This window comes from Pristiophorus japonicus, chromosome 1 (assembly GCF_044704955.1).
Source record: "Pristiophorus japonicus isolate sPriJap1 chromosome 1, sPriJap1.hap1, whole genome shotgun sequence".
In the NCBI taxonomy this organism is placed as follows: domain Eukaryota; kingdom Metazoa; phylum Chordata; class Chondrichthyes; family Pristiophoridae; genus Pristiophorus; species Pristiophorus japonicus.
Window position 1 is genome coordinate 480857515 of NC_091977.1, and position 67694 is coordinate 480925208.

The window sequence follows — 67694 nt, forward strand, 5'->3', positions numbered from 1 at the left end:
TTTATGCACAGTAATTGCCGGTGAATTATTCCGATGCTGCAATGATATCTGTTTAGTGTTATCGTTCGTGGACATAAAAGTCTGGGCTATCGTGATGACCTTGCTCAGATCTAGGAATTCGGCATACAGCAGTTTGCGAAGAATGATCTCGTGGATGATTCCAAGCACGAAAAAGTCCCGCAACACTTCCCCCAAAAATCCAGCAAATATACACGGTCCCGCAAGGCGTCTTAGGTCGGCGACATAGCTCACCACGTTCTGGCCTTCGGAGCGGTGGTGCGTATAAAAACGATACCTGTCCATCAAGATGCTCTCCTTCGACTTGAAGTGTTCCCGAACCAGCGTGCACAACTCTTCATATGTCTTCTCCATTGGTTTCATCGGTGCTTGCAGATTTTTGATGAGGCCATATATCGTCGATCCTCAAACGGTGAGGAGAATCACCCTGCGCTTGATCACGGTTTCTTCCTTTTCCAGCTCGTTGGCCACGAAGTACTGGTCAAGACGCCCAATGGAGGCTTCCCAATCATCACCCTCAACAAATCTCTCAAGAATATCAATGGCAGCCATAACTGCGTGAAAGTTCGTGATCTGTTACTCGTCGCAAATTGTTACGTTTGGAATAACTCCACAAGACTGTACATCTTCAGCTCAAACTTTTGTGACCTTGGTCTCTTTATTGTAACTCCAGAGAGAGAAGGCCGCATGGTAGTCTGCCTTTTATGCCTGCTTGCCCTGGGTGTGCAGGTGACCCTTGGGTCTCCCACAGGTGTGCTCCCTGGTGGAAAGTCTTACACATTGGTAGTGTTTACATACATAACAGACATCACCATCATCGATCCACCAACACACCCAACCAGCAATCGACCTCGCTGTCAATCAAGAGGATGAACCCACCATTCCCAAAAATCCTGTCAGACCAGCCACGCCACAGTGCAGCAATAGTCCGACCAACTCACCCATGCCAGAGTTTGAACTCAGATGATCAACCGGGGGAGTGGGGGGGGGGGGGGGGGGCCGGGAGGGCGGGGTGATGTTATGTATGTAAACATTGTAACTGTGTAAGACTTGCCATCAGAGGGCGCAACTGTTGGGGGCCCAAGGGTCACCTGCACACCTCGTGCAAGGGAGTATAAAAGGTTGTCTGCCATGCTGCTTAGACACTCTGGAGTTGTATTAAAGAGACTAAGGTCACATCAGTTTTAGCTCACAGTACTCAGTCTTGTGGAGTTCTTCCATACTTAACAAGTCAAGGCAGGGAATAAAAGAGCAAGGAGATTATGCTTGAACTGTATTAAACACTGGTTAGGCCACAGCTGGAGTACTGTGTGCAGTTCTGGTCACCACATTACAGGAAATCTTTGAAGCCGGCAGGACAAGTTGAGAAGACTGCTTTATTTTAAATGCAAAAAAGATCCTTGGCTTTATTAATAGAGGCATAGGGTACAAAAGCAAGGAAGTTATGTTAAAGCCTTCATAAAACACTGGTTCAACACTGGGTGCCACACATTCTGAAGGAGTTCAAGGCTTAGAGAAGGTGCAGAAGGGATTTACTAGAATGATGAGGGACTACAGTTATTTGGAGAAACGAGAACCTGTTCTTCTTCGAGCAGAGAAGATTAAGAGGAGATGGGATAGAGATGTTCTAAATCACGTATGGTTTTGATAGAGTGAATAAAGGATTCTGTTTCCAGAGGCAGAATGGTCGGTTACCAGAGGGTGCAGATTGAAGGTGACTCCCTCCTACTCTGTCTCTCTTTGTCTCTCTCTCGTTTCTGTCTGTCTTTCTGTATTATCTCTCTCTGTCTCTCTTCATCTCTATTTCTTTAGCCCTCTCACTAATTCTTTGTTTTTGTTTCTATCTTTATGTGTCTGTCTCTTTCTCTGCCTTTGCTCATCTCCCCCTCTCTCTGTCTCCACCTATGTCTCTGTTTCTCTGTCTTTCTCTCTTTGTCCCTGTTTCTTTTGCTTTCTCTCTCTGTGTTTCCATCTTTCTCCATACGGCAGGGTTTGTGGGGGTGGAATTTAAACCCCAAGGGTTGGGGGCTGGAGAAATGTTAAATTTAAATAAATCTCAAATCCGACCCCAACCCAGCTCTGACCCACCCACTTCTGGTTTAAATGGAGGCGGTCGAGGGGCCAGTGACCAATGTTCCCTATAATGTTTTCTTGGGCTGCACGGTCCCTTTAAAATTACGTGCAAGCGCGGTTTTTACAATTTATAATCCGGCTCACCGGCTACACGGGCGCACAAGAGCGCAGCGCAGCTTAAAGAGAACGTTACTGGTGACCAATCTGCTCTCAGGAGGCGGGTTAGTCAATAAAAGCTTTTAGGGAGGCAGTGTGCTGCTATTTTAACAGGATTTAAATTTTTAACCCATGGAGGCCGGGCTTCCCAGTGCTCCAGAAACCCTGGAGGTAAAATGAGGTGGGAGGGGCCAGATCGTTGAGGTAAGTACATTTACAGCACTGCAGGAATGTTTTCTCCAGGCTGAACAGACTTACCTCTATATACACACACCACGATAATCTGATTACCTCTGCGATCTCCAACTTCCCCATCCCTTGATCTCCAATTCCCCCAACCGATCTCTGACACCCCCACCCCACTCGGTCTCTGACTCCCCCCACCTGATCTCCTCCCACTGATCTCCGTCTCCTCCCAGCCTCCTGATCTACAACTTCCCCCATTCCTGCCTGATCTCCTACTCCCCTACCCTCGATCTTGAACTACTCACACCCTCCCCATGACCTCCGACATCCCCATGCCCCCTTCCGCGATCTCCTACTTACCTGGCATCCTCTCTCCGGTTGCTTTCCTGTTCTGTCCATCAGGCTGGCTGTCATACGGAAAAGCTACTGAAAAAAATGTAAAAGATGTCCTGTGATTAATTTTAGCAGGACGTCTGGGAAACACGTACTTCCAGGATTCCCGTCCGGATATCCTCCGCCACTCTCTAACCCAATCATATAGGGTTAATTTTAACCTAATGTGTTGTGTGAGAAATGGCTCAACTCTTCCGCCTGTTTTACACCCCACCTGATTTTACTCTATATTGAAATCATCCAACTGTGGATGGTACTTGGCATGTAGTTAGGAGGGGAGTGTCCTCACAGGCATCATAACAGAACCTGCTCAAAAAACAAAGCCCTTCCTGCCACTGTTAAAAGATATAAACCAGCAACAGAATAGAGAGGAAATGTATTCAATTGTTATTGGCATACACATTTTTTTTTAAGTTAAAAAAAAATGCAATTTTGTTTGGTGGAGATCTTTAACTCCCACCCCCTGCCCTGTGATGTCAATGAGCTGGAGCCTGTGCAGTGCTAAGGAGAGGAGGGCAAGAAACTGATAAATATCCTCACTCAGAGTGCAAGAGACTTAACATTGGATTTTACTTATAGCAGGTAAGAGGATTTGTGAATAGGAAATATAAAATAGTTACTGTTTTCTCTCTGTAGTGATGTGTTATTTTCCCTCTCTCTCTGCAGTGATTTCTAGCAGGTTCTGAGCCATGGGGGATGATGAGATTGCAGCTCTGGTTGTGGATAATGGATCTGGGATGTGCAAGGCTGGGTTTGCAGGGGACGATGCTCCCAGAGCTGTGTTTCCCTCCATTGTGGGGCGGCCCCGACATCAGGTCAGCATTTATAAAGGTTTATTTTTTTTAACTCTTAACTGTCTTTTTTTTTTCAACTCACTAACCACTATCATCTTGTAAACCTTCAAGAAAGCAAACTGCATGTTAAAGGATTGTTTGAGGGAGCGCGATCAACATCCCAACAGCTTGTGCTTAGAATCAATGGGCCTGAGTTTCGTCGACGAACTGTCGGCTGCCACTGGGTTTTCTCGGCGGTCTCAATGCTTTCTGGGCGCTCTCCCCTCCGAATGAGTTTGGTCAGGTCCTCATGCCAACGGGGAAAGAAGACCGCTGGGGAGTGTCCGCTGGTGTGCGCCGGCGTACAACGCCAACAAAAGTCCTCCCGCCCGCTGAGACCACCAGATAGGTCCGGGCGGTCCTTCGCTCCAGCAGCAGAAGAGACCGCTCATGGAGGCAGGTCTTACCTGAACGGTAAGTATGAAAACCTGCAAGAAAAGGTGACTGCATTTGTTTTCTTTATTTCTTTTGCAAGGATTTTGGTGGATGGGGTCCTCTGTGAAGGATTTGTAGTGTTTTTTAATGTTGGTGTCCCTGGGCACGACTCTATCCTAGGCATTACTTTGCCGAGGATCGCATTTGCCGCCCAGAATGCAACCTACCACCCACTGCCGTCCAGAATCGGCATGTAAGGCCCATTTTTTCTGCTGGGTGGTTTCTCTCCACATTTTTCCACCAAACTTCTGCTCAAAGTACCGTCAGGATCTTAGCAGTCCTTTCGACGGTACGTGGGCGGAACTTAGGTTTCACCAAACTCCGGCCCATAGAATCACATTCGGTCCATCAACCCGTGCCAACTCAGCTCATCCCACACCCCCGTCCTTTTCCTGTAGCCCTGCAATTTTTTTTCCCTTCAGATAATTATCCAGCTCCCTTTTGAAAGGTAAGATTGAATCTGCCTCCACCACGCTTTCAGGCAGTGCATTCCAGCTCTTAACCACTCGCTGCATAAAAAAGCTTTTTCTTGTGTCGCCTTTGGTTCTTTGGCCAATCACCTTAAATCTGTGTCCTTCTGCTAATAGGAAAAATTTCTATCTATCTATTCTGTCCAGACCCCTCATGATTTTGAACACTTCTATCAAATCTCCGTTCAATCTTCTTTGCTCCAAGGAGAACAACTCCAGCTTTTCCAGTGTATCCACATAACTGATGTCCCTCATTCCTGGAATCATTCTCGTAAATCTTTTCTGCACCTTCTCTACGGCCCCTGCAAACGTAGGTCCCCTGCAGTCAGAATCAGGGGAAGTCATAACTGGGAACAAAGAAATGGCAGACCAATTGAACAAGTACTTTGGTTCGGTATTCACTAAGGAGGACACAAACAACCTTCCGGATATAAAAGTGGTCAGAGGGTCTAGTAAGAAGGAGGAACTGAGGGAAATCCTTATTAGTCGGGAAATTGTGTTGGGGAAATTGATGGGATTGAATCAATTATTAAGGATGTCATAGCAGCGCATTTGGAAAGAGGTGACATGATAGGTCCAAGTCAGCATGGATTTGTGAAAGGGAAATCATGCTTGACAAATCTTCTGGAATTTTTTGAGGATGTTTCCAGTAGAGTGGACAAGGGAGAACCAGTTGATGTGGTGTATTTGGACTTTCAGAAGGCTTTCGACAAAGTCCCACACAAGAGATTAATGTGCAAAGTTAAAGCACATGGGATTGGGGGTAGTGTGCTGATGTGGATTGAGAACTGGTTGGCAGACAGGAAGCAAAGAGTGGGAGTAAATGGGTACTTTTCAGAATGGCAGGCAGTGACTAATGGTTCTGTGCTGGGGCCCCAGCTGCTTACATTGTACATTAATGATTTAGACGAGGGGATTATCTGCAAATTTGCGGATGACACTAAGTTGGGTGGCAGTGTGAGCTGCGAGGAGGATGCTATGAGGCTGCAGAGTGACTTGGATAGGTTAGGTGAGTGGGCAAATGCATGGCAGATGAAGGATAATGTGGATAAATGTGAGGTTATCCACTTTGGTGGTAAAAACAGAGAGACAGACTATTATCTGAATGGTGACAGATTAGGAAAAGGGGAGGTGCAACGAGACCTGGGTGTCATGGTACATCAGTCATTGAAGGTTGGCATGCAGGTACAGCAGGCGGTGAAGAAAGCAAATGGCATGTTGGCCTTCATAGCGAGGGGATTTGAGTCCAGGGGCAGGGAGGTGTTACTACAGTTGTACAGGGCCTTGGTGAGGCCACACCTGGAGTATTGTGTACAGTTTTGGTCTCCTAACTTGAGGAAGGACGTTCTTGCGATTGAGGGAGTGCAGTGAAGGTTCACCAGACTGATTCCCGGGATGGTGGGACTGACCTATCAAGAAAGACTGGATCAACTTGGCTTGTATTCACTGGAGTTCAGAAGAATGAGAGGGGACCTCATAGAAACATTTAAAATTCTGACGGGGTTAGACAGGTTAGATACAGGAAGAATGTTCCCAATGTTGGGGATGTCCAGAACCAGGGGTCACAGTCTAAGGATAAGAGGTAAGCCACTTAGGACCGAGATGAGGAGAAACTTCTTCACCTAGAGAGTGGTGAACCTGTGGAATTCTCTACCACAGGAAGTTGTTGAGGCCAATTCACTAAATATATTCAAAAAGGAGTTAGATGTAGTCCTTACTACTAGAGGGATCAAGAGGTATGGTGAGAAAGCAGGAATGGGGTACTGAAGTTGCATGTTCAGCCATGAACTCATTGAATGGCGGTGCAGGCTCAAAGGGCCGAATGGCCTACTCCTGCACCTATTTTCTATGTTTCTATGTTTCACATTCTTCTTAAAGTTTGATGCCCAGAATTTGACACAGTACTCCAGTTGGGGCCGGACCAGTGTTTTATACAGGTTCATCATAATTACCACACATTTATACTCTGTATCTCTATTTATGAATCCCAGGACCCCGTAAGCCTTTTTAACTGCTTTCTCAACCTGCCCTCCCACTTTCAACGATTTAGGCACACATATTTCCAGGTTTCTCTGTGCATGTACCCCCTTTAGGATTGTACCATTTAGTTTATATGTCCTCTCCTCACTCTTTCTATAAAATGCTTCACTTTACACTTTTCTGTGTTAAGTTTCATCTGCCACGTCTCCGCCCATTTCACCAGTCTGTTGATGTCCTCCTGAAGTCTTCTCTGTCTCTCTCTCTCTCTTCTGGTTAAGTAAATTAGAGTTGTTAGCCTGATATCAGTAGTGGGGAAAATGTTATAATCAATTATTAAAGATGAAATAGCAATGCATTTGGAAAGCAGTGACAGGATCGGTCCAAGTCAGCATGGATTTATGAAAGGGAAATCATGCTTGACAAATCTTCTGGAATTTTTTGATAATGTAACTAGTAGAGTGACAAGGGAGAACCAGTGGATGTGGTGTATTTGGAATTTCAAAAGGCTTTTGACAAGGTCCCGCACAAGAGATTGGTGTGCAAAATCAAAGCACATGGTATTGGGGATAATATACTGACGTGGATAGAGAACATGTTGGCAGACAGGAAGCAGAGAGTCGGGATAAGCGGGTCCTTTTCAGAATGGCAGGCAGTGACTAGTGGAGTGCCGCAGGGCTCAGTGCTGGGACCCCAACTCTTTACAATATACATCAATAATTTGGATGAAGGAATTGAGTGTAATATCTCCAAGTTCGCAGATGACACTAAACTGGGTGGCGGTGTGAGCTGTGAGGAGGATGCTAAAAGGCTACAGGGTGACTTGGACAGGTTAGGTGAGTGGGCAAATGCATGGCAGATGCAGTATAATGTGGATAAATGTGAGGTTATCCACTTTGGGGGCAAAAACACGAAGACAGAATATTATCTGAATGGCGGCAGATTAGGAAAAGAGGAGGTGCAACGAGACCTGGGTGTCATGGTTCATCAGTCATTGAAAGTTGGCATACAGGTACAGCAGGCGGTGAAGAAGGCAAATGGTATGTTAGCCTTCATAGCTAGGGGATTTGAGTATAGGGGCAGGTAGGTGTTAGTACAGTTGTACAGGGCCTTATTGTGTGCAGTTTTGGTCTCCTAATCTGAGGAAGGACGTTCTTGCTATTGAGGGAGTGCAGCGAAGGTTCACCAGACTGATTCCCGGGATGGCAGGACTGGCATATGAGGAGATACTGGATCAACTGGGCCTTTATACATTGGAGTTTAGAAGGATGAGAGGGGATCTCATGGAAACATATAAGATTCTGATGGGACGGGACAGGTTAGATGCGGGTAGAATGTTCCCGATGTTGGGGAAGTCCAGAACAGTCTTAGGATAAGGGGTAGGCCATTTAGTACTGAGATGAGGAGAAACTTCTTCACTCAGAGAGTTGTAAAACTGTGGAATTCCCTGCCGCAGAGAGTTGTTGATGCCAGTTCATTGGATATATTCAAGAGGGAGTTAGATATGGCCCTTACGGCTAAGGGGATCAAGGGGTATGGAGAGAAAGCAGGAATGAAGTACTGAGGGAATGATCAGCCATGATCTTATTGAATGGTGGTGCAGGCTCGAAGGGCCGAATGGCCTACTCCTGCACCTATTTTCTATGTTTCTATGTTTCTATGTAACACTAAAGGGGAATGCTCAAAATTTGGATGCCCATCATCAATGCCACTGAGTGTTGGTTTTCACAGAACAAGAGGATTAAATGTTTCCATATAAGAAAATTGAAGTTTGCTTAGTTTGTGTGTGTGTATATATATATATATATATATATATGTACATAAGCTAAGCAAATTCCATATGTGTATGTATTTGATTCACAGAAGCGTAATGAGACAGACATTGACACTAAGCCAAAGGAGATATTAGGAGGGGTGACTAAGACCATCATCAAATAGGTAGGTTTTATGGAGCATCTTAAATGAGGAGAGAACGAAGTAGAGGTTTAGGGAAGGAATTTAGGAGATTACGGCTTAGACGATTGAATGCATGGCTGCCAATGTTGGGGTGAAGGAAGTGGGGAATGCACAAGAGGCCAGAGTTAGAGGAGCACAGTGTTCTTGGAGGGTTGTTTTGCTGGAGGAGGCTACAGAGATAATGAGAGGCGAGGTCATGGAGGGACTTATATATGGATGAGAATTTTAAAATCGAGTCATTAGTGGACCAGGTGTCAAAGTAAATCATGGGTAGTGATGGGTGAATAGGACTTGGTGTGAGTTAGGCAACGGGTAACATAATTTTGGATGAGGTCAAGTTTACGAAAGCTGACCAGGAGAGCATTGAAAAGTTGAGTCTGGAAATGTGGATTTCTTTCACTGTTCCCATATTTGCATTCCTCCTCCTGCCTACATGAGCAGTAGACAACCTACCCTCCTGACATCCATTATAAAGGATTACATAGGATATACGACACAAACAGTTCGGCCTAACCAGTCCATGCCGACATTTATGCTCCACTTGAGCCTCCTCCCATCTTTCGTCATCTAAATCTATCAGTATAACCCTCTATTCCCTTCTTCCTCATAGCCTTCCCATAAATGCATCTATACTATTTGCTTCAACCACTCCCTGTGGTAGCGTGTTCCACTTTCTCACCACTCTTTGGGTAAAGAATTTTCTTCTGAATTCCCTATTGGATTTCTTGGTGACTATCTTATATTGATGACCTCTAGTTAAGCTCTTTCCCAAGACTTCTATTCGGTCAGCTCTCAGCATTCTTTTTTCAAGAGAAAAGAGACTCAGCCTGTTCATCCTTTCCTGATATATATATACCCTTGCATTTCTGCAATGATCCATGTAAATCTTCTCTGCACGCTCTCCAGTGCTTCTATATCCTTTTTATAATATGGCGACCAGAACTGTACGCAGTACTCTAAGTGTGGTCTAACCAAGGTTTGATATAGGTTTTGCATAACTTCCCTACTTTACAATTCTATACCTCTAGAAATAAACCCTAGTGCTTAGTTTTCTTTTTTTACAGCCTTGCTAACCTGTGTTGCAACTTTTAGCGATTTATGTATTTGTACCCCGAGATCCATTTGTTCCTCTACCCCGCCTAAACTCTCACCCTCCAAGTAATAAGTGACCTCCCTATTCTTCCTACCAAAATGTTTATCTGTGTTGCACTTCATTTGACAATTATATGCCTATTTCTGCAAGTTTATTACTGTCCTCCTGTAATTTGTTGCAGTCCTCCTCAGTATTGACTATCGCCCCCAAAATTTGGTGTCATCCGCAAATTTAGAAAGGGTGTTTTTGATTCCAAAGTATAAATTGTTAAAATAAATTGTGAACAACAGTAGTCCCAGCACTGATCCTTGTGGAACACCACTATCCACCTTCTGCAATTGTCAATAACTACCTTTTACCCCTACTCTTTGCTTACTGTCTTGAAGCTAGCTAACTATCCATTCTGCTACTTGTCCCCTGACTCTGCATTCTCTGACCTTGCTCATCAGTACCTTGTCAAAGGCCTTTTGAAAATCTAGATAAATTGCATTACCATTGCCTACTCTCTCTGTTACCTCTACAAAAAAAAATTAAATGTGGTTGGTCAAGCAAGACTTTCCCTTTTGAAATCCATGCTGACTATTCATTATTATATTTTTGGTTTCTAGATGTTCTTCTATTTTCTCCTTTAGTGGGGATTCCATTATTTTTCCTGCCACTGATGTTAAGCTGACTGGTCTATAATTCCCTGGAGATGTTCTGTCCCCCTTCTTTAATATAGATATTACATTAGCTATTCACCAGTCCTCTGGCACTACACCTTATTCGAACAAATTATTAAATATATGTAGTAATGCCTCTGCTATCTCTTCCCTAAATTCTTTTAAAATGCATGGATGCAATACATCCAGACCAGGGTTTTATTCCTCTTTGAGTTTGATTAGTCTATTTAATATATCGCCTCTTTTTATTTTAAATGTACTTATCTCATTACTAACCTCATCATCCACTGTCACGTCCACCTGTTCAATCTCCTTGGTAAATACTGAAGCAAAATAATTATTGAATATTTCTGCCATTTCTCTATCGTTACCTGTGGTATTATCCTGTCTAACCCTTAATGTCCCTCCCAACCTTCCTTTTTTTTATTGATGTGCGTGTAAAATATTTTACTATTTTGTTTTATGTTTTTGGCTGATTTCATTTCATTGTTCCTCTTTGCCTACCTAATTGTTTAGAAACATAGGACTAGAACCTCCACTTTTGTGCTTATCGCCCCAAAATGGGCATTATTTCCAGCATGGGCATTAAAAAAGGGTTTTCAGATCGTCGGCTTCTCGCCTAGTTTCCATTTTTGAAGATAGGCATTACTGTGAGCGATATCAAATGGGGTAGCGTTAAATTATTTTGACCTTCTGCATAAAGTGTGGCCGTCCTTAGCAACATCATGGCAATGCTCAATTCCCGCGATTCAGGAGGTCAAGGGTCATCATGACATGCACAGAAGAGGAGACAGAGAGTGAGGGTGCTCAGAGGCACTGAAAGCGTGTGTGAACATAAGAACATAAGAACATAGGAATTAGGAACAGGAGTAGGCCATCTAGCCCCTCGAGCCTGCTCCGCCATTCAACAAGATCATGGCTGATCTGGCCGTGGACTCAGCTCCACTTACCCGCCCGCTCCCCGTAACCCTTATTGGTTAAAAATATATCTATCTGTGATTTGAATACCTACAATGAGCTAGCCTCAACTGCTTCCTTGGGCAGAGAATTCCACAAATTCACAACCCTCTGGGAGAAGAAATTCCTTCTCAACTCGGTTTTAAATTGGCTCCCCCGTATTTTGAAGCTGTGCCCCCTAGTTCTAGTCTCCCCGACCAGTGGAAACAACCTCTCTGCCTCTATCTTGTCTATCCCTTTCATGATTTTAAATGTTTCTATAAGATCACCCCTCATCCTTCTGAACTCCAACGATTAAAGACCCAGCCTACTCAATCTATCATCATAAGATAACCCTCTCATCTCCGGAATCAGCCAAGTGCATCGTCTCTGTACTCCCTCCAAAGCTAGTATATCCTTCCTTAAGAAAGGTGACCAAAACTGCACGCAGTACTCCAGGTGCGGCCTCACCAATACCCTATACAGTTGCAGCAGGACCTCCCTGCTTTTGTACTCCATCCCTCTCGCAATGAAGGCCAACATTCCATTCGCCTTCCTGATTACGTGCTGCACCTGCAAACTAACTTTTTGGGATTCATGCACAAGGACCCCCAGGTCCCTCTGCAACGCAGCATGTTGTAATTTCTCCCCATTCAAATAATATTCCCTTTTACTGTTTTTTTTCCAAGGTGGATGACCTCACATTTTCCAACATTGTATTCCATCTGCCAAACCTTAGCCCATTCGCTTAACCTATCTAAATCTCTTTGCAGCCTCTCTGTGTCCTCTACACAACCCACTTTCCCACGAATCTTTGTGTCATCTGCAAATTTTGTTACACTACACTCTGTCCCCTCTTCCAGGTCATCTATGTATATTGTAAACAGTTGTGGTCCCAGCACCGATCCCTGTGGCACACCACTAACCACCTATTTCCAAACCGAAAAGGACCCATTTATCCCAACTCTCTGCTTTCTGTTAGCTAGCCAATTCTCTATCCATGCTAATAATTTCCTCTGACTCCGCGTACCTTTTATCTTCTGCAGTAACCTTTTGTGTGGCAACTTATCGAATGCCTTTTGGAAATCTAAATACACCACATCCATCAGTGCACCTCTATCCACCATGCTCGTTATATCCTCAAAGAATTCCAGTAAATTAGTTAAACATGATTTCCCCTTCATGAATCCATGCTGCGTCTGCTTGATTGCACTATTCCTATCTAGATGTCCCGCTATTTCTTCTTTAATGATAGCTTCAAGCATTTTCTCCACTACAGATGTTAAACTAACCGGCCTATAGTTACCTGCCTTTTGTCTGCCCTCTTTTTTAAACAGAGGCGTTACATTAGCTGCTTTCCAATCTGCTCGTACCTCCCCAGAGTCCAGAGAATTTTGGTAGATTATAACGAATGCATCTGCTATAACTTCCGCCATCTCTTTTAATACCCTGGGATGCATTTCATCAGGACCAGGGGACTTGTCTACCTTGAGTCTCATTAGCCTGTCCAGCACTACCCCCCTAGTGATAGTGATTATCTCAAGGTCCTCCCTTCCCACATTCCCGTGACCAGCAATTTTTGGCATGGATTTTGTGTCTTCCACTGTGAAGACCGAAGCAAAATAATTGTTTAAGGTCTCAGCCATTTCCACATTTCCCATTATTAAATCCCCCTTCTCATCTTCTAAGGGACCAACATTTATTTTAGTCACTCTTTTCCGTTTTATATATTGGTAAAAGCTTTTACTATCTGTTGTTATGTTTTGCGCAAGTTTACTTTCATAATCTATCTTTCCTTTCTTTATTGCTTTCTTAGTCATTCTTTGCTGTCGTTTAAAATTTTCCCAATCTGCTAGTTTCCCACTAACCTTGGCCACCTTATATGCATTGGTTTTTAATTTGATACTCTCTTTTATTTCCTTGGTTATCCACGGCTGGTTATCCCTTCTCTTACCGCCCTTCTTTTTCACTGGAATATATTTTTGTTGAGCACTATGAAAGAGCTCCTTAAAAATCCTCCACTGTTCCTCAATTGTGCCACCGTTTAGTCTGTGTTTCCAGTCTACTTTAGCCAACTCTGCCCTCATCCCACTGTAGTCCCCTTTGTTTAAGCATAGTATGCTCGTTTGAGACACTACTTCCTCACCCTCAATCTGTATTACAAATTGAACCATACTGTGATCACTCATTCCGAGAGGATCTTTTACTAGGAGATCGTTTATTATTCCTGTCTCATTACACAGGATCCAAGATAGCTTGCTCCCTTGTAGGTTCTGTAACATACTGTTCTAAGAAACAATCCCGTATGCATTCTATGAATTCCTCCTCCAGGCTACCCCGTGCGATTTGGTTTGACGAATCGATATGTAGGTTAAAATCCCCCATGATTACTGCCGTTCCTTTTTCACATGCCTCCATTATTCCCTTGATTATTGCCCGCCCCACCGTGAAGTTATTATTTGGGGGCCTATAAACTATGCCCACCAGTGACCTTTTCCCCTTACCATCTCTAATCTCCACCCAAATGATTCAACATTTTGTTCATTCGAGCCAATATCGTCTCTCACAACTGCCCTGATATCATCCTTTATTAACAGAGCTACCCCACCTCCTTTCCCTTCTTGTCTATCTTTCCGAATTGTCAGATACCCCCGCATGTTTAATTCCCAGTCTTGGCCACCCTGCAACCACGTTTCTGTAATGGCCACCAAAGCATACCCATTTGTAATGATTTGTGCCATCAACTCATTTACTTTATTTCGAATGCTGCGTGTGTTTAGGTAGAGTGTTTTAATACTAGTTTTTAAACCATGACTTTTAGTTTTGTCCCCTCCTGCAGCCCCTTTATATTCATACATATTGTCCCTTCCTATCACCTTGTGGTTTACACTTACCCCAGTGCTACTCTGCTCTGTTGCCTCCTGCCTTTTGCATTCTTTCTTGGGGTCCTGTTTATCTGAGCTCGCACCCACTCTAACTAGCTCACAGCCCTCTCCTGGGTTCCGAATACTCCTTGCATTGAGGCATCGAGCTTTCATGCTTGCCTTTTTATTACACTTTGACCCTTTAGAATTTTGCTGTACAGTGGCCCTTTTTGTTTTTTGCCTTGGGTTTCTCTGCCCTCCACTTTTACTCATCTCCTTTCTGTCTTTTGCTTTTGTCTCCATTTTGTTTCCCTCTGTCTCCCTGCATTGGTTCCCATCCCCCTGCCATATTAGTTTAACTCCCCCACAACAGCACTAGCAAACACTCCCCCTCAGACATTGGTTCCGGTCCTGCCCAGGTGCAGACCGTCTGGTTTGTACTAGTCCCACCTCCCCCAGAACCGGTTCCAATGCTCCAGGAATTTGAATCCCTCCCTGCTGCACCACTGCTCAAGCCACGTATTCATCTGAGCTATCCTGCGATTCCTACTCTGACTAGCATGTGGCACTGGTAGCAATCCTGAGATTACTACGTTTGAGGTCCTATGTTTTAATTTAGCTCCTAGCTCCTTAAATTCATCTCATAGGACCTCATCCCTTTTTTTTACCTATATCGTTGATACCAATGTGCACCACAACAACTGGCTGTTCACCCTCCCATTTCAGAATGTCCTGCACCCGCTCCGAGACATCCTTGACCCTTGAACCAGGGAGACAACATACCATCCTGGAGTTTCAGTTGCGGCCGCAGAAACACCTATCTATTCCCCTTACAATTGAATCCCCTATCACTATCGCTCTCCCATTCTTTTTCCTGCCCTCCTGTGCAGCAGAGCCCGCCACGGTGCCATGAACTTGGCTGCTGCTGCCCTCCCCTGATGAGTCATCCCCCTCAACAGTACTCAAAGCAGTGTATCTGTTTTGCAGGGGGATGACCGCAGTGGACCCCTGCACTACCTTCCTTGCACTGCTCTTCCTGCTGGTCTTCCATTCCCTAACTGGATGTGGACCCTTCACCTGCGCTAAGACCAACTCGCTACACGTGCTACTCGCGTCATTCTCAGCATCGTGGATGCTCCAGAGTGAATCCACCCTCAGCTGCAATTCCACAACGCGGACCATCAGGAGCTGGAGGTGGATACACTTCCCGCACACGTAGTTGTCAGGGACACCGGAGGCGTCCCTGATTTCCCACATAGTACAGGAGGAGCATAACACTCGTCTGAGCTCGCCTGCCATGACTTAACCCTTAGATTAACTTAAATTGGCAACGACAGTGCTAAAAGTTACTCGCTGATATAGAAGAGCAAAACGAAAAACTACTTACCAGTCACCAGTGGCTGTGGTGTGTGCTTGTTAGGCTCTTGTGGGAGGCACAACGGAGATTCATCAGTAGCAAAAAGCCTACTAAGCACCAAGAACATAGTTGGCACCGAGTTTTTGTCCAACAAATAAGATATAACATGGAAGGGATGGAGGAGGCCCTGGAGCTGGTAACCAGGAACACTGGTGGCAAAGGGCTCCCAATGGTCCCGGAGCGCCGCACTGCACCCCAAGGTGATGCACCCCCCAACCACATATGAGAGCCAGCAGCAACATCTTGCTTCTGGCTTGGAGCACGTTCCCACCTCAGGACCGTCCTTTCCTATATCCGTCCAAGCAGCGCTTTGGCCGTCAGCCCCCCCCCTCCCCCTCTCCCAATGAAGCATCGCCTGAGGACCTCCTCGGCCAGGCAGCTTGGAGTCAGGAGGGGAAGGGGAAGGGGTAGAGGTAGGGAGGAGAAGGGGTTGATTTGTACAGAAATACTGATGAATCCAGACTAACGTTCGGTTTAAATATTTTTTATTTAACAAAACCTTGTAGCACATTGGCTCAGATAGCTGCACTGTTACATGCTGGTGATTCCTTAACATCAAAGGATATAATCACACTTAACTTCAATCAACTTAAACTTTAACTGTCACCAAGGTGATGCCCATCATTAATGTATGACCTGCACACCCAGCAGTATGTCAACCTTGTAAATAACATGTTCTTTCAGGCAAAGCGATTATTGATGAGCTCCTGACATAAGGCTCTTGCAGCTATCATGCCACCATGGGCCCTTTCATGCGGTCTACAGAGCATCAGCCTGATTGTCTGGGCCGATATCAGTGTCCGCCTCCTCGTCCTCCTCTTCCTCTCTCTGGTGAGGTGGACTGTCAGACTTTTCAGGCAATTCTTGTTCCTTCCTGATAGCCAAGTTGTGCAGCACGGAGCACACAATCACGAATTGAGCTACCTGCTCAGGGTGGTATTGGAGCTCGCCTCCTGAGTGGTCGAGGCATCTAAAGCGCTGCTTCAGCACTCCAATGGTTTTCTCCATGATATTAGAAACATAGAAACATAGAAAATAGGTGCAGGAGTAGGCCATTCGGCCCTTCTAGCCTGCACCGCCATTCAATGAGTTCATGGCTGAACATTCAACTTCAGTACCCCATTCCTGCTTTCTCGCCATACCCCTTGATCCCCCTAGTAGTAAGGACCTCATCTAACTCCTTTTTGAATATATTTAGTGAATTGGCCTCAACAACTTTCTGTGGTAGAGAATTCCACAGGTTCACCACTCTCTGGGTGAAGAAGTTCCTCCGCATCTCGGTCCTAAATGGCTTACCCCTTATCCTTAGACTGTGACCTCTGGTTCTGGACTTCCCCAACATTGGGAACATTCTTCCTGCATCTAACCTGTCTAACCCCGTCAGAATTTTAAATGTTTCTATGAGGTCCCCTCTCATTCTTCTGAACTCCAGTGAATACAAGCCCAGTTGATCCAGTCTTTCTTGATAGGTCAGTCCCGCTATCCCGGGAATCAGTCTGGTGAACCTTCGCTGCACTCCCTCAATAGCAAGAATGTCCTTCCTCAGGTTAGGAGACCAAAACTGTACACAATACTCCAGGTGTGGCCTCACCAATGCCCTGTACAACTGTAGCAACACCTCCCTGCCCCTGTACTCAAATCCCCTTGCTATGAAGGCCAACATGCCATTTGCTTTCTTAACCGCCTGCTGCACCTGCATGCCAACCTTCAATGACTGATGTACCATGACACCCAGGTCTCTTTGCACCTCCCCTTTTCCTAATCTGTCACCATTCAGATAATAGTCTGTCTCTCTGTTTTTACCACTAAAGTGGATAACCTCACATTTATCCACATTATACTTCATCTGCCATGCATTTGCCCACTCACCTAACCTATCCAAGTCGCTCTGCAGCCTCACAGCATCCTCCTCGCAGCTCACACTGTCACCCAACTTAGTGTCATCCGCAAATTTGGAGATACTACATTTAATCCCCTCATCTAAATCATTAATGTACAGTGTAAACAGCTGGGGCCCCAGCACAGAACCTTGCGGTACCCCACTAGTCACTGCCTGCCATTCTGAAAAGTACCCATTTACTCCAACTCTTTGCTTCCTGTCTGACAACCAGTTCTCAATCCACGTCAGCACACTACCCCCAATCCCATGTGCTTTAACTTTGCACATCAATCTCTTGTGTGGGACCTTGTCGAACGCCTTCTGAAAGTCCAAATATACCACATCAACTGGTTCTCCCTTGTCCACTCTACTGGAAACATCCTCAAAAAATTCCAGAAGATTTGTCAAGCATGATTTCCCTTTCACAAATCCATCCTGACTTGGACCTATCATGTCACCTCTTTCCAAATGCACTGCTATGACATCCTTAATAATTGATTCCATCATTTTACCCACTACTGATGTCAGGCTGACCGGTCTATAATTCCCTGTTTTCTCTCTCCCTCCTTTTTTAAAAAGTGGGGTTACATTGGCTACCCTCCACTCTATAGGAACTGATCCAGAGTCAATGGAATGTTGGAAAATGACTGTCAATGCATCCACTATTTCCAAGGCCACCTCCTTAAGTACTCTGGGATGCAGTCCATCAGGCCCTGGGGATTTATCGGCCTTCAATCCCATCAATTTCCCCAACACAATTTCCCGGCTAATAAGGATTTCCCTCAGTTCCTCCTCCTTACTAGACCCCCCGACCCCTTTTATAACCGGAAGGTTGTTTGTGTCCTCCTTCGTGAATATTGCGAGTTGCTCTGTGGCTCTCATTGTATCGACTCTCGGCCTCGGTTTGGGTGTCACGCAGGGGGGTCTTCAGTCAGGTGGCGAGGCCATATCCTTTGTCACCAAGAATCCAGCAATGACCTTGTGGCTGATTGTTAAACAAGTCAGATACAGTGCTCTCACGCAGGATGTGAGCATCATGGATGCTGCCCGGAAATTGAGCATTCACTAATTTGCGGGTGGTCAACAACCACTTGGACATTCAGGGAGTGGAATCCCTTGCGGTTCCTGAAAGCCTCAGCATCCTGAGAAGGATGTAACTAGTAGAGTAGACAAGGGAGAACCAGTGGTTTCTATGTATAACTGTGTATTTGGACTTTCAAAAGGCTTTTGACAAGATTGCACACAAGAGATTGGTGTGCAAAATTAAAGCACATGCTATTGGGGGGGTATGTACTGACATGGATAGAGAACTGGTTGGCAGATAGGAAGCAGAGAATCGGGATAAATGGGTCCTTTTCAGAATGGCAGGCAGTGACTAGTGGAGTGCCGCAGGGGTCAGTGCTGAGACCCCAGCTCTTTACAATATACACTAATGATTTGGATGAAGGAATTGAGTGTAATATCTCCAAGTTTGCAGATGACACTAAACTGGGTGGCGGTGTGAGCTGTGAGGAGGACGCTAAGAGGCTGCAGAGTGACTTGGACAGGTTAGGTGAATGGGCTAATGCATGGCAGATGCAGTATAATGTGGATAAATGTGAGGATATCCACTTTGGGGGCAAAAACACAAAGGCAGAATATTATCTGAATGGCGACAGATTAGGAAAAGGGGAGGTGCAACAAGACCTGGGTGTCATGGTACATCAGTCATTGAAAGTTGACTTGCAGGTACAGCAGGTGGTGAAAACGGCAAATGGTATGTTGGCCTTCATAGCTAGGGGATTTGAGTATAGGAGCAGGGAGATCTTACTGCAGTTGTACAGGACTTTGGTGAGGCCTCACCTGGAATATTGTGTTCAGTTTTCGTCTCCTAATCTGAGGAAGGATGTTCTTGCTATTGAGGGAGTACAGTGAAGGTTCACCAAATTGATTCCCGGGATGGCTGGTCTGACATCCGAGGAGAGACTGGATCGACTGGGCCTTTATTCAATGGAGTTTAGAAGGATGAGAGGGGATCTCATAGAAACATATAAAATTCTGACAGGACTGGACAGGTTAGATGCAGGAAGAACGTTCCCGATGTTGTTAACCTGTGGAATTCCCTACCGCAGAGAGTTGTTGATGCCAGTTCATTGGATATATTCAAGAGGGAGTTAGATATGACCCTTACGGCTAAAGGGATCAAGGGGTATGGAGAGAAAGCAGGAAAGGGGTACTGAGGTGAATGATCAGCCATGATCTTATTGAATGGTGGTGCAGGCTCGAAGGGCCGAATGGCCTACTCCTGCTCCTATTTTCTATGTTTCTATGTATAACTGTAGTAAGACATCTTGCTCCTGCACTCAAATCCTCTTGCAATGAAGACCAACATAGTATTTGCCTACCTAACTGCTTGCTACACCTGCATGTTTGCTTTCAATGACTGGTGTACAAGGACACCCAGGCTCCTCTGTACATCAACACTTCCCAAGCCATCACCATTTCAATAATACTTTGTCCTTATGTTTTTCCTACCAAAGTAGATAACTTCACATTTATCCACGTTATACTGCATCTGCCAATTGTTTGCCCACTCACTCAACCTATCTAAATTTTCTTGCAGCGTCTTTACATCCTCCTCACAAATCACAATCCCACCTAGTTTTGTGTCATCAGCAAACTTGGAAATATTACATTTGGTTCCCTCATCTAAATAATTTATATATATTGTGAATAGCTGGGGCCCAAGCATTGATCCCTGTGGTACCTCACTAGTCACTGCCCTACACCCCGAAAAAGACCCGTTTATTCCTACTCTCTGTTTCCTGTCAGTTAACCAATTTTCAATCCATGCCAATACATTACCCCCCAACCCTATTTGCTTTAATTTTTCACACTAACCTCTTATGTGGGATTTTATCAAAGGCCTTCTGAAAATCCAAATACACTACATCCACTGGTTCTCCCTTATCTATTCTATCAGTTACATCCTCAAAAAACTTCAGTAGGTTTGGCAAACATGATTTTCCTTTCATAATTCCATGTTGACTTTGTTTAATCCTGTTGATATTATGTGTGCCGTTATCATATCCTTTATAATAGACTGCAGCATTTTCCCTACTACTGATGTCAGGCTAACCGGTCTGTAGTTCCCCATTTTCTCTCTCCCTCCTTGATTAAATAGTGGGGTTACGTTTGCCACCCTCCAATCTGCAGGAACTGTTCCATAATCTATAGAATTTTGGAAGATGACAACCAATGCATTTAATATTTCCATGGCTACCTCTTTTAGTACTCTGGGATGCAGGTCATCAAGCCCTGGAGATTTATCTGCAGGAGCAGAACCAATGTTCAAGGGGGACTGTTTGCTACTGTTGTTGGGGAGGAGTTAAACTAATATGGCAGGGGGATGGGAACCTATGCAGGGAGGCAGAGGGAAATAAAAGGGAGACAGAGGCAAAAGATAGAAAGGAGAATAGTAAAAGTGGAGGGCAGAGAAACCCAAGGCAAAAAACAAAAAGGGTCACATTACAGCAAAATTCTAAAGGGACAAAGTGTGTTAAAAAGACAAGCCTGAAGGCTCTGTGCCTCAATTTGAGGAGTATTGGGAATAAGGTGGATGCGCAGATAGCAGTTAATGGATATGATGTAATTGGCATCATGGAGACATAGCTCCAGGGTGACCAAGGCTGGGAACTCAACATCCAGGGGTATTCAACATTTAGGAAGGATAGACAGAAAGGAAAAGGAGGCATGGTGGCATTGCTGGTTAAAGAGGAAATTAATGCAATATTAAGGAAGGACATTGGCTTGGATGATGTGGAATCGGTATGTGTGGAGCTACGGAATACCAAAGGGCAGAAAACGCTGGTGGGAGTTGTGTACAGGCCACCAAATAGTAGTAGTGAGGTTGGGTACAGCATCAAACAAGAAATAATGGATGTGTGCAATAAAGGTACAGCAGTTATCATGGGCGACTTTAATTTAGCAATGCGGTGGAGGAGGATTTCCTGGAGTGTATTAGGGATGGTTTTCTTGACCAATATGTCGAGGAACCAACTAGAGAGCTGGCCATCCTAGACTGGGTGATGTGTAATGAGAAGGTATTAATTAGCAATCTTGTTGTGCGAGGCCCTTTGGGGAAGAGTGACCATAATATGGTAGAATTCTTTATTGAGATGGAGAGTGACACAGTTAATTCAGAAACTAGGGTCCTGAACTTAAGGAAAGCTAACTTCGACGGCATGAGGCGTGAATTGGCTAGAATAGACTGGCAAATAATACTTAAAGGGTTGACAGTGGATAGGCAATGGCAGACATTTATAGATCACATGGATGAACTTCAACAATTATACATCCCTGTCTGAAGTAAAAATAAAACGGGGAAAGTGGCTCAACCGTGGCTAACAAGGGAAATGAAGGATACTGTTAAATCCAAGGAAGAGGCATATAAATTGGCCAGTAATATCAGCAAACCTGAGGACTGGTAGAAATTTAGAATTCAGCAGAGGAGGACAAAGGGCTTAATTAGGAGGGGGAAAATAGAGTACGAGAGGAAGCTTGCCGGGAACATAATTGAACAATTGAACAAATACTTTGGTTCTGTCTTCACGATGTACTAGGGGACCGAGGGTCTAGAGAGAAGGAGGAACTGAAGGAAATTGTGTTGGGGAAATTGTTGGGATTGAAGGCTGATAAATCCCTGGGGCCTGATTGTCTGCATTCCAGAGTACTTAAGGAAGTGGCCCTAGAAATTGTGGATGCATTGGTGATCATTTTCCAACAGTCTATCGACTCTGGATCAGTCCCTATGGACTAGAGGGTAGCTAATCTAACACCACTTTTTAAAAAAGGAGGGACAGAGAAAACGGGTAATTATAGCCTGACATCAGCAGTGGGGAAAATGTTGGAATCAATTATTAAGGATGAAATAGCAGCGCATTTGGAAAGCAGTGACAAGATAGGTCCAAGTCAGGATGGATTTGTGAAAGGGAAATCATGCTTGAAAAATCTTCTGGAATTTTTTGAGGATGCTTGCAGTCGAGTGGACAAGGGAGAACCAGTTGATGTGGTGTATTTGGACTTTCAGAAGGCTTTCGACAAGGTCCCACACAAGAGATTAATGTGCAAAGTTAAAGCACATGGGATTGGGGGTAGTGTGCTGACGTGGATTGAGAACTGGTTGGCAGACAGGAAGCAAAGAGTAGGAGTAAATGGGTACTTTTCGGAATGTAGGCAGTGACTAGTGGGGTACCGCAAGGTTCTGTGCTGGGGCACCAGCTGTTTACACTGTACATTAATGATTTGACGAGGGGATTAAATGTAGTATCTCCAAATTTGCGGGCGGCAGTCTGAGCTGCGAGGAGGATGCTATGAGGCTGCAGAGTGACTTGGATGGGTTAGGTAAGTGGGCAAATGCATGGCAGATGAAGTATAATGTGGATAAATGTGAGGTTATCCACTTTAGTGGTAAAAACAGAGAGACAGACTATTATCTGAATGGTGACAGATTAGGAAAAGGGGAGGTGCAAAGAGACCTGGGTGTCATGATACACCAGTCATTGAAGGTTGGCATGCAGGTACAGCAGGCAGTTAAGAAAGCAAATGGCATGTTGGCCTTCATAGCAAGGGGATTTGAGTACAGGGGCGGAGGTGTTACTACAGTTGTACAGGGCCTTGGTGTGGCCACACCTGGAGTATTGTGAACAGTTTTGGTCTCCTAACTTGAGGAAGGACATTCTTGCTATTGAGGGAGTGCAGCGAAGGTTCACCAGACTGATTCCCAGGATGGCGGGACTGACATATCAAGAAAGACTGGATCAACTGGGCTTGTATTCACTGGAGTTCAAAAGAATGAGAGGGGATCTCATAGAAACATTTAAAATTGTGACGGGTTTAGACAGGTTAGATGCAGGAAGAATGTTCCCAATGTTGAGGAAGTCCAGAACCAGGGGTCACAGTCTAAGGATAAAAGGTAAGCCATTTTGGACCGAGATGAGGAGAAACTTCTTCACCCAGAGAGTGGTGAACCTGTGGAATTCTCTACCACAGAAAGTTGTTGAGGCCAATTCACTAAATATATTCAAAAAGGAGTTAGATGTAGTCCTTATTACTAGGGGGATTAAGGGGTATGGCGAGAAAGCAGGAATGGGGTACTGAAGTTGCATGTTCAGCCATGAACTCATTGAATGGCGGTGCAGGCTCGAAGGGCCGCATGGCCTACTCCTGCACCTATTTTCTATGTTTCTATGATTCTATGATCAGTCCAAGTCAGCATGGATTTATGAATGGGAAATCGTGCTTGACAAATCTTCTGGAATTTTTTGAGGATGTAACTAGTAGAGTGGACAAGGGAGAACCAGTGGATGCGTTGTATTTGGATTTTCAAAAGACCTTTGACAAGGTCCCACATTAGAGATTGGTGTGCAAAATCAAAGCACATGGTATTGGGGGTAATGTACTGGTGTGGATAGAGAATTGGTTGGCAGACAGGAAGCAGAGAGTCGGGATAAGCGCGTCCTTTTCGGAATGGGAAGCAGTGACTAGTGGAGTGCCGCAGGGCTCAGTGCTGGGACCCCAGCTCTTTACAATATACATTAACGATTTAGATGAAGGAATTAAGTGTAATATCTCCGAGTTTGCGGATGACACTAAACAGGGTGAAAGTGTGAGCTGTGAGGGGGGGACGCTAAGAGACTGCAGGGTGATTTGGACAGGTTCGGTGAGTGGGGAAATGCATGGCAGATGCAGTATAATGTGGATAAATGTGAGGTTATCCACTTTGGTGGCAAAAGCACGAAGGCAGAATATTATCTGAATGGCGGCAGATTAGGAAAAGGGGTGTGCAACGAGACCTGGGTGTCATGGTTCATTAGTCATTGAAAGTTGGCATGCAGGTACAGCAGGCGGTGAAGAAGGCAAATGGCATGTTGGCCTTCATAGCTAGGGGATTTGACTATAAGAGCAGGGAGGTCTTACTGCAGTTGTACAGGGCCTTGGTGAGGTCTCACCTGAAATATTGTGTTCAGTTTTGGTTTCCTAATCTGAGGAAAGACGTTCTTGCTATTGAGGGAGTACAGCGAAGGTTCACCAGATTGATTCCAGAAGGTTCACTGGACTGACATATGAGGAGAGACTGGATCAACTGGGCTTTTATACACTGGAGTTTAGAAGGATGAGAGGGGATCTCATAGAAACGTATAAGATTCTGACGGGACGGGACAGGTTAGATGCGGGAAGAATGTCCCGATGTTGTGGAAGTCCAGAACCAGGGGACACAGTCTAAGGATAAGGGGTAGGCCATTTAGGACTGAGATGAGGAGAAACTTCTTCACTCAGAGAGTTGTTCACCTGTGAAGTTCCCTGTCACAGAGAGTTGTTGATGCCAGTTCACTGGATATATTGAAGAGGGAGTTAGATATGGCCCTTATGGCTAAACATAAGAACTTAAGAACATAAGAATTAGGAACAGGAGTAGGCCATCTAGCCCCTCGAGCCTGCTCCGCCATTCAACAATATCATGGCTGATCTGGCCATGGACTCAGCTCCACTTACCCGCCCGCTCCCCATAACCCTTAATTCCCTTCTTGGTTAAAAATCTATCTATCTGTGACTTGAATACATTCAATGAGCTAGCCTCAACTGCTTCCTTGGGCAGAGAATTCCACAGATTCACAACCCACTGGGAGAAGAAATTCCTTCTCAACTCGGTTTTAAATTGGCTCCCCCGTATTTTGAGGCTGTGCCCCCTAGTTCTAGTCTCCCCGACCAGTGGAAACAACCTCTCTGCCTCTATCTTGCCTATCCCTTTCATGATTTTAAATGTTTCTATAAGATCACCCCTCATCCTTCTGAACTCCAACGAGTAAAGACCCAGTCTACTCAATCTATCATCATAAGGTAACCCCCTCATCTCCGGAATCAGCCAAGTGAATCGTCTCTGTACCCCCTCCAAAGCTAGTATATCCTTCCTTAAGAAAGGTGACCAAAACTGCACGCAGTACTCCAGGTGCGGCCTCACCAATACCCTATACAGTTGCAGAAGGACCTCCCTGCTTTTGTACTCCATCCCTCTCGCAATGAAGGCCAACATTCCATTCGCCTTCCTGATTACCTGCTGCACCTGCAAACTAATTTTTTGGGATTCATGCACAAGGACCTCGTAGGACTGCTCCTGGGCACGGCCAAGGGTGCCATCAGCCGGTCCAGGCAGCGGGCGGTCGAGGGGATCGGTCAACCTGACTGCCTGCCTCTCTTCCGCTCTTACATCCGGTCCAGGGTGTCCTTGGAGATGGAGCACGCGGTGTCCACCGGTACGCTCGCGGCTTTCCGCGAGAGGTGGGCACCGGAGGGACTGGAGTGCATCATCATGCCCGGCAACCAAATTTTAATTTGATTTTACGTTTTAAAGTTTAATTTGTTTTAATTGCTAGTGCTTTTAGTGTCCCCCTCCCCTTTTATAGGGGGCACTGGAGGAGAAAAAAAAAAAGTGATTTTAGTGCCCAAAAAAAAAACAAAAAAAAAGAAAAACACAAAAAAAACCACAAAAAAGAAAAAAATGGGCCTTGTAAATATCTGGTGTGTTATCCAGGTCGGGTGGCACCATTTAATGTTTATGTGTTACAGGTAAACTCTAAAAGAGTTTCCTGCACAAGGACCCCCAGGTCCCTCTGCAACGCAGCATGTTGTAATTTCTCCCCATTCAAATAATATTCCCTTTTACTGTTTTTTTTCCCCCAAGGTGGATGACCTCACACTTTCTGACATTTATTCCATCTGCCAAACCTTAGCCCATTCGCTTAACCTATCTAAATCTCTTTGCAGCCTCTCTGTGTCCTCTACACAACCCGCTTTCCCACTAATCTTTGTGTCATCTGCAAATTTTGTTACATAGAAACATAGAAACATAGAAAATAGGTGCAGGAGTAGGCCATTCGGCCCTTCTAGCCTGCACCGCCATTCAATGAGTTCATGGCTGAACATGCAACTTCAGTACCCCATTCCTGCTTTCTCACCATACCCCTTGATTCCCCTAGTAGTAAGGACTTCATCTAACTCCTTTTTGAATATATTTAGTGAATTGGCCTCAACAACTTTCTGTGGTAGAGAATTCCACAGGTTCACCACTCTCTGGGTGAAGAAATTCCTCCTCATCTCGGTCCTAAATGGCTTCCCCCTTATCCTTAGACTGTGACCCCTGGTTCTGGACTTCCCCAACATTGGGAACATTCTTCCTGCATCTAACCTGTCCAACCCCGTCAGAATTTTAAACGTTTCTATGAGGTCCCCTCTCATTCTTCTGAACTCCAGTGAATACAAGCCCAGTTGATCCAGTCTTTCTTGATAGGTCAGTCCCGCCATCCCGGGAATCAGTCTGGTGAACCTTCGCTGCACTCCCTCAATAGCAAGAATGTCCTTCCTCAGGTTAGGAGACCAAAACTGTACACAATACTCCAGGTGTGGCCTCACCAAGGCCCTGTACAATTGTAGCAACACCTCCCTGCCCTTGTACTCAAATCCCCTCGTTATGAAGGCCAACATGCCATTTGCTTTCTTAACCGCCTGCTGTAGCTGCATGCCAACCTTCAATGACTGATGTACCATGACACCCAGGTCTCTTTGCACCTCCCCTTTTCCTAATCTGTCACCATTCAGATAATAGTCTGTCTCTCTGTTTTTACCACCAAAGTGGATAACCTCACATTTATCCACATTATACTTCATCTGCCATGCATTTGCCCACTCACCTAACCTATCCAAGTCGCTCTGCAGCCTCATAGAATCCTCCTTGCAGCTCACACTGCCACCCAACTTAGTGTCATCCGCAAATTTGGAGATACTACATTTAATCCCCTCGTCTAAATCATTAATGTACAGTGTAAACAGCTGGGGCCCCAGCACAGAACCTTGCGGTACCCCACTAGTCACTGCCTGCCATTCTGAAAAGTACCCATTTACTCCTACTCTTTGCTTCCTGTCTGACAACCAGTTCTCAATCCATGTCAGCACACTACCCCCAATCCCATGTGCTTTAACTTTGCACATTAATCTCTTGTGTGGGACCTTGTCGAAAGCCTTCTGAAAGTCCAAATATACCACATCAACTGGTTCTCCCTTGTCCACTCTACTGGAAACATCCTCAAAAAATTCCAGAAGATTTGTCAAGCATGATTTCCCTTTCACAAATCCATGCTGACTTGGACCTATCATATTACCTCTTTCCAAATGACATCCTTAATAATTGATTCCATCATTTTACCCACTACCGATGTCAGGCTGACCGGTCTGTAATTCCCTGTTTTCTCTCTCCCTCCTTTTTTAAAAAGTGGGTTTACATTGGCTACCCTCCACTCCATAGGAACTGATCCAGAGTCAATGGAATGTTGGAAAATGACTGTCAATGCATCCACTATTTCCAAGGCCACCTCCTTAAGTACTCTGGGATGCAGTCCATCAGGCCCTGGGGATTTATCGGCCTTCAATCCCATCAATTTCCCCAACACAATTTCCCGACTAATAAGGATTTCCCTCAGTTCCTCCTCCTTACTAGACCCTCCGACCCCTTTTATATCCGGAAGGTTGTTTGTGTCCTCCTCAGTGAATACCGAACCAAAGTACTTGTTCAATTGGTCCGCCATTTCTTTGTTCCCCGTTATGACTTCCCCTGATTCTGACTGCAGGGGACCTACGTTTGTCTTTACTAACCTTTTTCTCTTTACATATCTATAGAAACTTTTGCAATCCGTCTTAATGTTCCCTGCAAGCTTCTTCTCATACTCCATTTTCCCTGCCCTAATCAAACCCTTTGTCCTCCTCTGCTGAGTTCTAAATTTCTCCCAGTCCCCGGGTTCTCTGCTATTTCTGGCCAATTTGTATGCCACTTCCTTGGCTTTAATGCTATCCCTGATTTCCCTTGATAGCCACGGTTGAGCCACCTTCCCTTTTTTATTTTTACGCCAGACAGGAATGTACAATTGTTGTAGTTCATCCATGCGGTCTCTAAATGTCTGCCATTGCCCATCCACAGTCAACCCCTTCAGTATCATTCGCCAATCTATCCTAGCCAATTCACGCCTCATACCTTCAAAGTTACCCTTCTTTAAGTTCTGGACCATGGTCTCTGAATTAACTGTTTCATTCTCCATCCTAATGCAGAATTCCACCATATTATGGTCACTCTTCCCCAAGGGGCCTCGCACAACGAGATTGCTAATTAATCCTCTCTCATTACATAACACCCAGTCTAAGATGGCCTCCCCCCTAGTTGGTTCCTCGACATATTGGTCTAAAAAACCATCCCTTATGCACTCCAGGAAATCCTCCTCTACCGTATTGCTTCCAGTTTGGTTAACCCAATCTATGTGCATATTAAAGTCACCCATTATAACTGCTGCACCTTTATTGCACGCACCCCTAATTTCATGTTTGATGCCCTCCCCAACATCACTACTACTGTTTGGAGGTCTGTACACAACTCCCACTAACGTTTTTTGTCCTTTGGTGTTCTGCAGCTCTACCCATATAGATTCCACATCATCCAAGCTAATGTCCTTCCGAACTATTGCCTTAATTTGCTCCTTAACCAGCAATGCTACCCCACCTCCTTTTCCTTTTATTCTATCTTTCCTGAATGTTGAATACCCCTGGATGTTGAGTTCCCAGCCCTGATCATCCTGGAGCCACGTCTCCGTAATCCCAATCACATCATATTTGTTAACATCTATTTGCACAGTTAATTCATCCACTTTATTGCGGATACTCCTTGCATTAAGACACAAAGCCTTCAAGCTTGTCCTTTTAACACCCTTTGTCCTTTTAGAATTTTGCTGTACAGTGGCCCTTTTTGTTCTTTGCCTTGGGTTTCTCTGCCCTCCACTTTTCCTCATCTCCTTTCTGTCTTTTGCTTTTGCCTCCGTTTTGTTTCCCTCTGTCTCCCTGCATTGGTTCCCATCCCCCTGCCATATCAGTTTAAATCCTCCCCAACAGCACTAGCAAACACTCCCCCTAGGACATCGGTTCCGGTCCTGCCCAGGTGCAGACTGTCCGGTTTGTACTGGTCCCACCTCCCCCAGAACCAGTTCCAATGCCCCAGGAATTTGAATCCCTCCCTGTTGCACCACTGCTCAAGCCACGTATTCATCTGCACTATCCTGCGATTCCTACTCTGACTATCACGTGGCACTGGTCGCAATCCCGAGATTACTACTTTTGAGGTCCTACTTTTTAATTTAGCTCCTAGCTCCTTAAATTCGTTTCGTAGGACCTCATCCCTTTTTTTACCTATGTCGTTGGTACCAATGTGCACCACGACAACTGGCTGTTCTCCCTCCCTTTTTAGAATGTCCTGCACCCGCTCCAAGACATCCTTGACCCTTGCACCAGGGAGGCAACATACCATCCTGGAGTCTCGGTTGCGGCCGCAGAAACGCCTATCTATTCCCCTCACCATTGAATCCCCAATCACTATTGCTCTCCCACTCTTTTTCCTGCCCTCCTGTGCAGCAGAGCCAGCCATGGTGCCATGAACTTGGCTGCTGCTGCCCTCCCCTGATGAGTCATCCCCCTCAACAATACCCAAAGCTGTGTATCTGTTTTGCAGTACACTCTGTCCCCTCTTCCAGGTCATCTATGTGTATTGTAAACAGTTGTGGTCCCAGCACCGATCCCTGTGGCACAAAGGGATCAAGGGGCATGGAGAGAAAGCAGGAAAGGGGTACTGAGGGAATGATCAGCCATGATCTTAATGAATGGTGGTGCAGGCTCGAAGGGCCGAATGGTCTACTCCTGCACCTATTTTCTATGTTTCTATGTTTCTATGTTTCAGTCGCATTAGTTTCTCCAGCACTATTTTCTTACTAATAATCATTTCATTTAATTTCTCTTGCTCACTGGACCCTTGGTTCCCGAGCATTTCTGGGACGTTATTTGTGTCCTCTTCCGTGAAGACAGAACCGAAGTATTTATTTAATTGTTCTGCCATTTCCTTGTTCCCCATTACAAATTCTCCCGTTTCTGTCTGTAAAGGAGCTACATTTGTCTTCACTAATCTTTTTCTTTTTACATACTTGTTGAAACTTTTACAGTCGGTTTTTATGTTCCTTGCAAGTTTACTCTCATACTCTATTTTTCTCCTCTTAATCAATCTCTTGGTCATTTTTTGCTGAATTCTAAACTGCTCCCAATCCCCAGGCTTGCTACTTTTTCTGCCAACTTTGTGTAACTCCTCTTTGGGTCTAATACTATCCTTAATTTATTTTGATAGCCATGGTTGGGCCACTCTTCCTTTTGTGTTTTTACGCCATAAAAGAATGTATAACTGTTGCAATTCATGCATTTGTTCCTTAAATATTGCCTATCCACTGTCATGCCTTTTAATGAATCTTCCCAATCTATCATAGCCAATTCATTCCTCATACTTTCTTAGTTTCCTTTGTTTAGATTTTGGACCCTAGTTTCGGCTTGGACTACTTCACTTTCCATCTTAATAAAGAATTCAATCATGTTATGGTCACTCTTCCCTAAAGGCCCCGCACAACAAGACTGTTAATTAATCCCTTCTCATTACACAATACCCAATCTAGGATAGCCAGTTCCCTAGTAGGTTCCTCAACATACTGGTCTAATAAACCATCTCATACATACTCCAAGAATTCAATCTGCCACAGTATTATTACTAATTTGGTTTGGTCAGTCTATGTGTAGATTAAAGTCACCTACGATTGTTGTAGTACCCTTGCTACATGTATTTCTAATTTCCTGTTTGATGCCATCTCCTACACTACCACTACTGTTTGGAAGCTATAGACAACTCCCACCAATGTTTTCTGCCACTTGATGCTCCTTAGCTCCACCCAGACTGATTCTACACCTTGATTTTCTGAGCCAATATCCTTTTTCACTATTGCTCTGATTTCATCCTTTACTAACAACGCCTGTCCTTCCTAAATATTGAATATCCTTGGATATTCAGTTCCCAACTCTGGTCAGCCTGTAACCATGTCTTCGTAATTGCAACTATATCGTATCTGTTCACATCTATTTGCACTGTTAATTTGTCTACCTTATTACAGATGCTATGTGCATTCAGATACAATGCTTTTAAATTTGTCTTTTTAACATTATTAGACATCTTAACATTATTTTGTATGATAGCCCTATTTGTCTTATCGCTATTTTTTCTTACCTGGACACTATTTGTTAGTGCACTCTTTTGTTTGTATGCTCTGTCTCTTCCTGACATAATTTGGTTATCCTTACCACAATCACTTTCCTGCATTGCTTCCTTTTCTTTTCTCTTTAGCATTCCAGATTGCTCTCTACTGCGACCGTCCTCCCCCGCCCCCTTTGTTTAGTTTCAAGCCCTGTTTACCTCCCTAGTTATTCGGTTCGCTAGAACTCTGGTCCCAGCATAGTTCAGGTGTAGTCCGTCCCCACGGAACAGCTCTCTCTTTCCCGAGTATTGGTGCCAGTGCCCCACGAATTGAAACCCACTTCTCCCACACCAACCTCTGAGCCACACATTCATCTCCCTGATTCTATTGACCCTATGCCAATTTGCTCGTGGCTCAGGTAATAATGCAGAAATTATTACCTTTGTGGTTCTGCTTTTCAATTTAGTCCCTAGCTGTTCAAACTCTCTCAGCAGAACGTCTTTCTTATTCCTACCTATGTCATTGGTACCTACATGTATCACAATTACTGGATCCTCCCCCTCCCACTCCAAGTTCTTCTCCAGCCCGGAGGAGATGTCCTTTACCCTGGCACTGGGTAGGCAACACAGGACGCACGCTCTTGGCTGCAGAGAACCCTATCTATCCCCCTAACTATACTGTCCCCTACTACAACAACCTGCCTCTTTACTCCCCCCACTTGAATGGCTTTCTGCACCAGGGTGCCTTGGTCAGTCTGCTCAACCACCCCACAGTCTGCACACTTGTCCTCAAGCGTGGCAAGAACTTCAAATCTATTGGACAAGATCTGGGACTGAGGCTCCTGCAATACTACCTCCTGGATCCTCTTACCTGCTTCACTCGCTGTCACACCATCCTGTCCCTGACCACGTGTCAATTCTAAAGTATTTAATTTAGAGGATGTGGCTGCCTCCTGGATCAAAATGTCCAGGTAACTTTCTCCCTCCCTAATGTCTTGCAATGTCTGTAGCTCGGACTCCAGCTCCTCAACTTGGAGCCGAAGTTCGTTGAGCCGCAGACACTTACCGCAGATGTAGTCGCCCTGGACCAAAACATCCAGAAGCTCCCACATATTGCAGCAGCAACACATCTCCTGTTTTCCCATTATTTTATTTAATTAATTAGTTTAGCGTTAATCAAGTATATATAGTTTATTAAATTAGTTAAACAAATAAAGGTTGGTTTTTAGTATTTAGTTATATGCTATATGTTAATTTAAAAGAAAAGCTTAGCCCACAATCACTACCAATCACTTACCTGCCTTACCTGCGATGTCACACAGCAGCGTTCTCCTCATCTGGAATCGTGCGATCTCCTGGGAGAGGCAAAAAAACAGATAAAAACCCAGGCCAATTGGAGAAAAAATCTGGAAAAGTTCCTCTCCGACCCAACCAGGCGATGGAAACTAGTCCAGAAGATCACCCTGGCCGTATTTGACTTATCTCCTAATCTTTTCATATTCCCCCTTATCATGCACTCCGCTGCTGTCTATGTCAATGTATACCTCTTTCCTTACCCTCAATTGTTCCCCTATGGCTTTATTCATAATTAGTGTTTAGTTTGTTCTTTTCTTTTAGCGGAATATATTTTTTCTGCACTCTGTTGAACACCGTTTTAAATGTTTCCCATTGCTATTCTTCATCGTTTTTTGCCAATATTGTTGCCCATTTTATTTTCCCAAGTTCTATTTTCAGCCCCTCAAGATCAGCTTTTCTCCAATCTATTAACCTGGTTGTCGTCATACTTGTTCAGGACATACATTATGTCCTTCTCACTGGTAGGCACAGAAGCTTGATCGCCATAACTCAGCCATTCAATAGTTATCTTGAAGTTTGATCAACAAATAGTCAAAAATGTCAACAACGATGAAGGAACGGGGATGTAAGTTCCAGTCAGGATGGTGTGTGTGACTTGGAGGGAAACTTCGAAGTGATGATGTTCCCATACACCTGCTGCCCTGGTTCTTCTAGGTGACAGAGGTCGAAGGAAAGGAGGTGGATTGTAGAAGCTTCTGTTGTTCCTTGGGATTAGTGTTACTGTTTGCACTCACACTCTTGTTATGCAGCTGGCACACATACAGGACTTGCAATGAAACTTGAATACCTCAACACCTTAGCCTTCATTTAATTTGGGGGACACAGTATGGATTTAAAATTCTCTTCAATCACACTACAACCTGGCTGCAGATTGTGGTGTTGCATGCTAGAATTTTTTTTGGGGGGAACCCATGAATCTGCTTTTGCAAACACACTGACCTGCTCTTGAAAGGCATGATTCACTCTCTATAATAACTTGCATTAGATCATTCTGGTCCAACCGACTATTTTTAACTGGTGAAATATTCTAGAGAAGATTATTAAGGTGCAAGGTAGGTCAAGGTGATGTATATTTTCTCCTGCCCTCATCCCATTGCACCCCAACACCCCTGTGTATGGGCTTGGTGTATAAAAGGCCAAAAAAACAGAAGTTTAAAAAGTGAGATTTAGATGGACATTCCTAGGAACCTGGTTGCTTGCTCCCTGTGCCATCCATTTTGGTCCAATTAAAATAGTCCCAGTCACTAGCTCTTATGTATGGAAGTTTCAGAATCTTCCCCTTCCTGACGGCTTTAAACTAATTAGTAGGAGGGAGGGATCCGGTGAGCGGAAATTTAAAAAGTCAAAGAGAAAGGAGAAGGCAGGGTAGCAATGGGAGAAATGATAACCAGAATGTGACAGGAAGTGCATCAGAAAGTCAGGTCAGAGTACCGAAAAATGGTAAAAAGACAAATGTAAAAGCTCTTTATTTGAATGCACGCAGCATTCATAACATAGATGAGTTGACGGAACAAATGATCTGATCTGATAGTCATTACAGTGACATGGTTGCAAGGTGACCAAAGCTGGGAATTGAATATTCAGGGGTATTTGCCATTTCGGAGGGATAGGCAGAAAGGAAAAGGAGGCAGTGTAGCTCTGTTAATAAAGGCTGAGATCAGTGCAGTCGGGAGAAATGATATTGGCTCAAAAAATCAATATGTAGTTTGGGTGGAGATAAGAAATAATAGGGGAAGAAGTCATTGGTGAATGTAGTCTACAGGCCCCCTAACAGTAACTACACTGTAGAAAAAATTATAAATCAAGAAATAATGGGGGCTTGTAAGAAAGGTACGGCAATAATCAATCATGGGTGATTTTAATCTTCATATTGATTGGACAAATAAAATTGGCAAAGGTAACTTTGGGGAAGAGTTCATAGAGTATATGCAGGATGGTTTCTTAGAACAGAATGTTGTGGAACCAACCAGGAAGCAGGCTATTTTAGATCTGGTAATGTGTAATGAGTCGGGATTAATTAATGATCTCATAGTAAAGGATCCTCTTGGGAAGAGTGATCATAGCATGGTAGAATTTCAAATTCAGTTTGAGGGTGAGAAAGCTAGGACTCAAACTAGTGTCCTGAACTTAAATAAAGGCAATTACACAGGTATGAAGGCAGAGTTGGCTAAAGTGGAATGAGAAAATAAATTAAACGGTAAGACGGTCATCATCATCATAGGCAGTCCCTCAAAACGAGGATGACTTGCTTCCACATCGAAAAGGGATGAGTTCACAGGTGTTTCAATGAAGGACCTAATATTCCAGATCCAGAACTATACATTGAAGAGTGGAAGATTCCTGTACGTGGATTTTTTTTTACGTGTGGTGATGATTACATCCCAGCCACCATACAGGCTTGACAGAGCTAGCTCTTGGTCCAGTGGCAAGGATTAACTAAGACGACTGGAGACCAGCTCTGCTGCATGGACCTAGTGCACACACATATCGCAGTGTGGGCTGGCCCATGCTGCCCCTGGGCCCTCGCCTCTTCTGGGCCCGGAACTCATGCCTCTCCTGGGCTCCAATCACATCCCTTTATGAATCCTTGCCCTTCCTTCGCCCCAACCTTGCCACTCCTGCTGTACCTGCCTGCACTGCAATCAGCCATCGCCCTCCTGCAGTAGCACACACTGCTCCCTGCAGTGGTATGCCACTGTACACTGCTCCCTATAATGGCCCCAGCTTGCAGATGGCACAAAGTGGGGCATACCTGTTTGAAGTAATGAGATTGTCCGCAGGCAGACGTGTGCGCACCCAGGCTCCCTGCGGACTCTCACACTCACTGAGACTGCAGGCGTTGACTTCAGGGGGCTTCGGGCGGGGCCGGGCCTCGGTTACTAGCAGGGGGAGAGAGATGGTGGTTGGTGGGGAGTTGGTAGATAACCAGTGGCAAACATTTAAGGAGAAATTTCATAACTCTCAGCAAAGATATATTCCAGTGAGAAAGGAAGACTCTAAGAGAAGGATAACTAAGGACGTAAATGATGGTATCAAATTGAAAACAAAGGCATACAATGTTGTGAAGACTAGTGGAAGGCCAGAGGATTGGGAAATTTTCCGAAACCAGCAAAGGACGACTAAAAAAATGATAAAGAGAGAGAAGATAGCTTGAAAGTAAACTAGCAAGAAATATAAAAACAGACAGTTACGTCTTCGACAGCTATATCAAAAGGAAGCAAGTAGCGAAAGTAAACGTTAGTCCCTTAAAGGGTGAGACTGGGGGATTAATAATGGGAAACAGTGAAATGACAGACACTTTGAACAAATATTTTGTATCGGTCTTCGTGGTAGAAGACAGGAAAAGCATCCCAATAATTGATAATCAAGGGGCTATTGTGGGGGGAGGGGACTTAAAACAATCACTAATACTAGAGAAAAAGTACTAGGCAAACTAATGGGACTAAAGGTGAACAAGTCCCCTGGACCTGGTGGCCTAGGGTCTTAAAAGAAGTAGCTGCAGAGATAGTGGATATAATCTATCAAAATTCCCTGGATTCTGGAGAGGTCTCAATGGATTGGAAAACTGCAAATGTAAAGCCCGTATTTAAATGTAGAAACATAGAAACATAGAAAATAGGTGCAGGAGTAGGCCATCTGGCCCTTCGAGCCTGCATCACCATTCAATAAGATCGTGGCTGATCATTCTCTCAGTACCCTTTTCCTGCTTTCTCTCCATACCCCTTGATCCCTTTAGCCGCAAGGGCCATATCTAACTCCCTCTTGAATATATCTAATGAACTGGCATCAACAACTCTCTGCGGCAGGGAATTCCACAGGTTAACAACTCTCTGAGTGAAGAAGTTTCTCCTCATCTTAGTCCAAAATAGCTTACCCCTTATCCTAAGACTGTGTCCCCTGGTTCTGGACTTCCCCAACATCGGGAACATTTTTCCTGCATCTAACCTGTCCTGTCCCGTCAAAATTTTTTATATTTCTATGAGATCCCCTCTCATCCCTCTAAACTCCAATGTATAAAGGCCCAGTCGATCCAGTCTCTCCTCATATGTTAGTCCTGCCATCCCAGGACTCAGTCTGGTGAACCTCTGCTGCACTCCCTCAATAGCAACAACATCCTTCCTCAGATTAGGGGACCAAAACTGAACACAATATTCCAGGTGGGGCCTCACCAAGCCCATGTACAACTGCAGTAAGATTTCCCTGCTCCTATACTCAAATCCCCTTGCTATGAAGGCCAACATACCATTTGCCTTCTTCACCACCTGCTGTACCTGCATGCCAACCTTCAGTGACTGATGAATCATGACACCAAGGTCTCGCTGCACCTCCCCTTTTACTAATCTGCTGCCATTCAGATAATATTCTGCCTTCGTGTTTTTGCCTCCAAAGTGGATAACCTCACATTAATCCACATTATACTGCATCTGCCATGTATTTCTCTACTCGCCTAACCTGTCCAAAGCACCCTGCAGCCTCTTAGCGTCCTCCTCACAGCTCACACCACCACCCTGTTTAGTGTCATCTGCAAACTTAGAGATATTACACTCAATTCCATCATCCAGATCATTCATATATATTGTAAAGAGCTGGGGTCCCAGCACTGAGCCCTGCGGCACTCCACTAGTCACTGCCTGCCATTCTGAAAAGGACCCGTTAATCCCGACTCTCTGCTTCCTGTCTGCCAACCAGTTCTCTATCCACGTCAGTACATTACCCCCAATACCATGTGCTTTGATTTTGCACACCAATCTCTTGTGTGGGACCTTGTCAAAAGCCTTTTGAAAATCCAAATACACCACATCCACTGGTTCTCCCCTGTCCACTCTACTAGTTACATCCTCAAAAAATTCCAGAAGATTTGTCAAGCATGATTTCCCCTTCATAAATCCATGCTGACTTGGACCGATCCTGTCACTGCTTTCCAAATGCGCTGCTATTTCATTCTTAATAATTGATTCCAACATTTTCCCCATCACTGATGTCAGGCTAACCAGTCTATAATTACCCGCTTTCTCTCTCCCTCCCTTTTTAAAAAGTGGTGTTACATTAGTTACCCTCCAGTCCATAGCACCTGACCCAGATTGATAGACTGTTGGAAAATGATCACAAATGCATCCACTATTTCTAGGGCCACTTCCTTAAGTACTCTGGGATGCAGACTATCAGGCCCTGGGGATGTATCGGCCTTTAATCCCATCAATTTCCCTAACACAATTTTCCGCCTAATAAGGATATCCTTCAGTTCCTCCTTCTCACTAGACCTTTGGACCCCTAGTACACCGGGAAGGTTATTTGTGTCTTCCTTGTGAAGACAGAACCAAAGTACTTGTTCAATTGGTCTGCCATTTCTTTGTTCCCCATTATAAATTCACCCGAATCTGACTGCAAAGGACCTACGTTTGTCTTCACTAATCTTTTTCTCTTCACATATCAATAGAAGCTTTTGCAGTCATTTTTTATGTTTCCGGCAAGCTTCTTCTCGTACTCTATTTTCCCCCTCTTAATTAAACCCTTTGTCCTCCTCTGCTGTATTCTAAATTTCTCCCAGTCCTCCGGCTTACTACTTTTTCTGGCTAATTTGTATGCCTCTTCCTTGGATTTAACACTATCCTTAATTTCTCTTGTTAGCCATGATTGAGCCACCTTCCCCATTTTATTTTTACTCGACAGGGATGTATAATTGTTGAAGTTCGTCCATATGATCTTTCAAGGTCTTCCATTGCCTATCCACCGTCAGCCTTTTAAGTATCATTCACCAGTCTATTCTAGCCAATTCGCGCCTCATACCACCAAAGTTACCTTTCCTTAAGTTCAGGACCCTAGTTTCCGAATTAACTTTGTCACTCTCCATCTTACTAAAGAATTCTACCATCTTATGGTCACTCTTCCCCAAGGGGCCTCACACAACAAGATTGCTAATTAGTTCCTTCTCATTACACATCACCCAGCCTAGGATGGCCAACTCTCTGGTTGGTTCCTCGACATATTGGTCAAGAAAACCATCCCTAATACACTCCTGGAAATCCTCCTCCACCGCATTGCTACCAGTTAGGTTAGCCCAATCAATATGTAGATTAAAGTCGCCCATGATTACTGCTGTACCTTTACTGCACACATCCCTTATTTCTTGTTTGATGCTGTCCCCAACCTCACTACTACTATTTGGTGGTCTGTACACAACTCCAACTAGCGTTTTCTACCCCTTGGTATTCCGTAGCTCCACCCATACCGATTCCACATCATCCAAGCTAATGTCCTTCCTTACAATTGCATTAATTTCCTCTTTAACCAGTAACGCCACCCCGCTTCCTTTTCCTTTCTGTCTAGCCTTCCTAAATGCTGAGTACCCCTGGATGTTGAGTTCCCAACCTTGGTCACCCTGGAGCCCTGTCTCCATGATACCAATCACATCATACCCGTTAACTGCTATCTGCACAGTTAATTCGTCCACCTTATTCCGAATACTCCTCGCATTGAGGCACAGAGCCTTCTGGCTTGTCTTTTTAACACACTTTGACCCTTTAGAATTCTGCTGTAAAGTGGCCGTTTTTGTTTATTGCCTTGGGTTTCTCTGCCCTCCACTTTTACTATTCTCCTTTCTATATTTTGCTTCTGCCTCCATTTTATTCCCCTCTGTCTCCATGCACAGGTTCCCATCCCTCTGCCATATTAGTTTAACTCCTCCCAAACAGCACTAGCAAACACTCACCCTACGACATTGGTTCCAGTCCTGCCCAGGTGCAGACCATCCGGTTTGTACTGGTCCCATCTCCCCCAGAACCGGTTCCAATGTCCCAGGAATTTGAATCCCTCCCTTCTGCACCACTGCTCAAGCCACGTATTCATCTCAGCTATCCTGCGATTCCTACTCTGACTAGCACATGGCACTGGTAGCAATCCTGAGTTACTACTTTTGAGGTCCTACTTTTTAATTTAACTCCTAACTCCTTAAATTCGTCTTGTAGGACCTCATCCCGTTTTTTACCGATATCATTGGTACCTATATGCACCACAACAACTGGCTGTTCACCCTCCCTTTTCAGAATGTCCTGCACCCGCTCCGAGACATCCTTGACCCTTGCACCAGGGAGGCAACATACCATCCTGGAGTCTCAGTTGCAGCCGCAGAAAAGCCTATCTATTCCCCTTACAATCCCCTATCACTTTAGCTCTCTCACTCTTTTTCCTGCCCTCCTGTGCAGCAGAGCCAGCCATGGTGCCATAAACCTGGCTGCTGCTGCCCTCCCCTGATGAGTCATCCCCCTCAACAGTACCCAAGCGGTGTATCTGTTTTGCGGGGGATGACCGCAGGGGACCCCTGCACTACCTTCCTTGCACTCTGTTCCTGTTGGTCTTCCATTCCCTATCTGGCTGTGGACCCTTTACCTGTGGTAAGACCAACTCACTAAATGTACTGTTGACATCATTATCAACATCGTGCACGCTCCAGAGTGAATCCACCCGCAGCTCCAGTTCCGCAACGCGCTTCGTCAGGAGCTGGAGGCGGATACACTTCCCACACACGTAGTCATCAGGGACATTGGAGGTGTCCCTGATTTCCCACATGGTACAGGAGGAGCATAACACATATCCGAGTTCTCCTGCCATGACTTAACCCCGAGATTAACTTAATTTGGCAACTACAAATGCTAAAGGTTACTTACTGAACTAGAAAAGAAAAAGAAAAACTACTTACCAATCACCAGCCAATCACTTACCACCTTGGCTGTGACGTCACCTTTCGATTCCATTCTACTTCTCTTTTGCCTTCTCACCCAGCTGCAGCTGAGAAAGGAGGGAGACAGAAAACAGGAAACTATGGGCCCAAGTTTGCCCCCAGGATTAGAATGGCACACCTCCGTGTGGTGTGCCGACTTTTTAGAACAGAAACGCTGCCTATTATTTACCTTTGTACTCTCCCCGTAGTCTGGTCAATCCAGGTCCTTGGCGCAGCACAGCAGAACGTGTGGAGGGCGGAGCCAGGTCCTGGCCCTGAAAACAGTGCCGGGACCTCTGCACATGCGCACTAGAGTGTGCGCGTATGTGCAGTAGCTCCTCGCAGCCCGAATCTGTGCAGGCTGCGTGGGAGGGGCCCGAAGAACGGTGTCCCTAGCCCTGGCTGAATGGGCTCACCGGGCTTTGAAGATCGGGACTCGGGCTTCCCTCCCGTTCAGCTCCGCACCCCCCCGCCCCCCCAACCCGTTCAGCTCCCCCCTCCCTCCCTGCCATTCAGCTCCCCCCTCCCTCCCTCCCATTCAGCTCCCCCCTCCCTCCCTCCCGTTCAGCCTCCCTTCCTCCCTCCCTCCCGTACAGCCTCCCCCCTCCCTCCCGTTCAGCCTCCCTCCCTCCCTCCCACCCGTTCAGCTCCCCCTCCCTCCCGTTCAGCCCTTCCCCCTCCTCCCCCTCCTCTCCCCCCCTCCCTCCCGCCTCCTCTCCCCCCCTTCCCCCCTCCACATCATCAGCGGGGCACGCCCGCCCGCCTGACATCTCACTGGGGGCAGGCCCCGCCCGAAGTCCTCCGCGGCGGCCCAGCTTCTATGTCGTTGGCGGGGCCCGTTCAGCCTTCCCCCCCCCCTACCTACCTCCCTCCTCCTCTCCCCCTCCCTCCTCCTCTCCTCTCCCTCATCCCCTCCCTCCTTCCCCCCTCCTCTCCCCCTCATCTTCCCCCCTCCCTCCCCCTCCTCTCCACCCTCCCTCTCTCCTCCTCTCCCCCTCCCTCCCTCCCCTCCTCCTCCACCCTCTCCCTCCTCCTCTCCCCTCCACCCTCTCTCCCCTCACCCTTCGCTGTCAAAAACACAGAGAGACATTGACAGAGACAGACAGACACTGACAGAGACAGAGAGAGAGAGACACTGCGGGGGGGTGGGGAGGGGGGGGGTGGCAGGGAGTGGTGTCCCAGGACGCTGTTGGAGGGCTCCCGGTGCTGCAGTAGGTGAGTAGAAACGTAATTTTTTGTTTATTGATTTATTTATTTATTTATTTATTTAGATTGATTTATTGGTTGATTTATTGATTTATTTATCATTTATTATTGATGATGGCTTTTTATTTGTAAAAGTGAAGTGTTTAATGTTTGTAAACTTCCCTCCCCGCCCCCTCATCTCTCGTTCCCTATGCCTGATTTATAAGTGTACATCATTCTGAGCATACAAAAATCTTCACTTACTCCATTCTAAATTCGTTTGGAGGAGGTATTCGCTGCCTAAACTTGCAAAACAGGCGTAAGTGGCTAGACATAGAAACATAGAAACATAGAAAATAGGTACAGGAGTCGGCCATTCGGCCCTTTGAGCCTGCACCGCCATTCAATGAGTTCATGGCTGAACATGCAACTTCAGTACCCCATTCCTGCTTTCTTGTCATACCGCTTGATCCCCCTAGTAATAAGGACCACATCTAACTCCTTTTTGAATACATTTCGTGAATTGGCCTCAACAACTTTCTGTGGTAGAGAATTCCACAGGTTCACCACTCTCTGGGTGAAGAAGTTTCTCCTCATCTCGGTCCTAAATGGCTTACCCCTTATCCTTAGACTGTGACCCCTGGTTCTGGACTTCCTCAACATTGTGAACATTCTTCCTGCATCTAACCTGTCTAAACCCATCAGAATTTTAAACGTTTCTATGAGATCCTCTCTCATTCTTCTGAACTCCAGTGAATACAAGCCCAGTTGATCCAGTCTTTTTTGATATATCAGTCCCGCCATCCCGGGAATCAGTCTGATGAACCTTCGCTGCACTCCCTCAATAGCAAGAATGTCCTTCCTCAAGTTAGGAGACCAAAACTATGCACAATACTCCAGGTGTGGCCTCACCAAGGCCCTGTACAACACCTCCCTGCCCCTGTACTCAAATCCCCTCGCTATGAAGGCCAACATGCCATTTGCTTTCTTAACCGCCTGCTGTACCTGCATGCCAACCTTCAATGACTGATGTACCATGACACCCAGGTCTGGTTGCAACTCCCCTTTTCCTAATCTGTCACCATTCAGATAATAGTCTGTCTCTCTGTTTTTACCACCAAAGTGGATAACCTCACATTTATCCACATTATACTTCATCTGCCATGCATTTGCCCACTCACCTAACCTATCCAAGTCACTCTGCAGCCTCATAGCATTCTCCTCGCAGCTCACACTGCCACCCAACTTAGTGTCATCCGCAAGTTTGGAGATACTACATTTAATCCCCTTGTCTAAATCATTAATGTACAATGTAAACAGCTGAGGCCCCAGCACAGTACCTTGCGGTATCCCACTAGTCACTGCCTGCCATTCTGAAAAGTACCCATTTACTCCTACTCTTTGCTTCCTGTCTGACAACCAGTTCTCAATCCATGTCAGCACACTACCCCCAATCCCATGTGCTTTAACGTTGCACATTAATCTCTTGTGTGGGACCTTGTCGAAAGCCTTCTGAAAGTCCAAATACACCACATAGACACGCCCCCTTTTGAAAAAAAAATCTGTTCTAAAATGAAACTATTCTAACTGACGAGAACTGGAGGAAACCAAATGCCGAGAATTGCAATTTCTAAGATGCTCCATCTAAACTAGTTGCTCCAAAAAAATAGGAGCAACTCAGCCTGAAACTTGAGCCCAATATACCAGGTAGCCTAACATCTGACATTGGGGAAATGCTGGAGTCCGTTATTAAGGAAGTAGTAGCATGACATTTAGAAAAGCATAATGCAGTCAAGCAGAGTCAGCATGGTTTTATGAAGGGGAAATTATGTTTGACAAATTTGCTGGAGTTCTTTGAGGATGTAATGAGCAGAGAATAAAGGGGATCCAGTAGATGTTGTGTCTTTGGATTTCCAGAAGGCATTCGATAAGGTGCCACTTAAAGATTACTGCACAAGAACAGAAAACAGAGAGTCGGGATAAATGGATCATTTTCAGGTTGACAAACTATAACTAGTGGGGTGCCACAGAGATTAGTGCTGGTACCTCAACTATTTACAATCTATATCAATGACTTAGATGAAGGGACTGAGTGTAATGTAGCCAAATTTTCTGATGATACAAAGATAGGTGGGAAAGTTGTGAGGAGGATGCAAATAATTTGCAAAGGGATAAAGATAGGTTAAGTGAGTGGGCAAACATTTGGCAGATGGAGTATACTGTGGGAAAATGTGAGGTTATCCACTTTGTTAGGAAAAATAGAAAAGCAAATTATTATTTAAATGGGTAGAGATTACAAAATGCTGAGGTACAGAGGGATCTGGGGTTCCTTGTACATGAAACTCAAAAAGTTAGCCTGCAGGTACAGCAAGTAATAAGTAGGCAAATGGAATGTTGGGCAAGGGAGATGGAGTATAAAAGTAAGCAAGTCCTGCTATAACTGTACAGGGCATTGGTGAGACCACACCTGGAGTACTGCGTAAAGTATTGATCTCCTTATTTAAGGAGGGATATACTTATATTGGAGGCATTTCAGAGAAAGTTCATGAAGCTGATTCCTGAGCTTAAGGTGTTGTCATATGAAGAAAGATTGAGCAGGTTTGGCCTATACTCATTGGAGTTTAGAAAATTGAGAGGTGGTCTTATTGAAATGTATAAGATTCTGAGGGGGCTTGACAGGGTAAATGCAGAGAGGATGTTTCCTCTCGAGGGGTATCTAGAACTAGGGGACATAATCTCAGAATAAGGTGTCACCCATTTAAAACGGAAATGAGGAAGAATTTCTTCTCTCAAAGGGTCGTGAATCTTTGGAATTCTCTAGTCCAGAGAGCTGTGGAGGCTGGGTCATTTAATATATTTAAGGTGGAGGTAACAGATTTTTGAAGGATAAGACAGTCAAGGGTTATGGGGAGAGGGCAGGGAAGTGGTGTTGAGACCATCAGATCAGCCATGATCTTATTGAACGGCGGAGCAGGCTTGAGGCCTACTCCTGCTCCTAATTCTTATGTAAAACAGTGAAATTCAGTTTATATTAAGGGACGTGATTGTATTCTGCACAAACTGTCTCAAATAAGTGAAGAAAGTGGGATCATTTCAAACACATGCCTACAAATAATAAGGTTGTCAGCAGTGTGGAACTCTGCATGTGCATATGTGCCTTTCTCTTAGAATCATAGGGCCCGAAATTGATGGCCTTACCGCCAACTACCGTCAACATTCCTCCTCGAGTTGCGCCCAGTGCCACTTTTGATGTGGGCTGTAGCGGGCAGAAGGGGAGTGTTATATATGCAAACTATAGTTATACTCTCTGTATAGTCACTGTATAGTTGCATAAGATGGAGACTTGATACCTGATGAAATATCAATAAGGTTTACACTGTGTATATACTATGCTGGCACCACTAGAGGGTGCAACTGGTGGAGACCGGGGTTTCCTGCCCCTGTGGCAGAGGCTATCCACCAGGGGACACCTCGTTGGGAGACCTGAGGGTCACCTGCATAGGTGTGCAGGGCCCAGTATAAAAGGCTGCCGACTATGCTTGTGCCTCACTCTGGAGTTACAAATAAAAGGACCAAGGTCACTACAGTTTGAGTACAGCACATTGCCTCGTGGAGTCATTCATAAGTACATTACAGACATAATAATTGGCGATGAGAATACAGACTTTCACGTGATTATGGCTACCTTTGCCACACTAAAAGACTTCACAGAGGGTGATGATTAGGATGCCGTCACAGAACGACCTGGCAGGGGAGACGGACACATTGGCGGAGAAATGCAAGGCTATACTGCTGACCAGTTGTGGGCCCCAGGTCTACCGGCTCATCAGGGACTTGGTGACACACACGAAGGCCAAGGATAACACATACGATGAGCTGACTGAACTAATTCGTGACCAATTAAATCAAAACAGAGCATCGTCACGGCCAGACACAGATTATACACTCACCGCAGACCTGAGGGCCAGGAGATTGCAAAATATGCTGCTGACCTCAGGAGACTTGCGGCACCATGTGATTTTGGCACCCACCTCAACGAAGCATTGCGAGACATCTTCGTTATGGGAATTGGCCACGAGGACCTCCTTCACAAGCTATTATCTGCCGACACCACAGTCAACCTGCAGAAGGCCATCAGCATCAGTCAGGCGTTCATGACCTCGATCTGCAGCACCAAGCAAATGATTCATCCTGTGGACTCAAACCCGGCAAGTACTGTACACAGAATGGTGCCTTTCACTGGCAAGACTGTAGAACGTGGCTCTGCCCAAGGCAGAGAGCACAGGCCTCAGGGTTCCAGAACTCAGAGTCCGTCGAGGAGTGCTAATCGAGTAGCACCATGCTGGTGTTGCGGAGGAAACCATAGGGCTCACCAGTGTCGGTTTGCTGAGTACGTATGCAAAGCCTGTAACAAGAAGGGCCATCTCCAACGTATGTTTAAAAGAAATACAACTCACCATCTAGCAGAGGAGTCGATAGATGACTTTGAATCCAGCGGGGAGTATGATGATTTGGCCAGAGAAGCAGCTCAGCCCCAAGAAGAAGTGTATGGAGTGTATACCTGCACCATCGATTGTTCTCCAGTGAAGATGGAAGTCGAGATAAACGGTGTTCCAGTCTTCATAGAAGTGGACACGGGAGCGAGCCAGTCAGTGATGAGTCATGATGTCTTTGAAAGGCTATGGAACGAAAAACAACCCGAGCTGGTTCCAGTACAGGAAAAGTTGCGCACCTACACCAAGGAGCCAATCCCAGTCCTTGGTAGTGCGGATGTAATTGTAATCCATAATAGCGTGGTGCACAAGTTACCTCTGTGGATTGTTGCAGGTGATGGCCCAATGCTACTTGGAAGAAGGTGGATGGGGAAGATCCAGTGAAAATGGCAGAGCAAAACCTCACCTTCGCTTGGGCCAGGTACCAGAGAACAGACCAGCGCAGCACCTGAGGCAAAGACCGCCCATCATGACTGCGTGGCAATGATCCGACCAGAATGACCTAAAAGTACCTTCCTGGCTCCAATGGTAGGACTCCTGGGGAGGAAGATCAAATTCACAGGCACTCTTCCAGCTTTTGTGGCAGAATCGCGGGAGAGAAGGATCAAGGCAGTCGACCTCGAGGGCAGAGACAAGATGGCGTCCCTGCTGCAGCGAGGTGCAGTGTGGCTGGAAAAAAAATGGCCACGGCCATATCACGAGGTGCAACACTGTGGGACCAACATGTGGCGTCTAACAAAGAATTTGATTGGGGTAAAGCCAGCCGGTTTCTCTTAAAGGAGATCTGCAACCAACTGAACTTAAAGAGACATTGTATGCATGGCAAACAATGTAACGAACTGATTAAGATTGTGAATAAAATGTTGTTGCGAGATATCTGTACTATTCCTAATGTAAGAACAAAATGTTGTTGCGAGATGTTGGGAATAGACTATCCCCAAAAGTAGCAAGCGAGCGAATTTGGGAGGGTAAAGGCGCTGATCCTGATGCCCTGCCCCAGGTGTCCCCACAAGTTATAGGCCAGCGACCTCAGGAGGGTGAAGGCACTGATCCTGATACCCTGCCCCAGGTCTATCCCACGCTGCAGGCACCGGATGGCACTATTTGCCACGGACCTGGAAACTAAAACGGCGCCAATACACGCAGTCAGCCGCTGTTGACCACCACCCAGGTGAAGACAACGCAGCCCCCAGACCCAGTCACTACCTCGGCCATGTCCGGGAGCACAAGGTCAGAACCAACGAGTTCCCCAAACGGGACCTGGAACAGCCAGGTTCCCAACACTGTTAGAGAGCAGGCAGAAGATTCTGCAGCCCTCAAAGGAGGACAGGGAGGCCACACACATCTGTGGCTCTGCCCACCACTAGGCAATGGCACAGGCCCTGAGTCCTGGCAAGGTGAGCGAACCAAGCCTACCCTGCTAGCAGAGGGCGCAGCACCACTTTCTGATGACTAGGACCTCGTTCGGTTGCTCTGGAACCTGTGTCCTCGCATACCTGTACTGCTACCTCAGTACTGACCATGACTGAGCCATGAATGCAATCTACACAATCCTGGCGCACAACCGCAAAACATAACAAATGTAAGTCACTGAACCAAGGTGTCATGATACAAACTGTAACTTCCTTTCTTTGTACTTGCACTGTGTCTGATCCTGTACGTTAATGTAACGGGCCTGCTGCATGATCTCGCTGTGTGGTGGCGGGGGTGGAAATAGCTGTATGTAGCCATGGACACACACATGGATCAGACCCAGAACCCACTGGACCCTCCAAACCATCCAAACTGGTAACCACTACGCAACATTGCGGCAAAAGGACTTGGAGGTTAACAGGGTGTGAGCCAAACCAAAGCACAGCCAAGGTGCAAGGGCTATTGCCACTTAAATCTGGGTGGAGCTAAGCCAGAGCACATAGTGCAAAGATAATTGGCACAAAGGACTTGGGGAGAGTGATGTTATATATGCAGACTATATTTATACGCTCTGTGTAGTCACTGTATAGTTGCATAAGATGGAGACTTGTTACCTGATGTACTATCAATAAGGTTTACACCGTGTATATACTATGCTGGCACCACTAGAGGGTGAAATTGGTGGAGACCAGGGTTTCCTGCCCCTGTGGCAGAGGCTGTCCACCAGAGGGCACTGTGTTGGGAGACCTGAGGATCACCTGCATAGGTGTGTAGGGTCCAGTATAAAAGGCTGTCCACCATGTTTGTGCCTAACTCTGAAGTTCAAATAAAAGGACCAAGGACACATTGCCTCGTGGAGTCATTCATAAGTACATTACAGACATAACAGGGAGAACCGCTGGGAATGCCCGTTGACATAAGCGGACAGCCGAGTGGCGTAAGTGGACTCCCGCCCACCGAGATACTACATTGATGCGGGCGGGAGTCGGCAGTAGTTGGCACTAGAAAGGGGGTGGACCGCTGGCTGGAGGCTGGTCTGTCCCCAATGGTGAGTATGAAGACCTGAAAAAAAGGTGAGTAAACATTTTATAATTTATTTCTTTACAGGGACTTACCTGTATGGGGTCACCTGAAGGTCATCCGATGTTTTTTGTTGTTGATGGTTTTCCTTTTCAGGTCTTCGACCCTCCATGGGCCCGACTCCATCCTCGGCGGCACTTGGACAGCAAGCGCCTTTGCCGCCGAGAATGGGAGCTCCCATCAGCTGCCGCCCAGATTGGCGGTCTATATCCCTCCTTTGACGCCCGCCAACCTTTGAAGGACCTTTACCATGAAAACCCCGTCCAAAGTACCGTCAGGTACCTCGGAGGCCATCGCTGGTCCTTTGGGCATCACTTGGGTGGGCGGGGACCTTCATCAATTTCGGCCTCATAGAATGATACAGCACAGAGGAGGCTATTCAGCCCATCGTGCCTCCGCCGGCCCTTTGGTACAGCTATCCAATTAGTTCCACTCCCCTGTTCTTTCCCTGTAGCCCTGTACATCTTTTCCCTTCAAGTATTTATCCAATTCTCTTTTGAATTATACTATTGAATCTGCTTTCACCCACCACCCTTTTAGCCAGTGCATTCCAGATCACAACTCGCAGTGTAAAAAAAGTTTGTGCATGTCGCCGTTGGTTAATTTGCCAATGACCTTAAATCTGTGTCCTCTGGTTACCCACCCATCTGCAACGGGAAACAATTTTTTCCTATCTTGTCAATACCACTCATAATTTTGAAAATCACCAATTAAATCTCCCCTTAACCTTCTCTGCTCGAAAAAGAACAATACTAATATCTCTAGTCTCTCCGTATAACTGAAGTCCTTCATCTCTGGTATCATTCTAGAAAATCTCATCTGTCCCCTTTCCAAGGCCTTAACATCCTTTCTAAAATGTGGTGCCCATAATTGGACACATGCCTCCAACTGAGGCTTAACCAGTGATTTAGAAAGGTTTAGCTCAACTTCCTTACTTTGTACTCTATTTATAAAGCTCAAGGTCCTGTATGCTTTTTAACAGCCTTCTCAACTTGTTCAAAGACTTGTGTAAATACACCCCCAGATCTCTCTATTCCTGTACTCCCTTTAAAATTGCACAATTTAGTTTATATTGCCTCTCCTCATTCTGCCGACCAAAATGAATCACTTCACACTTCTCTGCCTTAAATTTTATTTAGCATATGCCTGCCCATTTCACCAATCTATGTCCTCCAGACATCGGTTACTTTCCCCATCATCATCATAAAATGAGTCCTTAGGTGGCTGAACAGTCCAATACGAGAGCCACAGTCCCTGTCACAGGTGGGACAGACAGTCGTTGAGGGAAAGCGTGGGTGGGACAGGTTTGCCGCACGCTCTTTCTGCTGCCTGCGCTTGATTTCTGCATGCTCTCGGCGATGAGACTCGAGGTGCTCAGCGCCCTCCCGGACGCACTTCCTCCACTTAGGGTGGTCTTTGGCCAGGGACTCCCAGGTATCAGTGGGGATGTTGCACTTTTTCAGGGAGGCTTTGAGGGTGTCCCTGTAATGTTTCCTCTGCTCACCTTTGGTTCGTTTGCCGTGAAGGAGTTCCAAGTAGAGCGCTTGCTTTGGGAGTCTCGTGTCTGGCATGCGAACTATGTGGCCTGCCCAGCGGAGCTGATCAAGTGTGGTCAGTGCTTGGTTGAAGGCGCTAATGTTGGCTTGGTTGAAGGCGCTAATGTTGGTGCGTCTGTCCTCCTAGGGGATTTGTAAGATCTTGCAGAGGCATTGTTGGTGGTATTTCTCCAGCGACTTGAGGTGTCTACTATACATGGTCCATGTCTCTGAGCCGTACAGGAGGGCGGGTATTACTGCAGTGCTGTAGACCATGAGCTTGGTGGCAGTTTTGAGGGCCTGATCTCCAAACACTCTTTTCCTCAGGCGGCCGAAGGCTGCACTGGCGCACTGGAGGCGGTGTTGAATCTCGTCGTCAATGTCTGTTCTTGTTGATGAGAGGCTCCCGAGGTATGGGAAATGGTCCACGGTGTCCAGGGCCGCGCCGTGGATCTTGATGACTGGGGGGCAGTGCTGTGCGGTGAGGACAGGCTGGTGGAGGACCTTTGTCTTACGGATGTTTAGTGTAAGGCCCATGCTTTTGTACACCTCAATAAATATGTCGACTATGTCCTGGAGCTCAGCCTTTGTATGTGCGCAGATGCAAGCGTCGTCCGCGTATTGTAGCTTGACGACAGAGGTTGGGGTGGTCTTGGATCTGACCTGGAGACAGCGAAGGTTGAACAGGTTCCCACTGGTTCTGTAGTTTAGTTCCACTCGGGGGGAGCGTGTTGACTGTGAGGTGGGGCATGGCAACGACAAGGATTGAGAAGAGGGTTGGGGAGATGATGCAGCCCTGTCCGGGCGTGGATTGGCTCTGTAGTGGAACCGTTAGTAAGGATCACAGGCTGCATGTCATCATGGAGCAGGCAGAGGATGGTGATGAACATTTGGGGGCATCTGAAACTGAGGAGGACGCTCCATAAGGGCTGGTGGTTACTTTCCACCTCATTGTTTACTACATTTACGAGTTTTGTGTCATCAGCAAATTTTGAAATTATACCCAAGTCCAGGTCATTAGAGAGGGTGCAGAAAAGATTTACAAGAATGGTTCCAGGGATGAGGGACTTCAGTGATGTGGATAGACTGGAGAGGCTGAGGTTGTTCTCCTTAGAGCAGAGAAGATTGAGAGGAGATTTGATAGAGGTGTTCAAAATCATGAGGGGTCTAGACAGAGTAGATAGAGAGAAACTGTTCCAATTAACGGAAGGGTTGAGAACCAGAGGACACAGATTTAAAGTGATTGGCAGATGATCCAAAGGAGACATGAGGAAATCCTTTTTTTACGCAGCGAGTGGTTATGATCTGCAATGTACTGCCTGAAAGGGTGGTGGAGGCAGGTTCAATTGTGGCTTTCAAAAGATAATTAGATAAGTACTTGAAGGAAAAAAAATTGCAGGGCTACAGAGAAAGGGTGGGGGATTGGGACTAGCTGAAGTGCTCTTGCAGAGAGCCAGCACGGGTTCAACGGGCCGAATGACCTCCTACAGTGCTGTAACCAACTAATGATTAATATATATCAAAACGGGCAGTGGTCCCAACACCAACCCCTGGGGAACAGCATTGCACACCAGCCTCCAGTCTGAAAAGCAACCGTTCAACACGACTCTGCATTCTGCCCCTTAGCCAATTTAGTATCCGCTCAGTCTCGGTCCCTTTAAGTCCAAGGACTTTAATTTTGTCAACAGGTCTATTATGTGGTACTTTATCAAACTCCTTTTGAAAGTCCATATACACAACATGAACCACACTACCCTCATTAAACCTCTCCGTTATTTCGTTAAAGAACTCAATCACGCTAGTCAAACATGATTTGCCTTTAACAAATCCATGCTGGCTTTCTTTTATTAACCTGTAATTTTTCAAGTGCCAATTGATTTTTTCCTGGAATAATGTCTCTAAAAGTTTCTCCAACATCGACGTTTGGCTGACTGGCCTGTAATTGCTGGGTTTATCCCTCTCCCCTTTTTTAAACCGGGGTGTAACATTTTCAATCGTCCAGTGCTCTGGCACCACTCTCATGTCTAAGGAAAATGGGAAGAATGTGGGCAATGCCTGCGCACTTTCCACCCGTGTTTTCCCTCAGTAACCTAGGATGCATCCCATCCGGACTGGTGACTTTTCTACTTTGTTTGAGTAACAGGAGTACGGCAGTATAATGGTTATAAAAAAAGCATTTATATAGTGCCTTTCACAATCTCAGGACGTCCCAAAGCGCTTTACAACCAATGAAGTACTTTTGAAGAATCACGGTAGCCAATTTGCACACAGCAAGGTCCCATAAACAGCAGTGAAATAAATTATTAGATAGTCTGTTTTAGCAATGTATTTGAGGGATCACTATTGGCCAGGACGCTGGGGAGAACTCCCCGCTCTATGAAATAGTGCCACAGGATCTTTTACGGGCACCTGAGAGAACAGAAGCGGCCTCGGTTTAACATCTCATCCGAAAGTTGGCGACTCCGACAGTGCAGCACTTCCTCACTTCTGCACTGAAATGTCAGCTTAGGTTATGTGCTGAAGTCTCTGGAGTGGGGTTCGAACCCACATTGTTCTGACTCAGAGACAAGATTGCTACCACTGAGCCATGAACTGACAACATTATATTACTGTACTAATAATCCAGAGAACATAGTAATTTAAGAATTTTAATTCTTTTTTTTGTACAAAAGAAATGGAAATAAAAAGCTGTCAGAATGTTGTAAAAACCTATCTAGTTCACTAATATCCTTTTAAGGAAAGAAACTTGCTATACTTACCCAGTGTGGACTATGTGTGATTCCAGTCTCACGCCAATATGGTTGACTCTTAACTGCCCTCTGAAATGGCCTCTCTAGCTTCTTCGCTGTATCAAACCATTTCAATGAATACTACCTGGGTGCAGCGGTTCAAGATGAAGACCCACCACCACCTTCTCAGGGAAACTAGAGATGGGCAATAAATGCCAGCCTTGCCAGTGACACCCACTTCCCAAAAATTAATTTTTTTAAAAAGGAAGCTCTTCATCTGCAATTCCCCTTACTCCACAATCTTGTAGATCTTCTGAGATTATGAACTTGCTATGTGGTATTAGTAAAAATATAGCGCACTGATTGCCATAGAATCACAACATTTTAATGCAATCCTGATCACCATTTTTTGGCATTGTGTGTATGGATCCATTTGTGCTTTATTTTTCTTACTGGCTAAATAAGTCCTGATGTATTTTTTCTGCAACAACAGCCGTTTGTTTCCAAACCATATTTTTCTTCTCATTCTAGGGTATCATGGTGGGAATGGGTCAGAAAGACAGTTATGTTGGTGATGAAGCCCAGAGCAAGAGAGGGATTCTGACCCTGAAGTACCCAATCGAACATGGGATTGTGACCAACTGGGATGACATGGAGAAGATTTGGCACCACACCTTCTACAATGAGCTGCGAGTTGCTCCAGAGGAGCATCCGGTTCTCCTCACAGAGGCACCTCTGAACCCCAAAGCCAATCGGGAGAAGATGACCCAGATTATGTTTGAGACATTTAACACACCGGCCATGTATGTCTCCATTCAAGCTGTGCTGTCCTTGTATGCCTCTGGCCGCACTACAGGTATTGTAATGGACTCTGGTGATGGTGTTACCCACACTGTGCCCATCTATGAGGGGTATGCCTTGCCCCATGCCATCCTGCGGCTAGATCTGGCTGGCAGGGACCTCACTGACTACCTGATGAAGATCCTGACTGAACGTGGGTACTCGTTCACCACCACAGCAGAGAGGGAGATTGTGCGTGACATTAAGGAGAAGCTATGCTACATGGCTCTTGACTTTGAGACTGAGATGGCCATGGCTGCCTCCTCTTCATCTCTCGAGAAAAGCTATGAGCTTCCTGATGGTCAAGTCATCACCATTGGCAACGAGCGTTTCAGATGCCCTGAGACTCTCTTCCAACCTTCCTTCCTAGGAATGGAGACAACTGGAATTCATGAAACTGCCTTCAACAGCATCATGAAATGTGACATAGACATCAGGAAGGATCTGTACGCCAACATCGTCTTGTCTGGTGGATCCACCATGTACCCAGGTATTGCTGATCGAATGCAGAAGGAAATCACAGCCTTGTGTCCGAGCACAATGAAGATTAAGATCATTGCTCCACCTGAGAGGAAATATTCAGTGTGGATTGGTGGCTCCATCTTGGCTTCTCTCTCCACCTTCCAGCAAATGTGGATCACTAAGCAGGAGTATGATGAGTCAGGGCCCTCCATCGTCCATCGCAAGTGCTTCTGATCTGATTCCTTGAGTGGAATTGAAGTGGTTCAGGGCATTGTCAAAAGTAAAATGTTCCATTATACAGCTTGACTAATCTTATCCTCCCTTCTCCAAGTGATATTGAACGTATTCCTCTTGATTTTGTTCCTAATAGTGGGTGTTCCACTACTGCATGCTGAGAGTTTCCTATTATTCAGAGGCTCCTTTCCATGTCCTGCTACAAAATTAAAAACCATTGGCTTTGCCAGTTCACTATCTCAAGTGAGCAGCTTTCTGGCTTGATCCAAGTTCTTGCATTGTACGTGTGCTCTCTTTAATCACTATTAATCATAATGTTGTTTCCACTTAACGTTGACTTAAAAAAGTTGGTCTGGCCAGTGTTCTACAAAAGTCTCCCTGTAAACAACATTGATGTGAACTTTTTGTCATTCAAATTGAGATGGTTCATTTATTGAAAGAGAAACCTAAACAATGGTTATATCCTGGATAGCTCATGATCCAGCATAAAAACAGAAAATATTAGAAACCTCAGCATGTCAGGCAGCATCTGTGGAGAGAGGTTGCTCAACGCAAGCTTGAGAAACAGCACCTCATCTTTCGTTTAGGCACTTTACAGCCTTCTGCGGCGCGGAATGGCCGGCGACTTTCCGTGGAAGGGCTGCCATTTTAGAAATTGCCCTTCCTCAGGAGCTGAGCGGTGTCTAGGACCGCCACGGTGAGCCAAGCCCTTTCTGTCTGGCGGGGATCCCCTCGCGACATTGCCCTTGCGAAATTGTCCCTTACCCGAAATTGCCCCGCGGGTTCAGCCCTTTTGCTGTCAGTGCACTGTGTGTGAAATGGTGGCATGGCCATCCTTAAAGGGGAGGGCACATGCCGCGGCTGCCATATTTTTTTTGTCGGCCGACTGCCAGGTCGGCCCGACAGGTCTGCCCCCGGGTTCGGCTGGGCCACCAACAGGCAGCCTGGCACCCCCTCTTGCGTGCCAGGCTGCTGGCCTGGCTGAAACCCTCCCTGGTGGCCCAGAGGACCTAACTAAAATGAATGCAGAGTTAGCAGTGGCTCTCCCCTTTAACTGAAGGGGAGAGACATTGTGAAGTGCCAGCGCAATGGCGTCATCACCGTGGCGCTGATGATTGACAGCTGCGAACACTCCGCCCGACCCCCATTCCGTCCCGCGAGTGATGGCCACAGTGCTCCGCTCCCACTTCCGCCCCATGACGATCCATTTCCGTCCCGCTGGAAAAAGCCCTTGAGGAGCTGAAATTCACCGGATAGGACACTTCAAAAAGGGTATCTGTGGCCCGTTTCCGGCGGAGGACAATTTCTACCCTGGTGGTGCAATTGTTTGAGAAAGGTAATTTTTCTTGGAATGATCTGCTCTATCACTTGACCAGAGCTTTATCTGAAGGCTCGGTGAAAGTTTCTGCAGCCATGCAAGCTATATATATTCAATAACAATGGTAGCACACTTGATTAGATATAATACAAAAGCAAAATACTGCGGATGCTGGGATCTGGAATAAAACCAGAAAATGCTGGAAATCTCAGCGGGTCAGGCAGCATCTGTGGAGAGAAAGCAGAGTTAACGTTTTGGGTCGACAACCCTTCATCAGAACGGGAGAGTGTTTGGAAAGAACACATTCTTAACAAGCACTGAAAGGGGGAGGGGAGGAAAGAACAAAAGGGAGGCCTGTGGTAGGGTGGAAGGCAGGAGAGATTAGAGAGACAAAAGGGATGATGGGCCAAATTAAAATGGTAATGCCAGAAGTTAGACAAACATTAGTCAAGGTAGGGTATGACTGGCGGGATAATGATCGGCTGCCAGTAGAGACAAGGAGAAAAAAAGAAACAGGCTTGGGGGGACGGAAGCCAAAGATTGGCAGTGGTTCCACTCTGTAGGGGTACAAAGGAGGCTTCTCTCCTTCTAACGTGGATTAACTGATACAGATACTCGCCACTTCACCCAGCTCCCACTGTATAATGACCACGGAAGTAAACAAACGAAACCTCAGGTTTACCGGTTTTATTACGAGCAATGCACAGGAGGGTGCAGCCTAAAACCTCTGAAATACATGAGTTTTCAAGTAGAACTTATACAGGTTTTGGAGAGAAGCACCCTCCTTCAAAATCATCGATAGCTCTAATTCTATCAGCGAAGTTATATTGATTTGTCGACTCTTATCAAACTGTCCCTGAGTGGTATATGCAATTGCCCATCTTCTATGGTGTTGTTCCATGGCTTGCACTTTGCCACAGTATACTAGACGCCTAAGCTGGCTTCCTTATCTGTTCTTCAGAGACTTCTGATCAACAACTGCTGATTTTGCTGTTTAAGTATTACAGAGGTTACGGATTCAGTTTAATGCGTTATACATTTGTGCCATACCTACATAAACAAGTGTTACATACATAGGCAATTATACAGACCCTCCTAATACTGGTAAGTTCACGACCTTCAGCATAATTCTGACCACCTGGTTGCAACTCTTATAATTTATCCCTTACACGCTCTGAAATTGTTGAATTCTATGTTGGGTCCAGAAGGCTGTAAATTGCCAAACGAAAGATGAGGTGCTGTTCCTCGAGCTTGCGTTGAGCTTCGTTGGAACAGTGTAGGAGACCGAGGATGGAGAGGTCAGAGTGAGAGTGGAGTGGGGAATTAAAGTGACAAGCGACCGGAAGCTCAGGGTCACACTTACGGACTGAACAGACGCGTTCCGCAAAGCAGTCACCCAACCTACGCTTGGTCTCCCCAATGTAGAGGAGATCACATCGTGAGCAGTGAATGCAGTATACTAAATTGAAGAAGTACAAGTAAATCGCTGTTTCACCTGGAAGGAGTATTTGAGGCTCTGGATAGTGGGAATGGAGGAGGTAAAAGGGCAGATGTTGCATCTCCTATGCTTGCACGGAAAGGTGCCGTGGGAAGGGGAGGGGGTGCTGGGGATGACTACGGAATGGAGTCGCAGAGGGAGGGGAGGGGAATATGTGATTGGTGGTGGGATCACACTGGAGGTGGCGGAAACGGCGGAGGATGATCTGTTGAATGTGGCGGCTGGTGGGGTGAAAAGTGAGGACAAGCGGAACCCTGTCATGGTTCTGAGAGGGAGGAGAAGGAGTGAGAGCAGAGGTGCGGGAAATAGAATGGACACGGTCGAGGGCCATGTTAGCCATGGCAGAGCGGAATCCTCTGTTGAGTAAAAAGGAAGACATGTCAGAGGCACTAGTGTGAAAGGTAGCGTCGTCAGAGCAGATGCGACGGAGACGGAGAAACTAGGAGAATGGAATGGAGTCCTTACAGGATGTGGGGTGGGAGGAAGTGTAGCCCAGGTAGCTGTGGGAGTCAGTGGGCTTATAGTGGATACTGGTCGAAAGCCTATCCCCAGAGATAGAGACAGAGAAATTGAGGAACTGAAGGGAAGAGTTGGAGATGGACCATGTGAAGGTGAGGGATGGGTGGAAATTGGCTGCAAGGGAATGAAATTTTCAAGTTCAGGGCGCTAACAGGAAACGGCACCGATGCAGTCATCAATGTACCGGAAAAAGTGGTGAGGGAGGGGACCCGAGTAGGACTTGAACAAAGAATGTTCCACATATCTCATGAAAAGGCAGGCATAACTAGGACCCATGCGGGTTCCCATAGCAACACCTTTAATTTGGAGGAAGTGAGTGGAGTTAAAGGAGAAGTTGTTCAATGTGAGAACAAGTTCAGCCAGGCGGAGGAGAGTGGTGGGGGATGGGGACTGGTTGGGCCTCTGCTCGAGGAAGAAGCGGAGCAACCTCAGGCCATCCTGGTGGGGGATGGAAGTGCAGAGAGATTGGGTGTCCATGGTGAAAAGGAGTTGGTTGGGGCCGGGAAACTGGAAACTGTTACAGTGACGGAGGGCGTCGGAGGAGTCACGGATGTAGATGGGAAGAGAGTGAACAAGGGGAGAAAAAAGAGTCGAGATAGGAAGAAATAAGTTCTGTGGGGCAAGAACAGGCTGAAATGATGGGTATACCAGGGAAGTCCTGTGGATCTTGGGAAGGAGGTAGAAGTGGTCTGTGTGGGGTTTGGGAACTATGAGGTTGGTGGCTGTGGAGGGAAGATCTCCAGAGGAGATGAGGTCAGAGATGGTCTGGGATATTATAGCTTGATGTTTAGTAGTGGGGTCATGGCCCAGGGAGAGGTAGGAGGATGTGTCAGAGAGTTGGCGATCAGCCTCTGCTAGGTAGAGGTTGATTCGCTAATCAACATCAGCATGTTTGATGACAAGTTTGGGGTTGGATCTTGTAATGTCTGTCAGCTTGTAATGTTTGTAGCTCCACACTGGATGTGGACGTATTGTGTACTACAACTGCAGGGTTAATAAATAAACAGAACCAGGCAGATTCCAGAGGCTTCCGAGAGAGCTGCTTGCCATGTTAGGAGCTGTGTGTGCTGTGCTCTGTGAAGATATCACATTTGGCGATGAGATGGGATTTTTCAAATGATTTAAAGCTTAAATTTTGTTGGGAAAGGATTCAGCCAGCCGACAGAGAGACTTTGGAAGTTTCTGTCTTTGGAAAAAAGCTACAAAATCGGAGGTAAAATACAGCACATGGTGTGAACAGCTAGAGATTAAAATGGCAGGTGTAATCGGACATTTGGGGGATTATAGATACGACCGGGAATGTTTTAAAGCATATGTGGAACGGCTAGAAATGTATTTCACTGCAAATAACATAATCGAAGTCCAAACAATGCAGTCCAGAACCGAGCTATGATGGAACGTAAGAAAGCGATTTTCTTATCGAAGGCGGGTCTGGCATTGTATGAAACCCTTGTAAATCTGCTTGTGCCTGACAAGCCAAAGGACACAACGCTTAAAGAAATTTTAACGAGGCTGGAGCAGCACTATAACCCCAAACCGTTAGAAATTGCTGAAAGCTATCGTTTTGGGATTTGGAATCAAAAGACTGATGAAAGTATCAGTGATTGCATCGTAGCATTAAAAAAGCTATTGATGCACTGTAATTTTGGAAACTTTCAAAACCGAGCATTAAGGGATTGTTTTGTTTGTGGGTTGAAAAATGATGTGATCAGAAGGAAGTTATTGCCGATGGATGATTTGACTTTTGAGATTGCTTGTCAGACAGCGAGGTCGATGGGCATGGCCGAACAATATTCCCGAGAATTAAATAATGATTACGGCCGTCAGTCAACTGAGGTTAAATCACCTGCCGGTTCAAAGTAAAAGACAGTGGGGGCCCAAAGTCTCAGAAACTGGAAATTCTAACAGAGCGTTGAAGTCGTGCTATAGGTGCCTGGGACAACACATTGCTCAAAGTTGTCCATACGTGAAGGCAGAGTGTTTCTTCTGCAGAAAGACTGGGCATCTTGTGATGGCATGCCGACTGAAGGGTAAACCAGCGTTTAAAGCTATGAGTCCAGCGTTCAAAGCTATGAGTAGAAATCCCAAGAGACTACATAGCATGGAAGAACAACAGGACGAGGAGATGTTAGAGTTACACGTCATCAGGAGCACGAGATTAACGGACAGCGATTCAGAAAGCATCAAAATCCACATAGATGTTGCGGGATTCAAGATACCAATGGAAATTGACACGAGTGCATCCATGAGTGTAGTACCGGAGTCGCTGTACCTCGACAAATTGCGTGATTTCCAACTGGAGAAATCCAAGATAGAGCTGCGAGGCTACTCGGGAGAGGAAATTCCTGTGGTAGGTCGTGTCACCGGACCAGTGAAATATAAAATCAATTTCAAAACTTGCCTCTGATATAAGTGAAAGGAGACAATTCTGCCTTACTAGGAAGAAATTGGTTGAGCTCTCTGAAGCTGGATTGGAGTGAGATTTTCTGTGTGGAAGCGAGATTTTCATCAATGGATGAGGTTATCAAGAAGTATCCGAAGGTATTCTGCGAAACGGGCAGTCCGATCCAAGGCTTCAAGGTGAGTGTCAGGGTACAGAAGGACGCTAGATCGGTTTACTACAAGCCACGTTCCATACCATATGCACTCAAGGAGAAAGTGGAGCAAGAACTCAAAAGACTAGAGACTGAGAACATTATTTGTAAGATAGATCGATGTAATTGGGCTACACCCATTGTTGTTGAACCTAAGTCCGATGGTAAGGTAAGATTGTGTGGTAATTATAAAGTAACCGTAAACCAGGTTCTAGAGGATAATGTCCCCAATACATTGCCAAATATAGAAGATTTGTTCACAACACTGACAGGTGGTCAGATCTTCTCAAAACTGGATCTTACAAATGCCTACTTACAGCTTGATCTAGATGAGTCCAAGTCATGTTTGAATATAAATATTCATCTAGACCTATATCAATTTAATAGGCTACCGTTTGGAGTGTCTTCCGCCCCTGCCATATTCCAAGGGGTGATGAACCAGATTTTGCAAGGTATTGAAGGGGTAGTATGTTATTTGGATGACATACTAATTTCAGCACCAAATAGGCAAGTTCATAATAACATATTGAATGAAGTCCTCAAACGGCTAGAGAAGCACAGAGTACGAATATCTGCTCGCAAGTGTGAGTTATTTAAAAACTCAGTGGAGTACTTAGGGTACAGAGTAGACAAAGATGGTTTACATCCAACCATGGAAAAATTGGATGCAATTAGAAATGCACCCACTGCCAGGAATGTCACTGAACTTTGTTCATTCTTGGGTCTTTTGAACTATTATAGGAAGTTCCTACCAAATTTGGCTACAGTATTACATCCACTGAATGAACTTTTGAAAAAAACAGGTCCATTGGAAGTGGTCAAAAGAATGCGATACAGCATTCAAGGAGTTTAAAAGCAAATTGGTAGAGAGCACCATGTTAGTTCACTATGACATATCTAAGGAGATTAAGCTAGCATGTGATGCCTCTCCATATGGAGTTGAGGCAGTGATCTCTCATGTATTACGTAGTGGGGAGGAGAGACCAATTGCTTTTGCTTCACGCACTCTCAGTGCCAGTGAGAGTAATTATGCGCAAATTGAAAGGGAAGCTTTGGCATTAATTTTTGGGGTCAAGAAGTTTCACAAATACTTGTATGGTCATAAGTTTACCATCATTACGGACCATAAGCCCCAAACAGCAATCCTCCATCCAAAGTCCCCAGTTCCAACATTAGCTGCAGCCCAAATGCAGAGATGAGCTTTGATTTTGTTATATATATGATATTGAATACAGACGATCAGCTGATCACAGTAATGCTGATGCAATGTCTAGATTGCCTTCCCCATCACAAGTTACAGCTGATAGGGAAGAAGTGTTTTATTTTTCATACATTGATGAACTGCCAGTCACAGCTGAAGAGATTGGTAGAGCAACCAAATGTGACCCAGTGATGTCAAAGGTGTATGAGTATACTGCAAATGGATGGCCAAACCAGGTAACAGACAAAGATACACATCCATTCTTCATTCGTAGGAATGAATTATCAGTCGATAAAGATTGTATCATGTGGGGTGCAAAAGTGGTTATACCAAAACAATTCAGGTCCAAATTATTAAGAGACCTCCATGGCCAGCACCTGGGAATGTGCTTGACCAAGAGTTTTGCATGCAATTATTTATGGTGGCCAGAGCTTGATAAAGATATAGAGTACATCGTGAGCCAGTGTGCAACATGTCAATTGGTAAGCAAACAACCACCATCAGTACCATTACAGCCATGGAAATGGCCTCCCAGGGTGTGGCAAAAGCTACATAATGATTTTGCTGAGTTAGAAGGACAACAATTGTTCATTGTGATTGGTAGCCATTCGAAGTGACTTGAGGTGTTTCCAATGTGGAAAATAACAACAAGTAAAACATTGGACATTTTACGAAAATTATTTTCTTCATTTGGCCTCCCTGAAGAGATTGTTTCGGATAATGGACCACAATTTCGTTCAGAAGAATTTGCAAAATTCACGAGCAAGAATGGTGTGAAACATACCAAGGTTCCACCATATCATCCTGCTTCGAATGGTGCAACAGAGTGCACTGTACAAATGTTCCTCAGGATGAGCCCTCATAAAACAAATGTTAGGTCCAAATCCAAGGAAACGACAGTTGTCATTGGATCACAAATTGGCTAATTTTTTGATTACATGTCGAAATACTCCTCATACAACTACTGGTAGAACACCAGTTGAGTTGTTTCTCAAACAACAGCCACAAACCAGATTCTCGTTGTTGAAACCAAATTTGGCACAGTCCGTAGAAGAGACACAATTAAGACAGAAAGAGAATCATGATAGAGGTCGAGTAAAAGAGAGAAGTGTGAAATTAAACCAGAAGGTGAGAGTGAAGAATCATCACCATAAATGGTTAAAGTGGTTACCAGGAAGAGTGGTGAAGATATGTGATCCTCGCACATATTTGGTAAAGATGTTTGATTATGGACATGTTAGGTTTGTTCACATTGATCATATTTTACCTACAGACATGGAAGGAGTTGAAGATGGGAATGATTTAATTATTTTTGACTCATCAGATAGTTTTGATATACCAGTAGCAAATCCTAAATCCAATGTACTGGAAACAAATCCAGGGGAGAATCAGAATGAAAGTCTGAGTCCGAGTCAGTAAAACAAAGAGCCTGAAGTTAGAGAGTTCAAATAAAAATCAAGGAAATTCCAGGATGAGCCTCGAATTAGTTTAGTTTCGATACCATGTTTGGAAGGTTCTGTTTGAGAGCGAAGGTATCCTCTTCGAAACAGAAAACAAGTGGTAATGTTAAATTTGTAAATATGGAAAAAAATAAGTCTATATCCTGTGTTATGTATAAACATGAAAGTTATGTATGATGTTTGTTATAATAACTTCTTCATTAAGGAGGGAGAAGTGTAATGTCTGTAAGCTTGTAATGTTTGTAGCGCCACACTGTGGATGTGGACGTATTGTCTACTGCAATTGCAGAGTTAATAAATAAACAGAACCCGGCAGATTCCGGAGGCTTCCGAGAGAGCTGCCTGCCATGTTAGGAGCTGTGTGTGCTCTGCTCTGTGAATATATCACAGATCTGAGCGAACGGAGTGCTACAAGATCAGAGGGAGGCAGGTTGGAGTGAGTGAGGGGAGCAGAGAAATTGAGACAGCCGATGTCCTGTTGGCAGTTTGAAATGAAGAGGTCTGGAGAGGGCAAGAGGCCAGGGGGAGGGGTCCAGGTCGAGTGAGAATTCTGAAAATGGGAGAAAGTAGTCAGCTGTGCATGGTATTGTGTTCATAACACAGATGAGACTGCACACAGGAAGGTTCAAGTAACAGTGACCTCAGTCTTTATTAAGACATTCCAGAGTGAGGAAGAGGCATTAGGGGCCGGCTTATATACAGTGCTCCCAAGGGATGTTGGGATCCCTTGGGACTTCAGGGGATGCGCTCCCTGGTGGTGGAACATGGGAGTATATGCTTTACAGATACACAACATCACTCCTCCCGCAAAGTCAAAGTGAAAACTATTTACAAGGTGAGGTGGTCGGGAGCCTTTCTTTCCCTGGTGAACCGCCTCGGTACAAATGTCTGTTCTGGTGTGTTGTCTGTGCCCTCGCTGGGCTGGCATGTTGTTGGCCCTGCAGGGCTGCTGGGTGAACCTGGCCTTGCTGGGCTGTTGGGCGTGATGGGTTCAATTTCCTGGTCTGGGGTGGTGTCGTTGATCCTTTGGGTGTGTTGTGGGCTCAAAAAAGGTGGTGTCTGCTGTGGGTTGTTCAGGGCAGTCTGTGAACCGCAGCCTCATTTGGTCCAGGTACTTTCTGCAAATTTGTCCATTGTCTAGTTTGACTACAAACACCCTACTCCCTTCTTTAGCTATCACCGTGCCCGTGATCCACTTGGGACCATGTCCATAGTTTAGCACATACACAGGGTCATTCAGATCAATTTCCCATGACACAATGGCGTGACCATCGTTTACATTTTGTTGCTGCCGCCTGCTCTCTACCTGATCATGCAGGTTGGGGTGAACCAGCGAGACTCTGGTTTTAAGTGTCCTTTTCATGAGTAGCTCAGCCGGGGGCACTCCTGTGAGTGAGTGGGGTCTCGTGCGGTAGCTGAGCAGTACTCGGGACAGGTGGGCCTTCTGTGACTCGTTTGAGGCTCTGTTTGATGGTTTGTACTGCCCGCTCTGCCTGCCCATTAAATGGGGTCGAGGTGTCATGTTTGAGCCCATTGCGGGTCATGAATACTTTAAATTCGGCACTGGTGAAACATGGCCCGTTGTCACTGACTAGTATGTCAGGCAGGCCGTGGATGGCAAACATGGCCCTCAGGCTTTCAATGGTGGCAGTGGCGGTGCTTCCCGACATTATTTCACATTCAATCCATTTTGAAAAAGCATCCACCACCACCAGGAACATTTTACCGAGAAACGGGCCCACATAGTCGATATGGATCCTCGACCACGGTCTGGAGGGCCATGACCACAAACTTAGTGGTGCCTCTCTGGGCGCGTTGCTCAACTGAGCATACACGCGGTATTGCCGTACACAGGACTCTAAGTCAGAGTCAATACCGGGCCACCACACGTGGGATCTGGCTATCGCTTTCATCATTACTATACCCGGGTGTGTGCTGTGGAGATCCGAGATGAACGTCTCCCTGCCTTTTTTGGGTAGCACTATGCGGTTACCCCACAACCGGCAGTCTGCCTGAATGGACAGCTCATCCTTTCGCCACGGAACGGCTTGATTAGCTCTTGCATTTCAATGGGGATGCTGGCCCAGCTCCCATGCAGTACACAGTTTTTTTACTCGGGACAGCAGATGAACTTGGCTGGTCCAAGTTCTAATCTGGCGGGCTGTGACAGGTGCTTTATCATTTTCAAATACTTCCATGACCATCAACGAGTCTGCGGGCTGCGCCACCATCAACAAGTTTGCAGGCTGTGCCATTTCCACCCCTGTGGTGGGCAATGGTAGCCAACAGACAGCATCCGCACAGTTCTCGGTGCCTGACCTGTGGCAGATGGTATAGTTATATGCTGATAGCGCGAGTGCCCACCTTTGTATGCGGGTTGAGGCATTAGTATTTATCCCCTTGTTTTCAGCGAACAGGGATGTGAGGGACTTGTGATCGGTTTCCAACTCAAATTTGAGGCCAAACAGGTACTGATGCATTTTCTTTACCCCGAACACACACGCTAATGCCTCTTTCTCAATCATGCTGTCGGCCCTCTCGGCCTTAGACAAGCTCCTGGAGGCATAGGCGACAGGTTGCAACTTCCCCGCACCGTTAGCTTATTGTAATACACACCCGAATCTGTACGACGACACTTCACATGCTAGCACAAGTCTTTTACACGGGTTATACAATACAAGCAGCTTGTTGGAGCATAAAATGTTTCTGGCTTTCTCAAAAACAATTAATTGTTTTTTTCCCCATACCCAGTTCTCACCTTTACGCAATAACATATGTAGGGGCTCTAAGAGGGTGTTTAACCCCGGTAGAAATTTACCAAAATAATTGAGGAGCCCCAGGAACAATCGCAGCTCCGTGATGTTCTATGGCCTGGGCGCGTTCCTGATCGCCTCTGTGGGCCAAATGCCGTCCGCCATGATCTTTCTCCCCAAAAGCTCCACTTCTGTTGCCATGCAGACTCATTTCGACCTCTTCAGCCGCAGCCCCACGCGATCCAGTCGCTGGAGGATTTCCTCCAGATTTTGTAGGTGCTCGACGGTGTCCCGACCCATGACCAATATGTCGTCCTGAAAAACCACCGTGCGTGGTACCGACTTGAGTAGGCTCTCCGTGTTTCTCTGGATGATCGCTGCAGCCAAACGAATTCGAAACGAGCATCTGTTGTCGATGAACAGTCCCTTGTGCGTATTGATGCAGGTGAGGCCCTTCAAAGACTCCTCCAGCTCCTGCATCATGTAGGCCGAAGTCAGGTCGAGCTTGGTGAACATCTTGCCTCCTGCCAGCATCGCAAATAGGTCGTCTGCCTTAGGTAGCGGGTATTGGGACTGTAGTGAGAAACGATTAATAGTTATTTTATAATCGCCGCAAATCCTGACCGTGCCATCACTTTTCAGTAATGGAACAATCGGGCTGGCCCAGTCGCTGAATTCCACTAGGGAGATGATGCCCTAGCGTTGCAGCCTGTCCAGCTCGATTTCCACACTCTCCCTTATCATGTGAGGTACCGCTCGCGCCTTGTGGTGAATAGGTCGTGCCTTTGGGACCAACTGGATCTGCACCTTCGCCCCAGAAAAGTTTCCAATGTCTGGCTCAAAAAGGGAAGGAAATTTGTTAAGCCCCTGGGTACATGAGGCCTCATCGACATGTAATAGCGCTCGGATGTCATCCCAGTTCCAGCGGATTTTACCCAGCCAGCTCCTTCCAAGCAGTGTGGGGCCATCGCCCGGGACAATCCAGAGTGGCAATTTGTGCACCGTGCCCTCATAGGTGACCTTGACCATGGCGCTGCCCAGGACAGTGATGAGTTCTTTGGCGTACGTTTTCAGTTTCGTGTGGATGGGGCTCAGGGCTGGTGTGAGTGCCTTGTTGCACCACAGTCTCTCAAACATGTTTTTACTCATGATGGATTGGCTAGCGCCAGTGTCTAGTTCCATGACTACGGGTAAGCCATTCAATTTTACATTTAGCATTATAGGTGGACATTTTGTTGAAAATGTGTGCACTCTGTGTCCTTCAGCATCTGCCTCCTCTCTTTGAGGCTTGAAATTGCTTTGATCTACCATGGACCGATCTTTTTCTGCCACGTAGTGGTTAGCAGGTTTTGCAGAGCTTGCAGCTACCCCATTGTTCCGCAGCTCTTGCAAACATACCCTTTGAAGCGGCATGAATAGGCTAAATGGAAGCCTCCACAATGCCAACAAGGTGTGAATTGCCTTGCATTCATCCTTTGCTGGGGACTCTGAGTCATCTGGGTCACCTGAGGCCTGCTGGCAGTTGCAGACTCGTGGTTTCTGCCCTGTACATTTCTGCTCGCAAACACTGTTCCAGTTAATTTATGAATATTGCTAGCACTTGTGTGCTGAGAGATTTGTTTGGTATTATCACTGGTGGGCATAAACGCCTGTGCTATCACAATGGCTTTACTGAGTGTCGGTGTCTCTACAGTCAAAAGTTTTCATAGGATGGTCTCGTGGCCAATGCCCAGTACAAAAAGTTTCTGAGCATCTGCTCCAGGTAGCCATCAAACTCACATTGTCCTGCAAGTCGCCTTAGCTCGGCGACGTAGCTCGCCACTTCCTGACC

The 67694-nt window shown here is 45.7% G+C and overlaps 1 protein-coding gene across 3 annotated transcripts; it reads left to right on the forward strand.

The window, feature by feature from the left end:
- The first annotated feature begins 3515 nt into the window (after nucleotides 1-3515).
- LOC139276856 (actin, cytoplasmic 2-like) lies at nucleotides 3516-54672 on the forward strand. Of its 3 annotated transcripts, XM_070894871.1 has the most exons (3): nucleotides 3549-3641; nucleotides 53516-54000; nucleotides 54193-54672. In XM_070894871.1, exons 1-3 carry the CDS (start codon nucleotides 3564-3566, stop codon nucleotides 54518-54520), a joined length of 891 nt encoding a protein of 296 aa, XP_070750972.1. In that variant the 5' UTR covers nucleotides 3549-3563; the 3' UTR covers nucleotides 54521-54672. The 3 variants fall into 3 exon arrangements, with proteins under 3 accessions (XP_070750958.1, XP_070750964.1, XP_070750972.1); XM_070894857.1 differs by having other exon boundaries at nucleotides 3516-3641; nucleotides 53516-54672; XM_070894863.1 differs by having other exon boundaries at nucleotides 3516-3641; nucleotides 53645-54672.
- The last annotated feature ends 13022 nt before the right edge of the window (nucleotides 54673-67694 follow it).

What these genes read in the sequence shown, in the direction of transcription:
- LOC139276856 (XM_070894857.1), top strand. Translation starts at nt 3,516, where the DNA reads ATGGGGGATGATGAGATTGCAGCTCTGGTTGTGGATAATGGATCTGGG. An exon ending in TGGGGCGGCCCCGACATCAG is followed by an intron (nt 3,642 to 53,515) that starts GTCAGCATTTAT and finishes TTCTCATTCTAG; the next exon opens with GGTATCATGGTGGGAATGGG.